General features: G+C 35.9%; 2 protein-coding genes and 2 pseudogenes across 2 annotated transcripts; 1 reads left to right on the top strand and 3 right to left on the bottom strand.

Moving 5' to 3' along the window:
• Positions 1-21,706: 21,706 nt before the first annotated feature.
• Positions 21,707-25,261, bottom strand: LOC106350986 (scarecrow-like protein 18). The gene has a single exon (XM_013790808.3). The coding sequence runs from the start codon at positions 24,908-24,910 to the stop codon at positions 23,558-23,560; it is 1,353 nt and encodes a 450-aa protein (XP_013646262.2). The 5' UTR covers positions 24,911-25,261; the 3' UTR covers positions 21,707-23,557.
• A 6,889-nt stretch (positions 25,262-32,150) lies between these two features.
• On the bottom strand, positions 32,151-41,195 carry LOC111206731 (annotated as a pseudogene).
• A 1,962-nt stretch (positions 41,196-43,157) lies between these two features.
• LOC111206793 (kinesin-like protein KIN-14T) lies at positions 43,158-47,036 on the bottom strand. The gene is made up of 9 exons (XM_022704150.2): positions 46,633-47,036; positions 45,976-46,215; positions 45,748-45,854; positions 45,478-45,656; positions 45,239-45,400; positions 44,906-45,159; positions 44,703-44,830; positions 43,566-44,622; positions 43,158-43,478 (listed from the first exon to the last, which is right to left on the bottom strand). The coding sequence occupies exons 1-9, from the start codon at positions 46,826-46,828 to the stop codon at positions 43,363-43,365; spliced, it is 2,439 nt and encodes an 812-aa protein (XP_022559871.1). The 5' UTR covers positions 46,829-47,036; the 3' UTR covers positions 43,158-43,362.
• Positions 47,037-67,055: 20,019 nt separating this feature from the next.
• Positions 67,056-68,733, top strand: LOC106381755 (annotated as a pseudogene).
• The last annotated feature ends 3,356 nt before the right edge of the window (positions 68,734-72,089 follow it).

The following is a 72,089-nucleotide window of genomic DNA, read 5'->3' as shown; positions in this document are numbered from 1 at the left end:
CTTGGTTATATGGCTTTCCCAAAACGTGGACATTCAATATATATTGAGTCATAGACCCAGAACACATACGAACAACTTTACTTCATATCTTTCGTTCATTCGGACTTATATCTCTTCGTATGTGCCAATGGCTTTATCCATTGTAACCAATCGTTCTTTATTTTCTTTTGTCGATACATGTTGAGCTATAGACTTTGTCCATATTCGTTCATAATCATGAGTGTCTAAGGTCATACCATCAATAATTATTTGCTGCAATGAAACTCATCACACAATTAATTCGCAGTCATACACTCATGTCCTTTGTACATGGTTATCGATCTTTTCTTGCTTTAGCAATGCTTATAATCATTAAGCCACGACCAGACATCCTTCTGGTCACTATCCTGGTTTATGGTTCTCACTTAGACGTGCTGACTTAATCATACACACACACACACGGCTATGATTTTTCTACAGACTTTCCATATGTAAAACATAGCCTGTTTAATCAATCGATAACTTGTATTATTGAACCTTTGAACCATTAAACATTTTTCTCTCAGTTGGTCTTTATTATGATCACAAGGAATTATAATATTTTCTGTATGGACTGACTGCACTAAGTAAATACTTAGTCTTTCATATTACTTACAGCTGATGTATATTACAATCGATAAACAACTTAGGAACAAAGCTTGTTCTATGAGAATTTCTTTCTCATATTTCTATGGTACGTTGATACCTTTATCCAGTGATCCATTTGCTGCTTACTACACCATTATTTCTTTAGTAAATATTCAGACAAAATCAAACTTGATTTTCTGTAGTAGCATCCACCATATAGGAGCATATATCTTTATAAATTGTTCCTTGGTCCTTGTGAGTATCCTTGTGTAATCAAGCTATACTTGAACGTTATTTAGAAGGAACATGGACACACTATACCATGTGGTCATGTCCTTTAATCTCACGGAATTTCTTATCTCACAAGATCCATTCACTGGTTTCTTTCTTAGATGGCTTTTCTGTATGTACATGGTTATTACGCCCATCTGTCTTATAATTACTTTGAATTCTTTGAACACCCCACGTCCCTATATAGGTTTTTTTGTGTACTCTTCGTGGGTTCATGATCCTCAGGTTATATCCTTCAAATCCCAAGTACTACAATCTTTTATGAGCTCTTATGTATGTAAATACATCTTTGGTGTTAACACTCTTTATCTTTAGTTTCATACTGTTCCAGACATGATCTAATTAGATTTTGAGATCTTATTATCCAAGACCTTTATACCTTGCAGTTTGGCGTCCCAAACTACATGGTCTGGTACCTTAGATGTGTGGTTGCGCAACCTTATTTCTCTGTCTGAACTGGTTTCTCTTATGAACTCGGATTTGTACGATTCTGAGCACCTTTCATTACTTTTCGAGGTTCCTTATTATTTGGAACTTATTTGTCTATCTCTAATAGACATTGTAGCAACTTGATTGTGTCTGTTAGACATCTAATTCGTGGTGCTTAAGCTGGTATGATATAGTCATTTTTCTTTTCGGGTCAGTGTGTCTGGCATATATTTCTGCTAGCTTTTATATCTTTTGATCATATTCTTTTAGAACGTCTAGATCATAATCTTTGGTCTGAGGATCTTGCCAAGACAACTATGATTGATACCATTATATTTCTCATTTACTCTTTACTCTTTATCAGCCTGATAACTTTCTCTTTTCAAAGTTGGATAATCAGATTACTATCTTTTGTAATCTGTGTTCTTGGCCACTTGATTAAATCATCCATGTTTGGCACAAGATACATTATAGTTTCGTGGAGGAAGTCTTATTTATCTAATATATATTCTCAATCCTCATCTGAGGTTCCATCTTAAATTGCACACATATATGTGGTGGAATATTCGTATTTTCTTAAGATGGTTTGTGTATATGTCTGGTTTATGACCCTTAATCATTCAGAGGTGGAAATTTCTATGCTTACATGTATGGCCTGATGTAAATCAATATTTATATACATAATGTCCTTAAGTTTTAGGCTGGACGTGGGTGATGTACCATTAGCGAGGGCTTTAAATCTTTCCAGCCGTGTATATTATGGTTGTAAACCATGGAATCCGAATTTATGATATGATCATGGACTGTGGGTTTTAGTCCTCTCTCCCCCTCATGAACATACTCATAATTTCGTAGTGCTTAGGACAGTGGAGCCTTAATTATTTTAGTGATTTTTCCTTTTGTGTACTTATAACACATTGTGAGATTTTATGGGATCACTTTTGTGTCTTAATTAATTTTTCATCATGTTTTGGATCAAGGTGGCTAATCTGGTCATGCCATAAGTGTTTATTTCGTGGTGAACCATACTGGTTACCATGGCTTTATGCCTCTTTCATACTGATCCTTAGCATAGAATAAATCAGTAGAAAATATGGGTATAGGCATTCATAATGCTTTTAGGCGATTTTTCAAAAATCTGAAAGGAATCGTATTTTCTTTGCTCACTGGTTCAATGTAGAATGTTATAAATCTTTATAACTCAATGGGTCTGAATAATGTCGTGTCTTTTGCCACTGTCAGTACCAATTAATTGATTTCAAGTGATTGTAGGAAGGTAAAGTTGAACCTATACAATCAAGATGAAGTTAAATCTATGCGAGAAATCAATCTATCAGTGAACTGACTCATTAGTCTACACCCAACAATTGATTTTATGTGATTGCAGGAAGGTAAAGTTAAACCTATACAATCAAGGTAAAGTTAAACCATGCATGAAATCAACTATCAGTGGACTGATTATCCTTTTATTAAGGTTTTATTTGTTATTTAATCAAGAATCATCAAGCAAGACCAAGCAAGATAATATATAAAAACAAATTCGTTTTTATTATTTCAATAACATAAATGAATAACAAATAAATCAAATCAGATATGAAAACATAAAATCAGAATGTCGGAAAATTATTCAATGTATAATCCGACCTCATGGTCCATGAGTGTCCACTCGGAATCCTCCTCAGATCTCTTCTTATCAAATGTGGCTTTATTAGCTTCAGGGATTTTCATCTCACTGTCTAGTACTTCATAATATATCTCTATGATGTCATTAAACCGTCTGATGTTATCCATCTTTTTCTGTTTCTTTTGCTCAATGTCTAATAAATATGAGAACAGGTCATAATATATAGGTGGTGAAACCTTTGGCCTGATGTGATAATAACACTTCCTCTGAATGGAATGTGTCACGAGTTTTGTTTAACAAATCCTCGTTTGTTACCAATTCACCACATAGTCTAAGACTATAGGTGATTCTCATAAGATCAGAGTGATAATTGTCCACGGATTCATAATCCTGGAACCTTAGAGCTTCCCATTTTTTCTTGGATTCGTGCAACAATGGCACACAGAATCTAGAATTCAAGAATGACCAGAGATTATGAGGATCATTAACATATCCAAACTCGTCTCTTAGGTCCTCACAGAGATGGTGTCGCATAATCATTATGGCTCTGTGTCTTTCACACGCAAGGGTGTCATTGCCATACTTGATGCACTTCCCAAGTCCTCTAGACTTCAAGACGGCTGAAGTATAATTATCTCCAGAGAGATCAAGGGCTTTGTAATCTGACGGTATGAAACTCGACATCTGAAATCATTATTCAAAACAGGTTTTAATCAAGTAATCTTTTTGAAATTTTTCATGCTTCATATCAATGCCACACACAGACCAAAAGAAATTTTTTTTCTAAATGATGCATTTTCTTAAAACCATACGGTTTAAGGTGTGGATCAATGTATTTTTCAGATTTAAGGTCCTCTTATTTCAAACACAAGGTTTCAAGGCCTTTAGGGATTCTATCTTAGATGATCAGGAAAATGTTCCATATTTTCTTCATCCCATTGGATCGGATCATTTAGTATAATGATTTTATTTTATTTTCAGTTCAGATCAGATTGCTTGAAAACTATGAATGATCTATACACTACAAGAAAACGTGCCCATAACAACGAAGATTTACGACGAAAATATTTCGTCGTAAATTTACATGGTGTTTACAATGAAGTTACGAGGACTCCAACTTTCGTCGTAAACGCCATGTAAATTTACGACGAACAGTTTTCATCGTAAAATCCATGTAAGTTTACGACGAATGTACGTGGAATGAGAAATACGTCGTAATCATTACATCGACATTACAACAAAACATGTTACCGTTATATTTAGGTGGAAACGTGTATTCAATGCGCTTTAACTTACCTAATTTCATCGTAAAGTCGTTGTAAATATTATGTTAAAACCATGTAAAATCCATGTAAAATATTCCTTGTAAAATCGTTGTTATATTTCAACTACCCAACTCGGAAATTTCTCTATATATATGTCAATTCTCACAACTTTCTTCCTCACAACACACAAACGGAAAAAAAATCAGAAAAAACAAATTTCAAAAAAAAATTTAAGAAAAAAATGGCCGGTGGCGGTAGTATTTACGAGTTACGGAGTTGGATGTATTTGCACAAAGATTCTGACGGGAGGGTGACGAACGCATTTCTGAGCGAGCTAGAGACATTCATGCACCAGACGGGCTGTACACCGATCACACAGGAAACCGGTAAGATGTTCTGCCCCTGTCGAAAATGTAAGAATTCAAAATTTGCACGTAGTGAAACTGTATGGAAGCATTTAGTAAACAAAGGATTTACACCACAGTACTACATTTGGTATCAACATGGAGAGGGTTATGGGGGAAATGAAGCTAGTAGTAGTAATAATAATTTTGAGGATGGTCATCATAGTGAAGAACCGAATCATTTGCATAATGAATATAATTATCATCAAGATCAGGAGCAGATGGTAGATCATGATAGGGTTCAAGATATGATTAGTGATGCATTTTTAGAAACAACTACAACAATAGCTGATGGAACTGGAAATGTAGAAGAACCTAATTTGGATGCAAAAAGGTTTTATGAAATGCTAGATGCTGCAAATAAACCAATCTACACTGGTTGTAGAGAAGGTCTCTCTAAATTGTCTCTAGCAGCTAGGATGATGAATATTAAAACGGATCATAATTTACCTGAGAATTGCATGGATGCATGGGCGGAGTTGTGTAAAGAGTATTTGCCAGAAGACAACGTGTCTGCTGAATCTTATTATGAGATTCAGAAATTGGTTTATAGTCTTGGGTTGCCTTCGAAGATGATTGATGTTTGCATCGACAACTGCATGATCTACTGGAAAGAAGATGACAAGTTAGAAGAGTGTCGATTCTGCAAAAAACCACGATTCAAACCGCAAGGCCGTGGGAGGAATAGGGTACCGTACCAAAGGATGTGGTACCTACCAATTACAGACAGATTGAAAAGATTATATCAATCTGAGAGGACTGCTGCGTCGATGAGGTGGCATGCGGAACATGTCCAGAGAGATGGTGAGGTTGCACATCCATCAGATGCAAGAGCGTGGAAACATTTCAACAAGGTACACGCAGATTTTGCTACAAATATTCGGAATGTCTATCTTGGGTTATGCACCGATGGATTTAGTCCATTTGGAATGTCTGGTAGACAATATTATTTGTGGCCAGTCATTCTTACGCCGTACAATTTACCGCCGGATATGTGCATGGAACAAGAATTTATATTTTTGACCATATTAATCCCTGGGCCGAAGCATCCAAAACGGTCTCTTGATTTTTTTTCTTCAACCGTTGATAGAAGAGCTAAAGCAATTGTGGTCAGAAGGGGTGAGGACGTACGATTGTTCCTTGAAAAACAATTTTACGATGCGAGCAGTTCTGCTGTGGACGATAAGTGATTTCCCTGCTTATGGGATGTTGTCTGGCTGGACAACACATGGAAGATTATCTTGTCCATATTGTCTTGGATCGACGGATGCTTTTCAACTGAAGAATGGTAGGAAGAGTTGTTGGTTTGATTGTCATCGTCGCTTTCTTCCACTTGCCCATCCGTACAGAAGAAATAAGACATTGTTTCGGCACAAAAAAATTGTCAGAGACGGTCCTCCTCCATATCTCACCGGCCAGCAGATCGAAGCAGACATTGATTATTACGGAGCTCAGGAAACAGTTAAAGTTGGAGGAAATTGGCATGTTCCTGGAAATATGCCTGATGGGTATGGTGTGTCTCACAATTGGCATAAGAAGAGTATATTTTGGGAGCTACCCTATTGGAAGGATCTTCTCTTACGCCACAATCTGGATGTCATGCATATTGAGAAGAACTTTTTTGAGAACATCATGAATACATTACTTAACGTCCCTGGGAAGACAAAAGATAACAAAAAGTCAAGGATGGACTTACCTGATATTTGCTCAAGAAGTGAGTTACATATCAAGAGCAATGGAAACGTTCCTGTTCCCATCTTCCGGTTGTCATCAGAAGCCAAAACAACCTTGTTTGACTGGGTTGCATCAGAAGTTAAGTTTCCTGATGGTTATGTTTCAAATCTGTCAAGATGTGTTGAACGAGGTCAAAAGTTCTCCGGAATGAAGAGTCATGATTGTCATGTGTTTATGCAACGACTACTTCCATTTGCTTTTGCCGAGCTCCTTCCAGCAAATGTCCATGAAGCACTTGCAGGTAATTATAATTTTATAATATATATACATATGTTATGAAATGTTATTAATTTGATTACTTTTGCAATATACAGCCATCGGCGCTTTTTTCAGAGATCTTAGCACACGTACGTTCAAGGAAGAAGTCATCGAACAACTTCATCATAACATTCCGATCATATTGTGCAACCTGGAGAAGATATTTCCTCCTTCATTTTTTGACGTCATGGAGCATCTAGTTGTCCACCTACCGTATGAAGCATTGCTTCGTGGACCTGTTCACAACGGATGGATGTATCCGTATGAGCGACAGATGAAACATTTGAAGGGGAAAGCAAGAAATCTTGCAAAGGTGGAAGGTTCAATAGTTGCGGGGAGTTTGACAGCCGAAACATCTAACTTCACATCATACTACTTTGCTCCAACTGTTCGTACGAGGAAAAGAGTTCCTAGAAGATATGATGATGGTGGAGTACCGACATCATATCCAATTGATGGTGTTCCTGACATTTTCTGCGAAATTGCACGGTTTGGTGGTAAAACGAAAGAAGTATGGTGGTCATGTGAAGAGGATAAACATAGTGCCCACACTTATATTCTGCTCAACTGCGAGGATGCAGTGACCCGTTACTTTGAAAGGTAAATATTTTTGTGAATGTTAATTATATGAATTGAAGTTAATTATGTATGACTTGATTATTTGTTTAATTTGCAGCATGTTTGTATCTCAAGTTGAAGAAGCAATACCAGGAATATCTGCAACTGATGTGGACACACGTAAAGATAAGCACTTTGTCAAGTGGTTAAAATCACAGGTACGTAATATATCTCATACATTGATTAATTAAGTAAGTGTTTTGATACTTCAATATTAATTAAGAATAACTGCTTTGTGCAGGTTGATTATGACGATCCTTATTATCCCGTATGGTTTCACGAATTGGTTCAAGGTCCAGTTGCAAAGGTCACCACATCACCTATGTATTTCACACGAGGATTTACCTTTCACACATACGAGTATGGGAGACATCGGGCAACGAGTAACTACGGAATATGTGTGAAAGGTGAAACGGACTTTTACGGGATCTTGCAGGAGATTATTGAAGTGGAATTTCCGGGGTTATTGAAGCTAAAATGCGTCCTCTTCAAATGTGAATGGTTCGATCCTGTTGTGAACCGAGGGATTCGGTATAACAAATTTGGTGTTGTGGATGTCAATTTTGGGAGAAGATACAACAAATTTGAGCCTTTCATTTTAGCTTCACAAGCCGAGCAAGTTAGCTTCCTTCCTTATCCTCGGCTTCGAACTTCCGGGATAAACTGGTTAGCTGCTATCAAAATTACACCTCGTGGACGCATTGTCGCTGGAGAAGAACCGCCCTTGCAAGAAGAAGACGCTATCAATGAAGTTGAGGTACTAGAACAACCAACTGATGAAATCCTTTTGATCGACCCGCAAAACTTTCAATATGAAGATATTCCCGAAGATGCGACAGATGAAGCACGTGAAGACGAGTTCGAGAGAAGCGACGATGATGATTGTAATGATAGTGATGAGAACGAAAACGATTTAGAGTGATGTAATATTGATGAGAACGAAAACGATTTAGAGTGATGTAATATATGTAACAAATGTTGTATTTCTCTATTGTAACGTATGTTTAAAGAAATATTGTTTTTTTACCATCCTAATGTATGTGTAACAAATGTTGTTTTATATAATATGTATTTTATTAGTTTTTAAAAAAATATTTGTAGTTTTAGGGTTTTAGAGTTTAAGTTGGAGAAAGAGCACAAAGTAGTAGAGAAGAGATATGATGTTAGATGATATGTGACTTTGGGGTTTAGGGATTTCATTCTCGGTGTTTAGGGTTAAGCGTTGTAAAATCGTTGTAAAAATAACACGGGGATGGTAACTTCGTCGTAAATGGTTAAATCGATTCCATGTAATTTCGTCGTAAATGGAAAAACGCGGGCCTGGTAACTTCGTCGTAAACGCGGGCCTGGTAAATTCGTCGTAAACCGACGTTTCGACGTAATTTCGTCGTAAATCAAAAAACACGGGCCTGGTAACTTCGTCGTAAATGAAAACGCGGGCCTGGTAACTTCGTCGTAATAATACGTCGCGTTTACGACGAATCCTTTTCTATATATTGAGATGCCGAGACGAGGTAGCCTCGTTCATTCCTCTCAAATTCCTCTCCTCTCCCTCTAAGGTACATTCTCTTTCCTCCTTTTTTTTTAGGTGATTAGTTAGATAATTAGTTTAGGTGATTAGTTAGATGACGGAATACTATAGTTTAGGTGATTAGTTAGGTAACAAAAATAATTTTTTAATTATGTCGTCATAATTGATTAAATTTATTTAAATTTTTTTTAGATGGCTCCTAGAAGGAAACCAGCAGCACCTACTTATGCCCAGTTGTTTGGCGATGGTTCCGGTACCTCTTCTTCCGGTCCATCGTCTTCCGATGCAGTTCCAGACTCTCAGACTTCTCAGAGAGTTTTTTTGAGTTCTCCTCTTCCACCGCAGATGCCTCCACCTCCTCCTCCAGCAGCTGCACCTGAGCCTGTCCCAGAAGGTGCAGTTCATCCGGATCTGCGTGTGCCTTCATATGCTCCCTTCGCGAGATATACGGTGGAGGATTTGCTTGCCCAGCCTGGACGGGAGGGTTTGGATGTTCTAGACCCCGAGGAACTTATTGGTAAGTTATTAATTTTTATTACATTAAAATTTAATTAATTTTTATTTTGTAACGGTTAAATTGTTTTTTTTTAGGTTTGGGACTAACAACCGTGTTAGCCGGAGCGTTTCGGCGACGATTAAGGGTTACTACGACGGGGTATACCCGAACTGGAGCAAGACACCAAATCACGTTAAGATCACGTGGTTTAAATGTTTTGCGGTAAGATTTTAAAATTTAATTAAATTTTCACTTTCAAATATATATATATATATATTTTTAATATTTATTATTAATTGTAATTTTTTAAAAAAATTTATGTTTCAGCAAAAGTGGCATTGGTCTTTGGGAATCACCGAGAGGGTGAAGGCGGAATTCGTTGCAAAGGCAAAGATACGCCTCTGCAACACAGTCTCTGATTGGAAGGACAAGTGGGAGATCTACGGGTATGAGGGAAAGCCCACTGAGCTCACGACGGATGTGTGGGATGGCCTCATCGCCTATTGGGAGCACCCCTCTTCGATCAAAAAGGCCAATTCGTGCTCGGCTTCTCGAAGGACGAAGGATAAAGATGGTCATTTGCCCATGCTTCACAGAACCGGACAAAAACCTCATGCAGGAGTCCGTCTAGAAGCTGTAAGTTTTGTTTTAAATATATATTTTAAAATATTCAATTAATATAATTTATAATATTTAATTTAATTTTTTTTTTTGTAGTTCGAGAAGACGGGAGTCTTACCTTCTCTGTCTGACCTATTCAAGATGACTCACGCCACATCCGACGGAGTTTTTGTGGATCCTGCATCTGAGAAACTCTTCCAAACAGTGGCTGGTCGGATTGAAGAACGGGAGACGCAACTAACCCAGGAGTCTCCCGATGGATTACCAGTCACATTGTCCACCGAAGAGGTCGACAGAATCTTCGAAGAGGTACAACTTAAAATTTTTGTTTACATTATTTTAAATATTTTAACATAATTAACTATATTAATATATGTTTTGATTTTATAGGTGGCTCCTAAAAAGAAGGGACGGATAGTCGGTATAGGCTCTGTTAACGAAGTTGCAAGGGCAACTTCGTCATACACTTCGAGACGGGATGAAGAGACTGCTCAGATGAAGGCTCGAATGGATAGCCAGCAGGTTCGTTTAGACTCTCTTGAGGATTTGCTAGACGTGATGGCCGTGGGAAACCCGGTTATGCAGAGAATGTTGAGTGAGAGACGAGCCGCTCTTGGAATGCCACCACGAGATCCCCAAGAGTCCGATCCAACCCGTCAACAGCCGAGCAACCCCACCAACTACTTCGAGAATATGTAGTTTTTTTTATTTTTTCTGTTTGTATTATGAATTTAAATATTATTGTATGACTTTTTAAAATATGTTTTCCAATTTCATATTTCGTTTTAAAATTTAAATTATTTTAAATTCTGAATATTAAATATAAATTAAAATTTATTATATACTAATTAATAATAATATAATAAGAAACGATGTAAACTCCTCGTAAACATTACATGAAGTTTACATCGAATGTTTACGAGTGATTAACATCGAAACATTTACGAGGGTTTTACATCGAAATGTTTACGAGTGATTTACAACGAATGTATTTACGTGTGCTTTACATCGAAATAATTACGTGGGCTTTACGACGAAAGCCTACGTGTCGTTTACGACGAATCCTTTCCCTGCGCTTTACGAGGAATATATTTCGTCGTAAACGTAACGAGTCGTTTACGACGAAACCTCCGTTACGACGGACGTTTAACAACGAAACGTCTTTCGACGTTAATTCGTCGTAACACACCGTTTACGACGAATTTACAACGAATACTGCCCTAGTAAAAAATATGTTTTCTTGTAGTGATATCCCTAACAGTCAAGATTTCATGTTCAGTATGCAATATTAGTATGCAAACAATATGCAATCAAGCAAACCAATTCAATTATGAAATCAGGTTAGGGTTTTCGAAAAATATACCATATATTTATTATTATTTTTTTCGAAAAATAATCAAATCAGAAATTGTGACTTAAAAAAAATAAATCAGGAAGATTTGATTTATTCAAGCAATTTATTATAGATTTTTCGATTTAAAAATAAATATATTTTCTCAGATATATCTCTGATATTTCGATTTTAAATATTAAAAAAATATTTTTTTCAATCCTAATCAAGTTCTAGTCGTTATCAATCATCAGAAAAACAAATTTCTCAGACAAGAACAGGAGGTAAAACCTCGAATTAATTTATGAAACCATGATCAGATTTTCAAAAAAAATTATGTAACATACAGTACTTAACAGTTCTGAAAACTTTTGATGGGTTGATCGGTCTATCAGTTAGAGATCTTCCTAGTTAGCTGATGGATTGCTCGGAATTATTGTTTTTGTTGCTGCTTGTTGTAATAGGAGACTGGTATATGGTTGAAAGAGATTTTGGTTTCTGGAACAAATTTTCCGCCTGTATTGTAGCTGAGCGTGGGGGCGCGTCCGAACTCCGATTGATGCGGGGTTAGCGGCGTTGGCTTCGTCTCGTCAAGAGCTTTAATTTGGTATCTGGCCCGTCGTCTGGATCCACCGGAGTTGAGGGATAGAGCTGTTTGAAGTTTGTCGGGAATTAGGGTTTTTACTGCTCGGATTTATTTCTGGTTTTTAGGGTTATGGTTTATGAGATCAACGTCGTGCTGATAACGTGTTGTAAATGAAGTGTTGGGAAAATACTTCTGTTATCATTACTGTCGACCAGAAGGTCCATATATATACAAGGTATTAGACCGTCATAAGATCATGTTTATCCTAACAAGATAAGGATAAGGATAAACACTATGTTACAGATATACATGGAATATATACTAGATAAACACATAGTCTCTGGTTATCTTTATCATGTCCCCGATTGGGTCTGCAGTACGGGCTGGTCTATGGTCGATCATCATTTGGTTTATAACAAAAAAAAAAATATATATATATATATATATATATATATATATATATATTATTATTTTTTGTTCTAGGATTGTATCTAAAGTGCCTATATGTTAGCCTCGGAAGATGGCAGCATTCACTTGAAACCTGGTGATTGTTTTTAAGATTTGACTTATTATTAATTAAATAGTCAAACTGATTATTTAGTTAATTCAGAAACAAAATAAATAACTACTTCTGATTTAATTAAATCAAAGAAGGCAGTCACTTATCTACAAATTAACGGCAAATGTAACCTGAATTAACATCACGTGTCGGTCTCCCAAACCAAACACCCGAAAACCAGAGTGTTGTCTTCTCCTTTACAATCCTTTATTTCGTTTACAATATTATGATTTGTATTCTAGCAAGTCATTTTGTTTTCCATCAACACATAACTTTATTCCAGTCGCATCTCTTAAATATTCACATAGAATCTTTAAAATATAAAAAAACAAATTTCTTGTAAGCTTAATACATATATGTAGTGCAGAAAATAGGAACACGATTATACAAAGGGAACATCGGTACGCGCCTCACGCGCCTTAAAAATTTCTCTCTCAAGACGCGATCCCTTTCCTTTCACCTCCACCGTCGCCGTTCTTGACGGCGGCCCCTTCCCGCCTCCATGGCTAAAATGAAACCCCCGAAAAACAAGCCTTATGGTCGTCTACCCTGGAGTGACCAAATCTCCACCCTTTCCCCAGAACTCGTCAGCGCCAGACTCTTCTTCAGCCGCTAAATCGAAACCCAGATCTGACCTTCCTCTGGCCGGAACCACCGCTCAGATGTCTCAGACCCTTTCGCTTGCCCAGGAGGACCCCAAATCCTCTCTAGCCAAGCAAACCGAAACAAAGGATCTCGAAATCCTAGCTGCAGCCACACCGCCTGCATCTAGCAAAGAGGCCAATGTTCTAGCGTCTGCTTCTAAGGAAGCAGCTGCAACTGCCCCTGTGCTTCAGTCGCCATCAGCAGCGGACCTTTGGAAAGGATTTGTCAAGGAAGCCTCTGGAAAACTGGAGCCAAAAGAGACACCTTTCCTTCTGGACTCTGGCGAATCTTGTGTTACGATTCCTAATGAGGTTGTCGAGAAGAATAAGAAAGTCTGGGAGTACTTCATCTTGGGACAGTTCTACAAGGAACCCCCAGCTAGAGGTGCTATCCATGCCATTGTTAACGGTATATGGAGTCGCCAGCGACGTGACATCACCGTAAACAAAATGGACGGAAACGCCTTTCTCTTCCGCGTCCCCTGCCCAAATGCTAAGAGACGCATCTTGAAGCAGAGTCTGTGGCAAATCGATGGGCAAACCATGTTTGTTACTAAGTGGTCTCCAGGTATTCAGCAGACCAAACCTGAACTAGAGACGGTTCCGGTTTGGCTTGAGTTTACAGGAGTTCCACTCCAATTCTTCAACAGAGACGCCCTGAAAGAGATTGCGGGGATGGTTGGACAACCAATTTGCTTACATCCTGCTACGGAAAACCTCACCAACATTGAGGTAGCTAAGGTGTACACTGTCATCGACCCGAGGAAGCCACTTCCAGAGTTTGTCAATGCGAGATTTGAGAGCGGAGATACTAGAAGAATTGCAGTTACGAGCCCTTGGCTCCCTTCTTTCTGCTTTTACTGCAAGAAGTTTGGACATACTATCACACGATGTAAGCATGCTCCAAAAACTTGCCTGACTTGTAACTCAGTGAAGCACTCTACTGCTTTGTGCCCTCGCACAAATCTCTTAGTTGCTGGAAAGGAAAAACATGGGAGGAAGGAGGCTTCGAAGCGGGAGGAAAAAAAACCGATAAAAAACCTTCTCCCAATCGTTGGACAGTCTTCGGTGGATCCCAAAAATGCAACCCTGCCTGCCCCACAACGAACGGTTGGCATTCATAAGGAAACAGCTGCTGCTGCCCCCGCCTATAAGGAGATTCTGACACGATCCCTTCCTCTCTCCATTGCTGACAACGCGGCTCCCCTGACTCTCAAAGTCACTCTGGAAGCTCGGTCTCTGTATCCCATGATCTATCAAAGGGAAGTCTATGTGTAGATCTTTCAGCTGAAGGGTGTTTTGAAGATCTCCAATAGATAAGTGCTGGTTCTTCTGGCTCCTCCTCTGATACTCCACCCTCTGAAGAGGGAGAAATCCCATCAGACGATGGGGATGAATTCATCGAATTCTTCTCCAAGAGACACAAGAAGCGAGCGAAAGCGAATGCTAGGGCTAGGGGCCCTTTAACCCCCTAACTCCAAACCTTTCCATGGATATGTTTTGCTGGAATATTAGAGGAATAAATGATTCAGTCAAGCTGCGTGGTTTTAGGAGATGGATCCGTAAATACAATCCTATTTTTGGTTGTCTCGTTGAGACGCATGTACAGCAGCCAAATTCTATCCCAATAATGAATAACATCCTGCCCACTTGGTCTTTCGAGGGAAACTACGAACTCTCCGATATTGGAAAAATCTGGATTGTCTGGAAGCCTACTGTGCAGGTCAGAATTATCGCTAAGTCTCTGCAAATGATCACTTGTTCTGTCAAGCTCCCGTTTCAGGCTAGTGAGATTGTGGTCTCTTTTATTTATGCGTCTAACTGTCGGACAGAAAGAAGACTATTATGGTGCGAGCTCGAATCTATTTCCTGCTCTCCCCAGCTTTGCGGTCTTCCCTGGATTGTGCTAGGGGACTTTAACAAAATCATTAGCCCCTCAGAGCACTCTCGCGCTGACCCTTCTACCTCCTCTAGAGGTATGCGTGACTTCCGTGAATGCCTTCAACGATGCTTATTATCTGATCTTCAGTATAGTGGAAACACGTTTACTTGGTCAAACTCGACGGTCTCTAAAAAGCTTGATCGTGTACTATGCAATGAGGAGTGGCTAGAGACTTTTTCGGAGTCTATTGTTGTCTTTGGAAAGCCTAGTATATCGGATCACAGTCCATGTTGCACGTTTCTGGACCAGCTAAAGCCTCCCCAGAAGCGACCCTTTAGGTTCTTTGCCCACCTAAACTCTCATCCCGACTTCCAGGAACTTGTTAGAGCCACTTGGAATTCTATGCCTTACCATGGGTCGCGGCAGCTATGTGTCTCCAAGAAGCTAAAGGAAATGAAGCCGTTTATCCGCTCTTTCAACAAAGACAACTTCTCTGACATTGAGAAGCGGGTAAAAGAGGCTTTTGATCATCTCACTGATTGCCAACAAGTATCCCTAGCTTCACCTAGTTTGGGTGCAGCTGCTGCAGAGAGAACTGCTCATACCAAATGGTTCACTTTAGCTAAGGCTGAGGATAGATTTCTACACCAAAGGTCAAGGGTACAATGGTCAGTGGAGGGCGATGCGGGTACAGCCTTCTTTCATCGACCTATTCGATCAAGACAAGCTCAAAACCACATTCACTTCCTGATGGATGATAATTTCTGTGTTATCGACACCCTAAATGGAATAAAGAACCACGCAGTGGACTACTTTCAGCAGCTCCTCGGAGGTGTCCACGCGCCAACAACTACTTCCCCTGCTGAAATTGCTACGATCATGGAAGTAAAGTGCTCTGCCGAAACCATCTCTTCCCTTGACGAGCCATTCACTGATCTTGAGATTGAAAAATCCTTCTTGTCCCTTCCAAAAAATAAATCTCCAGGTCCGGATGGATTCCCGGCTGAATTCTTCACTGGCAACTGGAAGGCTGTGGGCAGAGACCTAATTGATGTTGTTAAGGAGTTCTTGTCTACAGGCGAGCTGCTGCAGCAATGGAATGCGACTCTACTTATCCTGGTTCCTAAAAAGACCAATGCTACAAAGATCACGGAGTTTAGGCCCATTGCCTGCTGCAACACAGTGTATAAAGTGGCCTCCAAGCTTCTAGCTAACAGACTGAAAAGCCATCTCCCGAATTTGATCTCTTCCTCTCAGTCAGCTTTTGTCCCGGGTCGTTTACTGGTGGAGAATGTGTTACTTGCCACAGAACTTGTCTCAGGGTACAACTGGAAGACAATCTCTAAAAGATGCATGCTTAAGATTGATCTTCAGAAGGCTTTCGATACGCTTAACTGGGAGTTTGTCCTTTTCACTCTCGAAGCTCTGGATTTCCCGTTGGTGTTTAGGAACCTGATCAAGAAATGCTTAACAACTACCCGGTTTTCAGTGGCCATCAACGGTGAATCTTGTGGCTACTTTAAGGGAACTAGGGGCCTTTGGCAAGGCGACCCCCTTTCGCCCTACCTTTTTGTCCTTGCCCTTGAGGTCTTCTCCCAACAGCTGAAGCGGAAATATCTTGATGGATCTATTGGCTACCATCCTAACACTTCCGCTCTTCAGGTCACACATTTATCCTTTGCTGATGACTTGATGATCTTCACAGATGGTACTGCTGAATCGATAAGATGTATAGCGGAAACAATGGAGGACTTTGCTCTTTGGTCTGGGCTGCGAATGAACAAAGAGAAGACATAACTTTTTTCTACGGGCCTGAACTCGGAAGAAGCCTCAGAGATCTCTCAGCATGGATTCGCCCTTGGAAAGATGCCAATCCGTTACTTAGGCCTCCCTTTGCTGTATAGGAAGCTGAGACTGCATGATTATAAGCCTCTTATTGATAAGCTCTCTGCCAATTTTCACTGCTGGTCGGCTAGAGCCTTATCTTTTTCAGGAAGAAAGCAGCTCCTATCATCGGTGATATATGGTTCTATCAACTTCTGGACATCCGCTTTCATCCTTCCCAAAAATTGCATCAAAAAGATTGAGTCTCTATGCTCTCAATTCCTTTGGGGGGGGGGGGGGGGGGGGGACTGAAACGAAGAAGAGCATTGCAAAGGTGGCTTGGAAAACTGTAACTCTTCCCAAGAAGGAAGGGGGATTGGGCCTTCGAGACATATGTCGCTGGAACAAAACTCTCTGTTTGAAGCTGATTTGGAGGCTATTCACTGCAAAGGACTCGTTGTGGGCTTCTTGGGTGAAAGAGTACAAAATAAAAGGAGGAAATTTTTGGGCTATAGATGCTTCAAAAGCTACATCTTCTCCCTGGCGAAGTCTGCTATCTATGCGCGGTCTTACAGCAGGTTTCCTGAAGGCAAAAGTGGGAAATGGGCGATGACTAAGTTTCTGGTATGATCGATGGACGCCTCTTGGGCCTCTCATCACTCGATTCGGAGATCTTGGCCCGAGAGAACTGCAAATTGATGTATATGCACTGGTGAAGGATGCTTGCAATAGTGAAGGATGGCTTCTTAGGGGAGCCCGTTCCCAGGCTGCTGAGGAGCTTCACCTGCACCTTACTACCATCCCTCTCCCCTCGTTAAGTGCTACGGATGATTCTTATGTGTGGGAGGTGGGTGGGAATGAGTTGCAGGCGTTCTCCACAAGTAAAACCTGGAGTCAAGTAAGGAACAGAGCAATAGAACAGCGCTAGACCCAAAATATTTGGTTCAAAGGTCACACTCCCCGTTATGCTTTCACTACCTGGGTAGCTCACCAAGACCGCTTACCCACTAGAACAAGACTGGTCGCATGGGGGATGCAAATACCTTCACTATGCTGCCTCTGTTCCTTGGTAGATGAAAGTATAGATCATTTATTTCTGCGCTGTGAGGTTAGCGGAGCTGTTTGGGGCTACGTATTGAGGAGACTTGGCTACTCCCATAGGGGGTTCCATACTTGGACTGTTTTTACTGACTGGATGAGGCTTCGGGATACGGTGGTGAGCTTGACCCTTAAGCGTGCTGCTGCTCAGGCCACAATTGCCAGTATATGGACTGAGAGAAACAAACGTCTTCATGACGATTTATCTCAAACGTCTGCCTCCTTATTCAAGAAGATTGACCGCAACATTAGGGACACAATTCTTGGCAAGAGGAAGACTGCCCTGTTCCAGCATCTAATGCAGGAATGGCTTCGATATGAATAGCTCTCAGAATCTTTAGGAAAGTTTTGTTGTTGGCTTGGCCTTGTTTATTTTTTGCCAACGTCAACTTAACATAGTATTTTCCCTTTTGTAAAGTTTACAAACTCTTCTCATATTTATATGATATTCACATTTTGGCAAAAAAAAAAATACATATATGTAGTTATATTACCAATTTTCTGGCAGATATTTATTCCAACGTTAAGTACTATGAAGAAGGAACCAAGTTTATCTAGCAGGGAAAATCATTTGACCTTAGCCAATAGATCAATATAAAATTCGAAAATTTATATGAATAGAAAAGGTAAAAAAAAGTCAAGAAAAAAATATTGAAATTGAGATTGATGGGTGGGAGTAAAAAGAGAGTGGGTGTGTAGAAGAGCATGATGGATTGCTTCTGTCAGTGGGCATATGAAATATATTTTTTTCATCTAAAACCCTAAATCCATTTTCTCTCCTTTTTCACTTTGGAATATTTACAATTTTATATATATATATTTATATGCTACTTAATCTGTTGGGTGAAGTTTTGGATTCTATCCACACGCAAAATTGTCTTTCAGCTCATGACGACGTACGTCATCTTCGTTACATATTAGATATCACCGTCTTGTCATATAACTATTTGATGTTTGATATATATACTTATCTGCGAAAAACTAGTGTGGATGTGCAGGGATAATAATGTTTTTGTTCGCCAGTCCATATAATGATAAATGTATTATCAATTCCTTACTGTATCTGTATATATATATAACATTATCACTAACATTATATACTGTATGGTTTTTCTCAACGAAATATTCCTTATGATTTGTAAGGTATATATGTACCTTGGAACATGTACTAATCAGTAAAATAGATATTAATAACGAATCTATATATAAGCATAGTAAAACTATATATTTATACTGTGCAGTGAAATGTAAACAAGTTCTTATTAATTTCCTAAATATATGGTTTAATGTGTGCATATCGATTTACCATAGTGCATTGACTCATGTTCGTGTATATGGTTGATCACAATTCACAAAGATGGGATCTAAAATCCGATCATTGCATTTTGAATTCAGACATACCTAGATGCGTGTGCAGGTGTATAGATCTGTGTGCAATGTCTTAGTCTTATGTATATATAAATCAATAAATGTGCTAGGGCAAAGAGTGAACAACAGGGTATGAAAAAAGGGGAAGACAAGGGAGGCAACAAGACACGAGAGACGTAAGAGATACCAATGAACTACGACTTGTGTGTTTGTGTTTCATTCATTAAAAATTATTAGCATGATTATTTACTAAACAGAAACACATTTTCATATTAATTAAAATTTAGTACAGCATCTAACATAAGTATAAATAAACACACCCTTTTGTTTTATTTTTGACAACTTTGATGCTTTTGTTTCACCCGACAAATCGGCACCTTTTAGGGTTTTCATTACCTGTTCTTCCCCAAAGACACATCCCTTTTTTTACCCCATTAAATCTACTCTCTCCCAATATAATAAGTGGAGTAATATTAATAACTTTAATTATAAATAAGCGATCAGTACCTTTCTTGGAATAGACGAAAACGCATCATTTTAAAACTCGACAATGAAAAAGAATTTTCGGGAAACAAGAGGAAACCAGTGGCTGTTTGATTATTCCTCTTAAGATTTCTTTTGTCGACGCTAACTCTAGTAATTAATTAATCAGATCGCTTCTCTTTTCGCATCCAAATGGTGGTTTCTTAGGTTCGGAATGGTAAAAGCATTTCAAGCGGTGCAGATCAAACGAATCATGCAGAAGAAATGCAAATCAAACAGATCATGCAAGCATATCAAACAACTATTATAATTTTGAATGATAAAAATAGTGCAAATAAAGCAAATTATTGTTTAAATAATAAAAATTATAATAAAATATATCAAAATACATAATATAGAAATATAATACGTACACAACAATAAATATTACACTGAAACCATGTTACCGCAATTTTGAAATCAATATATAAATAAAATATTTTAACTAACCTACATATTTAAATTATATTACTATATTTTGCATAAAAGACATTATAATTAAACACACATTGTAAATATAATAATAGATATTTAACTAACCCACATAATCACTTTTCTAGAAAAACCCTCTTTGCTAATTTATATTCATATATATATATATATATATATATATATATATTAAATTGGAAGTTAAAGAAATCAATTATACCTAAATCAGATAAACGAAAGTATTTTTTTTAAATTACGAATTTAGTTAACTATAAATATAGAAAATGGTTTTTAAATAAAGTGTAAGATTAGTTAACATAACCAACATGAGGCCTCTTCTTTTTTGTTGATGTATAGAAATACTAAATATTTATATTTATAGATGATAATTAAATATTTTCAGAATTAATTTATTTTAGAGAAAATTATCTATTGGTTAAATTGAAAGTGGAACAACCGAACATTATCAAAAATGGGGTGGGTCAAACTGCCTGCATATGTCATGCTTTTATGCAGAAAATGACAAAAAATGCAGTTCTCCTGTATATTATTTTTAGAACTAAAAAAAATGAATAGCAATATGAAAGCAGTTCTCCTGCCCAAGTGGATGAACTACATTTGTCCCACTCTTCTATTCAAACACTAGGTTTTTCTCTCCTCTTTCATGTTGTATTCTCTAAAGCCAACTAAGATTTTGAATGGTGAAAGCAGTTCAAGCTGTGCAGATCAAACATAATAAGTGTAGATCAAGCGGATCAAGCAGGAGAGATACAGATCAAGCGGATTATGCAGGCAGATCAAACAATTATTATAGTTTTGAAAGATAAAAACAATTCAAATAAAATAAATTATATGTTTTAATAATAAAAATTACAATATAATATATCAAAACATATAATATAGAAATATAATACATAAACAACAAAAAATGTTGCACTAAAACCATGTTACGACAATTATAAAATCAAAATATGAAAACATTAAAAATCTAATGAAATATATATATATATATATATATATATATATCTTCCACTAGTATACATATTTAAATTATATTACGATATTTTGCATAATAAATATTATAATTTAACATACTTTATAAATATATAATAACTTAAATAAATGTAAAATTATATGACAAAAATAGAAAGAGAAATATATAGTCAATGATAGTTTTTATATTGTTAAAGTTGTAAGCAAAATAGAATGAAAATATTGTATTTGTAAAAAATAAATAAATATATTTCAAAATTAAATATTTGCAGACCGCAAACAACACCAAATGAATAGCGGGTGAGATCTGCATGCAAATCTCTTTGCTTTTTCCATAAAAAAAAACAAAAAAAATTGAACTGCACGCAGATCTCACGCTATCTGCAATGCAAAACCAGAAATTGTTGAATGGTGAATGCAGTGCAGGATAACTGCTCTTGCGGGAGAATTGCATTTGTCTCACCTTTCCATTCAAACTCTTAGTTGTCCAAGTAAGGATTATGATACTAATTAGTGATAGATATAGTTGTTAGTTCAACTTTAGTTTGGTTGGATAGGCTTTCGCGACGTAAAAGAGAGTTGGCTTCAGTCTTTTATATGACTATACAACTAGTGATAAAACTATAGTATTACTTTATTTTATGAATAGTTCAACATTTAAAATTTTTATTTATATATTTATATCTATCTTTAATTGGTAAGATTATGTGTCTTGGTTTCGTCTTATTATTAATAAGAAGTTGCTAGATCAACAAAACATAGAAATGTTTTCAAACAGATTTGTAATATGTGCCAATCAAAACTGAAATCATAAGACGCATGCCTTTTAACCTTGGTTAAGATGATACTTTGCATTATCTTAATTTACATCCATAGCCCACATAGGTTTGGTCGTCTGGTGTACATTCTAAATAACGCAATGAAATGCACCATAACAACTTCCATATACTCCATTATACAGGTTCATACACATCATGAGAAATCATCTAGTGATCGAATGGTCTCTCTTTTTGTTACCAAGAGCAATCTCGGCTCCATAACCTTCTCCACCAATAACACCAATGGTTTCAACAAAAGGTTAATTATTGGAGACAATTGGATAGCAAAAAGTGCATTATGCAAATCATGATCGCAAAGTCCTTATAATCCATAAAAATTCTGAAGAATAAATGAGAAGATTTGGAAAAATAGTCGGTGGTATTATTCTTCAGTGTTATTAAACGCGAGCAAACTATTATTAGTAAATTAATCATTATTTATTGATTTATTTGTAGTTATATCTTTGACACGTTAACTACATATAACGATGTAAGAACTTAACGAGTACTATAAATAATTAATTTACTTTTTGAAAATGTAAAATTGTGAATAGATACCATTAAAGTATGGTTTGGAATTTTATAGAAGTATGAATGAAAAACATCCAAAATATCTGTACTCCATACATCAATATTAATATATTCTTTTTAACGAAAACATTTTGACTCTTGATTAAGGAGCTGTGTATTGGAACCATCTTAGTACTAAACATATATTAAAGTCAACTCAGAATGGTCAACTGCTTCAAATTTCACATATAGAGTTCTTTTTGGAGGCACGACGGATTGATGATAGTTTTTTTCTAGTATATTTTGATCTTTTTGGATTGACTAAAGGGTCGTAAAAGCTACAATGTTCCATTCTAATCGAAAAATTTATTAAAAAGCTGAGGCATAGACTTGTGCAACAAAGAGGGCGGTCATATATATCTAAAATAATTAGAAAACAGATTAAAAAGAGCATGCGAAAGTGGAATCTCTCAAAAGATTGAAGAGACAGATTAACAACTCTTTCGTGCTGATTATATTATTAAACCGGTTAAGTCCAAATATAAGGCCATTTCCACAAATTTTAAGGTCTTTAAATTTATAACTATGACGTGACTAATTTAAATCGGACAATTTCAACCAAATAGTTTATATAACTTTCACCTACCATTACAACCTTTCTTTTGAACAATACCATAAACACTTATCATCATCATCATATATTAATATAGAAAAATATAAAATACATTTGGATCTGATAAGTGGATGCATATAATAAATCTTAAAATGCAACTAATATACGAGTGGATCGACTAAAAAAATCAAATAAAATGAAAAAGAAAAGGGACAAAATGGGATTATATATGTTAAACCGATACACCTAAGATTGAGTTTGAAAAAATAGATATTAGTAGGTTGAACACAAAAGATTAGGTTGTCTCTTTGTTTCAGCTTCCCAAGAAACAAAAAAAAAGGACACACATCCCAAGATTCCTCCACCGTCGACAATCTTCGCCGGAGCCACCTTCCTCCGACGTCATCTGTAAATCATTTTTTTGTTTGCCCTAACACCAAAAATTATCAGATATTTTCCTCTCTACTAAACCTAAGTTTAGGTTGCTTCTCTCTCTCTACTAAATCATTTCCACGATGAAACGGAGAAGAGAAGACGATTTTTCCATCCAAGAAATAAAGAATCGTTGAGAAACTGAAGATTATAACCTTCTGAAGGATAATGGAGTCTAAGCAGAAGCTTAGCTTGAGAGAAAGCAAAGCTTCCTATTGGCACGTTAGCAAAGCCATGTCTCTTCATCATCTCCTCCCAAACCTCAAACCTCCGATGTCTTTGCTTTCTCTCCGCCGCTTCCGCCGCCACAACATCCAAAATCTCCATACCGAACCACCGTTGCTCTAGGGTTAGCCTCTCTCTGCTGTTTGGCGGCAAAGTGGCTTCCAACGAATCAAATATCGCCATGAAATGATCTAAAGCCTCTGAGAATCTATTCACGAACGAAGGATCTCCATGGTTCGCTTCTCTCTCCGCCATTGTCACGATTCTAGGGTTTAAGCTCTTGATCGCCGACAGGAAGTGACCGATCATGTCTCCGTCGTCGTTAAAGAATCTGTGAAGGAAGTGGACGCAGTTGACGGCGATGGACTCTCCTTGTACGGCGGAGAGAGCTAATAATCTGATCTGTAGCAAAAGTCCGGCGAGGTCTTCTTCAGCGATCACAAGCGTGTGAAACTGAAACTGAAGTCCTAGAGAGTTAGCAAACCGGGTTAACCGATCTCCGGTTCGGTTTAATACGGTTACGTCTCGACCACATCCGGTTATGCGGAGGGAAGGAGGTGGAGTACTGCTAGGGTTTGATGATGATCTCTCGGCTAGGGCTTGCATCAACGGAGGCCATTGAAGTCCTTGTGATATATCTAAGTCAAGTATATGTAAAGCTCCGTTACCGTTGTTTGTCTCCGTCGCGTCGAGGATCGCTTGGTTCGCCGTTAAATGGCTGAACCGAATAAACGGCGTTAGTTGGTTCAGCCAAAGATAGTAACAAGACTCGAGATCAGAGTTGTTGTTGTTCTTGGTTCGAAACAAGAACTGTTCTTTGCATACACTGCTCGTAAAAACCGTGGAGCTAGTCATTTCGTTCGTTGTCCACGTGGCAGCATTTTCGGACAAGCCGATCCGTACGGACAAGGCTTTCGTGAAGAGATGGACGAGCCGCTCCGTGGAGTCGCCGTAAGGGGATGAGTTTGAGGTGAGGATTGAGAGTATGTTTTGAGCGGCGGAGACGTTGGACTGAGAGATGAAATCCGCAGCTGTGAATAGTAGACGACGGAGGTGATGAGCGGCGGATGTTGCGGCGGAAGATGAGGCGAGGCATAACGGAGGAGGAGGAGGATTCTCGGTGGCATCTTCGGAGGAGGAGCTAGAGGATTTGAAGGAAGCAAGCATTTGAAAAGATAGAAAGATGCTTTTTTGGTTCATATGATAGATTCTTTTTCTCTCTTGATCAAATGAGTCTTTTTCAATGGGTAATAATAAATATCATTTCTCTTGACCTGAAGGTATATTGCCTGTATTATTATAATATTTTTATCTTAAATAAAATCAACACTAGCTTTAGCATATGTGTGTACACGCATATCATATATAACATAAAATATATGGATAGAGATCAAGATAGACCGACCAAGCAATTCAAGGGTCCTTGAGAATCCTCAAGCCGGTTTTAGGGTTAATTATATTTAAAATATTTTTGTTATGAAAATTATATGTTTTTGAGTTAAAAAATTTATACAAACTAAACTTTCAAATATATGCATGTAGTGTATTCTTTTTTTTTTGAACGTCACATTGGATTCATAAATCACAACACTGACACTCGCAACTCTAATAACTTTGAAATGATATACCGTAACTAATTTCCATCTCGTGTTTCAACTTTATACTCTAAAAAGTAAAAACTAAGACTTGGTTTTAATTCGGTTAATATGAATGTAGCTTGGTGTTGGATTTATATCTATGCAGCCAAGACTCTTTCATTTACTTATGGACGTGCACTAAATAAAATAAAGTAATAGTTACTAGTTCAAATGAATCGGTACAAAAAATATACATTAAAACAGTTTTACATCAGTAGTCTAATTTATATTTTCTGCAATCACACGTCTTCGTCGACAGGATATTATATGGTTATGTATGTGTGTATATTTATATTTGTGCGGTGGATCGTGAAGATGGCCCACTGTATTAATGGATGCGTTTGCAGAAATTATGCTCATAGGTTCCAATTTTTAGGTGCGTAAAATCGGAACCCTCGTTAAAGATTCTCATCTCGAGTATGCCAAATTACGAGATTTTAAAGAAATAAAAACAGTTAATGAAAACAAAACGATTTTTTATACAACAATGAACTAACCAGTATAGAATATATTTGTATTTTCTTAAAATGTAAAAAGTTTTGATTTTATGGTATAAATTTTGCAGTAAAACAACTTGATTGGTTGGCTGTATGAGCTTATTTTAGCTTTAATATTAATCTATAATCTTTAAATCACCAATCATGTTTTATCTTGTTTTTTAAAGTTTCAACCAAAAAATAATAAAAATGGCTGTAAAAACATTATTTTCTAAAACCCTTTTTTTGTTGTAGGAAATATATTGTTGTAACAATCAATTTTAAAACTACATCATTTACAGCTAAATCAAAAAATTCTACAGTAAAATTTATACAGTTACAGTCCAACAACTCATCTCCATACCTAATGGATCATTTTTTTCTAATAATATTATATGAAAAACAAAATTTAATATGTCAGTTGGCGAAATAACAAAAAATCTCAAGAACTAAGAGCTGACATAAAAATTACTAGAACTCACATTAAAAAATCAACGATAAACAAAATTTACATCTACATTTCTTTTCGGATTCATAATATACTATTTTAGATTATCTGATTATGTGGTCAGACGATATAAATATCTAATTTATATTACTAAACAACTGGATTTATTTGGTGTCAGTAAATAAATAGTGGTAGATATAGCATAAAATTTTAGAAAAAAATCACACATAAATATTAAATTTAAAGTTAAATGTAAATTTTAATTAAAAAAAAGTTAAAATTTGAGTATATTAAAAAGAATTTAAAATTTTCATAGAGGCAAATGCCACCCTTTTAGTACACTTACATCCCCAATTATAATTATATTCCTATAAGATTAGTCAGTTGGCCTTCATTCCGTTGAATATGTCTGGATTATCAAAAAAACTACTTATTTGGATAGTTGTTAATTATACTATTTTACTTTCGTAGATATTATACCCGTCGTTTGAGTGACTCGGGATGTACAAAAAGAAAAGAGAGTTAGCTTTGCTTGCAAAATCGAAATGCTAACCCCCAAATTGCTAATTATTACACCTTTCACTTATTGGATTTACCAAAATGGAAATGCTGCAAAAAGATCTCTCCATGACCCTTTAAGATCAACATTATCACCTGGACAAAATTTTTGGTCTCTTAGCATTTTCTATTAATATTTGAAGACTAAGAGACAATGCTAAGGTACAATAGGAAATGCTAGATTATTGGTAGATACTTTTGTTGTCTCTTAGGCCTTGATTGGTAGAGCATTAACATTAGCATTATGCTCTACATTATTCAATCAACAATTGTTAGAAAAACATTTAGAAAAACTTTTACTAAATGCTAATGCTCTCCAAATGCTCTATGGCCAATGCTCTCATATGAAGCTTTTATAAGAGCATTTGCATTTATAATTTATAAAATTAAGAAAAATATATAATTAATTCATTTATTTTATTTAATAATATCATAAAATTATTTTTATACCCAGAAAATAAAATTTTGATTCTAAAATTAATTTACAATAAAAATAATTTTTTTTAAAAAGTAGTTTTTCACATTTAAAATATAAAATTTTATTCATATAATTTTATTTTATATAATTTAAATTATTTTAAATGTGAAATATTATTTTTTAAAATAGATATTTTAATTATAAAATTTATTTTAAAGTAATATATTTCGATACAAACATAAATTTTAAATTATTAAATAAAATAAATTAATTATATATATTTTTCATTTTATATGTTACTATATTTATATAATATATATTATATACTAATTTATAATAATTTTAAATAGCATACTCATACTACTATACCAATCATCTTATTAAACAGTTTAGCAAAAACATACAATTCTTGCAGCATACTGCTTCTATAGAATACTACTACTGCTAATGCTAACGCTTTACCAATCAAAGCTTTAGTAAATAAACAAGGCAAGAATATAGATCTATTGAAACAAAACTCAAAAAGAGATATCATCAAAGATCAAAGCTTTATGGACAAACAATCAAACCCAAAAACTTAAATTCCATTAAAACTGAAAACTCAATTCAATCAAGCATGGTAAGAAGAGTCATCAGAGTTAATCTTAATTCGAAGAAGCAGGACAAGACTTATCACCACCGTTAAACCACCAACCATCGTCTCTGCCAATGTCGTTTCCGTTATCATTATTACCGCTGATATCTCTAGAAGGAAAGCAAATTCTTGCTCCTAGCTATTGATTAGTAAAGCTTTCATTAGCAGTGGCGACTACTCGTGGGAACTGAGAAAGGGAGGAAAGCGGTGGTGGTTAGAGTGATTGCGGTGGGAGAAGTACCGTCTAATTTTCTTTCAAGAGAAGAAGAGACACGTGTTCATAAGGAACGCTTGTTATTGTCCTTAATTAAGAAATGTTTCATCTAATAATAGGCAATTTTCTTTTTCTTTAAATCCTAATAATACTAAGAAACAATTTTAAGACACAGCGATATTGATGTTCTAAGTGAAAGGATTCCCACTCTCTTTTTTTTTAAGCAACAAAAGGATTCCCAGTCTCGCTCTTATATTTTGTGTGTGTGTATATATATATGTGTGTGTAAATGTATGGGAGTGCTTATAATATTATTTGAGCATCTATTATTGGATTGGAGACTTTATTGCTCACTTCCTCATTTCTTTTTGTACCATAAATACAAAGCATCTTATCGCATGATAAATGCATTTACATATCCTTTTTAATATACAATCTTACATGCATAATTCCACCGAGGAGAAAGATGCTTTCAAAGTTCTCGATTTAAACTGTTTTACCGTTTGGTGTATGCATGATAGTGTTCTTGAATGGTTTATTCCTTTTGCTTTAACCCTTTTTATTTATTTATTTTATTCACTCTTCGTTTATAATTCACTCAAACACATTATTGACTTCGAACAAATAATATAACACCAGTTACACAAAAACAAACCATAATAATACAATTTCCATGTTCGAAATGGAAAAGTTATTCTAAAAGGATGTGAAAATCTCAAGTTTATTCAAATCAGCTTAATACAAAGCTTAAAAAAACATAAGTAATAAATATAAACAGCTTCTACATTAAATGAATAACAATTAGGAGCTGGTACGTAGAAGAAGAGTAGTCGTCAATAAGGACAAAGGAGATGGATGTGCTTTTTATCTGGATAACACATAGCGATCCCATACGTATTTGTTTGCACTAAAAATATTATTAGATACTTTCTTATGACAAGTCTTTTCAATTATTATGATATATATGTTTTGACTAAACATTACATTCAATCATCCACGTAAATCAATTTGATATTTGTTTAATAATATTCGACTATTTTACCCGCCAGAAAATTATTAAAATATCAGAATTTGAATTTCTTAAAAAAGATTTTTAGATGGTATTTGAAGTTCTAGTGACTGAAACTTCTTCTGCTTTCTGTAAATCCGACCATAAATAAGTACGCTGTACGAGATAACACCAACACAGAGATATATACCAGCTTTACAATATAGGAATAGCCAGAAAAGATCAAAGTTCATAGTATAACTTCGAGCATCATTAATAAAAAAAATTAATATGTTTTCACAAAGTTTCTTAAAAAACAATAAAGTATATATATATGTTAATAAAATAATGCTTTTTGTATCCAAAATCCATAAAACCCCATTTCAAAATTCCAAATCTCAAATATATAACTAAAAAACTAGACATACATTTGAGAAATTTTGGCTTAGAATTCTCATTAAAGATGCTTTTACACTAACACTATGATTAACCCAAAATAAAAAGACTATTGATTAATCAAACAATAATACTTCAATTGAAAGTAATGTAAAAATAAATAAATAAATAAATAAACAAATAAATAAATCAAAATAAATAAGAAATGAGAAGAAGCACGCAATGAAATAAATGAGGGAGGGGGAGAAGGCAGGAAGTTTAACCCAAAAGATTGGATGAAAGGCTGACACTTTTGCCTTTTTCTTACATTGATATTTTTTTTTTCAGTTTATCAAATTATTTATTTTGTGTTTCTTTCGCTGCCACGTTGGATGGGACAGATTGGAATGAGACATTTCCTTCCTAATCTCCACTGCCATTTCTATAATTAATATAACTCGTACGAACATTCTTTCTGTTCCTAATTAATTACAGTTTATTTTAGACTTAACAATTAGATTTTATGCATTTTAGAAGATAATAATAGTTTAATTTCTTTCTGATCAACAAACCATCCCTAACCATTATATTAGCTAAACAGGCTAGTTATGTATATATTCATGGTTGAACTTGAAGATCAAATAGAGCAGTGGAAATAGTAAATAAGAAATCAAAGAAATCTTTTTTTACCGTTTCACTTCATCAGTGCTGCACATGCACGTTCACGTCAAGATCCTTGTCAGCTCCACTCTCAAGCCTGTGATATCAACGTCCCTAATCTATTCGGCTATTTTCACATATATATATATATATATATATATATATATATAATTTCCCGACAAATTATTTGATGTTTTCTTTTTACAAACCGGATCACGCTATTGTATTTCAATCCATTTATTTTTCATACACGACGATCCCATGCAACTTCTGTATATGATTGAATATTGTGCGGTGATTATGATATTTTGTGATGATACTCTAGGCCTAGTGACAACTCTATTGATTCCGGCCCGATATCGATAGTTCGATACTACGTGGCCTGTCCGAACGTGATCATTCACTTACTACGAAACATAATTATATACATACAGTATAACCTATTTAAATTAATATTATATAAATTAATATACATTAAAAATCTCTATAAAATAATATAATTTTATAATTTTATAGTTTCAAATTGAGTTTTTGGTTCAATTAGTATATCGATAAATTAATATTTTTATAAATTAATAAAAAACTATATATATATATATATATATATCATATCACTATTACAAACTTGTAAATAATTATTACCTAAAAAACTTGTAAAATTTTTTATAGTGATTTTCAGTACAAAACATTATTTTTACGTTCTTATATAATTCAAATATTTTTACTGAAAAATTTTATCTATCAAGACGTACTAGTATAATTGCGATAATTATATATATAAGCATATTTTTGACAAAAATATAAGAATATTTTAAATTTCCTTTGATTATAACGTAAATTTTAATGAACTCAATATTAGTAGTTACTTTGGTGAAGAAAAGAAAAAGATTGCGGTAATGTATTATCAAATAATATACTTATCATCAGCTAGGTACCAAAACATATATCATTTTTTTGATGATAAAAAACAGATATCATTTTATGCTCATTTTATTAGTTAATTAATAAGCTTAAGTTGAATACGATTAAATTCAAAATACAAATAGAAAACGCCAAAATAAATTAATTTAACTGTCAAAGTCTAATTAACTCATCGTGTATAGAAGAATACGACGACAAACTGAAGGGATAAATATCTGTATTATTAAAAAGAATCATTCTCAAAAATCTACTTATAAAAAATTGTTAAACCATTTTATTAACTAACTATTTTTTAGTCTTACTTTATATTTTTCAAACTATATAACATTCAATGCATTTAATTAATCCTAAAATTTTTAGTTAGTACTCAATTAATTTAGTTTTTAATTATTACTCGACTAATTTCGGACCAAGTTTATAAATCATCTTTTTGGATTTAGATTAAGTGGACCAAAATACATATGCACAAATCCGATATACTAAAATATCATCATCTCTAAACCTGTCTCTTGATGTATTCCAATAGCCCAAAACTATATTGTTCCTCTAATCGAATTTTCGCTCTTAAAATCAAAAAGCTACATGAAAACTTTAATTCAGATATTTGAGTATATGCTTTGGTATATTTGAATATTTAAGATTCGAAAAGACCCAAAATTGGTCTGAAACTCGAAAATACCTAAAATATTCAAATACCCAAACTTTTATCCAAAACCTAATCTAAGGACTCAAAACTACCAAAATATTTACCCGGATACCCAAATTATATTTCTGAAAATATTAAAATTTACTCTAAACTTGAAACCATAATTGCAAACTTTAACCCAAAACATACAAAGTATTCATAATACTAAAATTTTACTATAATACTCAAATATAACTAATATATACAAAGAATTTCAGGTATTTCAAATATCTGAAGGGATCTCGGATAGGATATAGACCCGAAAACAAGACCCATAGGTCATTTTTTTTACCTAATAGGTATTTTAACCTAGACTTGGCCGAACAGAGCCTGTAATTTTTGGTATGTTTTGTGAGACTAAAATGTTCAAGCTTATGAAAAACTAACATGTATTTATATCTTTTTAATTATATTTTAAAAAATAAATCTGCGCTTTCAAGCGCGTATCAAAATCTAGTATATACATTATCTATATTATTAAAAGTAAAGTACATTTCAGAGTTGTTTGGGTATATGAATAGTAGGATTAATAAAAACTGTTTTGTTTGGATGCATAGATATAGTTAATACTTTAGATTTTAATTCAAAAATTGGACATGCTTTTTAAAAACGTGAACAAAACAAAATAAGGCATATATTTAATACTTTAGATTTTAACTTAAAATAGGATTAATAAAAACGGCTGGATTTTAACAGAACGTAACTTCCAAGTTAAAAATAAGGCATATATTTCAAAAACAAATATACACAAAATCTAAACTTAACAAAAACATAATTCCAACACATTAACTCCACATATATCGATCTTACAAACTAACATATCTGAACGAGAATCCTAATTACTTGATTCCCTCATTTCACACCTTCTTTATCCAATTTTCAAATAATAAATTATCAAAACCACTTTTAAGTATAACAACCGAATATTCTCTTTTTGTGCTAACAAATTTAGTTACTTAGGCAACTAATATATATCTTGCTTGATTGACTCCACAAAAATCGTGCTATTAAATTTTTTAAAAAATTCTTTAGATTACGTATAACCCACTATATATATAAACCTTCCCCTCATATTCTTCATACTCACCGTAGCAAAGAAAAAAAAAACTAAAATGTCTAACAAGTAAAGTAGTTTGGTTTTGTCGAACAAGCAGAGTTTGGTTTTTCTTAACCAAGTCAAACCCTTCAAAGACACTTGGCGAGTACATGTGAAGTGTCTTCACTCATGTAAGATAAACAACAACTCTGGTGAATCTCTCGAATGCGTTCTCATGGATGAACAAGTAAGTTTGATTATATATTTATATTTATATATATATAATGTCTCTTATATGTAATATATATATATATTGTCTCTTATATGTAATACTCTATCGATTTTGTTGTTTATACTAGCAAAAAATATTAATATCAGCTTTTATATTGTGTTTAGGGTGAGAAACTTCATGCTTCTGCCAAAATAAATCAGATGTATCGTCTACAGCGCAACCTTCCTATTGGTGAATGGCGGTTTATTGAGAACTTTACAGTTACGAGTGCGCTGGAGGTTAATATAGAATAACTACCTCTCCAAATTACATTTATTATTTTATCTTTGTTTTTCTATTATTATTATTTATTTATGTGAAAAAAAATATTTTAAAAACCTTATTCTTACATATTTTAAAAGTATTTATCATATATTAAGAACAAACAGTTTCTGATGTAATATATATTGCCTTTTCAACATTTTTTTCATTAATTATAAATAAGGTTTCCCTATAACTGTATTAAGATAGATTATAATAATATAGATTTTAAATACTGTATAACAATTTGACAGATCTTACACATCCAGTTACCAAATATATAATACACATGATTTTTTAACCATATTGAATTGATATATTTGGCTTCGTTTAATTTTCCATAAACAAATGAATATACATAAAATAGAATATGTATTTTTCATAAAGCTGTAAATTTGTTAAAATCTAAATAAAATATTGTTTGTTCTCAACATTTCAAGATTACACAATACACTGATGAAATACAAAGTTTAAACAGTAAACTTTAATAATACAAATTCGTTCAACTAAATTAAGATCTGCAAATGTTTATATATATATCATAAAAATATAGACCCGCCCAGTCGGACGGGTTAAGATCTAGTTGTATATTATGTTTGAGTCAAATTAATAACTTGAATTAATAATTAAAAGACCCCAAAAACATTTTTTTTAAAAAGTTAATCCGTTCTGTTCGAAACTGGCTTCAACAAAAGAAAGGCCAAACTCTTTTTGTTTGTTAAATAAAAGTATTAATTAAAGAAAAAAAATTAGGCTCCAGCATAAGGGTTGATCTTAGGTTTGTCCTTGACCAGGCCACATTGGAGACTTGACTCCGGCATGTTGTATTCGTCCCGGAGGGATTTTTCTGGCGACAAGACGCTTGCGTAGAGTTGCTGGCCCAAGTACCGTCTCTCGGAATTCTCCGACCTAATGTTCCACATCCCACAATTATCGAATGTGAGCAATATTGCAGCCCAACACTTGGGGTAGACTTGGATTGTGTGTCTGCTCACTGCGTCTAGAAGGTTGTAGTTCTTCCTCTTCTCTGGTGTCCATGTCCCTGGCTCAACCCTTTTTGTTCAATGAAAGAAAATGATATTAGGGTTTGAAAATTGATCTAAAATTAGAGTTTGTAATTTGCTTACGTGTAGTTCAAGAAAAAGATGTAGAGTGTCGCTTACGCTACAGCGAAGAAGGAGTAGCCATCCAAATGCCAAGACTGGACACTCCTCTCGTGGTTGAGTGATGTTGAGAACATTGGGTTCTATCTTTATGTTCTTGATCTGATCCGAGGTAGGGTTGTCGGAAATGCTGTCGTACTTGAAAACTTTATCGGTAACACCAAAGTACTCAGCGAGCTTCAAGGGGGTCTCGGGGTCTATGTGCGAGACTCCGTTCAAAGCGTATCTGAGCTTGCTGTCGACCTTTCCCTGAGTGTTCACAAGCTTAATGGTAAGAGCCTTGTGGGTTAGGTCTAGCTGCGCTGGCTGTCAAGTTCCACCTGAAAGAGCGGAACTGGTTCAAAGACCAAGCCCAGCCAACGGGAGTCGCTGGTAGCTGAGAAGAGGCAAGACCTTTGCCTCCCTCGTAGCGGAGGAGCCCTGTGGTAGTCAAAGCGTTTTTCAAGAACCTTGTGGAAGCTACCATGTAGTAATCTTTAGGTTCTTGGTTGGCCGTAAGGGTCACGCCAAAGCATTGACCAACGTGGACGTCAAGTGAGTCATAATCATTTTGGAGAACGTGTGAGCCTTCCATCTCAACAAGCTTCATCTTGTGGTTCTGAATCCTAAAGTTGAGAGATGCCTTGAGACCCACGTTACATATCCGAATTCTGTAGGTTTCCCCTTGCTTCAATGTGAAAAGAGGCTGGTCAGAGCCGTCGCCTTTTCCGGCCTTACCGTTGATGAGAATGCCGTCTGGACGGCCAATAGTACGGCCACTGTCTAGGAAATTCTTGAGCTGGGTGTGGGTTTTGGTGTACCAATCGTTGATAAGGACAGTGTAGTCATCTTCTGGGTCAGCGTATGGGACCGGGATAAGAAGACGGCTGTTCACACGGAGGCCACCAAAGGCACCCGCGGCACGATGCATTGCCGTGGTAGGGTAGTAGAAATAGCTACCAATCTGATCCTTTGGTTGGAAATGGTATGTGAAGTTCGTACCCGGTGGGATTGGACACATTGTTCCGGCAGTCCCGGCTTGCCATGAGTTCTTCCTATGCTGGATTCCATTCCTATATATAATTTGTTTCCAAATAAAACACGAATTGTAAGCTCTCTATTGGTAGCATTAGAACTTTGAATCAAAACGAGCCAAATTACGTACTGGTGATGGATAGTATAAAATTTTGCACATTTTAAAAACTTATTCCAACTTTTCACCATTCTTATCCATCCCAAATCTTAAATTTTCACCTTTAAAAGGTAAATTTAATATACGTTTTGACATGCTGAAAGTGTAATTAGAAACAACAAACCATCATTGTCTTATAGTTGTTTAAAGAGAATCATATTCAATCATTTATCTAAAATTCGATTAATTTACGATTTTTTATTCAAACTAATTAAATATTGATTTTCTTAATAGGGAAATAATCAAAGCGAATTGTTTAAATGGACATCTCTATTCTCTAGCTAGTGGTATTATACGAAGAAATGGTAGGAAACTGAAGATCACGGTCTATTATATATGTATAAACGTACCAAGTAAGGAGGAAAGGCTCGTCTAGGTTGTTGAAGACATTAACGATGATGTTGTTGTTAGAAGTTGAATTGAGGTTAGGACCAGGGAATTGACCGTTGATGAGAATGACTTGTTGTGGAACACCGAGGGGAGATGCGGTTCCGTACGTCACGTTCCACACATGGTGAAAGTAAGGATCTTCCGCTTGGACCATCACGATGGTCGCCGTCGCGAGACATAGGCACACGGCCCATAGTTTAACCCCACCCTTCATTAACAATAAACCTTATATGATTAATAAAGTTTATAATTTTTAGTTTTTCAAGTGTTAGAAAACGAATGGGTTGGTTTGTTTAGGGGGTTTTATTATGTTTTTAGGGGTTTGATTTTTTTTTTTGTTCTCAATTGTGTGAGGCTTTGGTGCCTCTTGGGCCATCCGGGACTGGGCTGGTTAATGGGCTTCGACTTAAACCTGAAAGATAAAACAAGATGGGCTTAGTCTTGTGCAATAAGGAGTCCAAGTTCTAATAGGAAACAAGATCAGATGCATATGACGGTGGATTGATAAATCCTTCTCCAATTAGAACTAGCACAAATCAGGTTGTATAAATATAGGTCTCATCTCTTCCTTGTAAAAACACAGAAACATAAATACTCTCTAAAGCATAGAACACGCAACTAGTGCGAAGCTTGTAACGTTTTCGATTCATAGTGATATAGAGTTTGTCTCCGGTTTGGAGAGGACTCGCCCAACATATTGTTGTGTCGATTTACTTGTTACAAGAAGCAGCCAAGGTCGATTCTCTACAAGTGGTATCAGAGCTAAGGCTAATCTAGATCCAAGTACAGAGATTCGAAGGCAAGATTCAATAAAACAAACAAGCAGAATACTTATCTGGTGTGGTAAGAAGGTCTCAGCTCGTTGTTATTGAAGCTTGAAGGTCAGGGCGCGTTACATCAACCTGCAAACAAAGAAACAAATAGTTTTCGGGTTAATAGAGAGATGGAAGCAACATCAAAGAAATTTGAAGTGGAGAAGTTCGATGGGAAGGGTGACTTTGGTCTATGGAAATACAAGATGCTATGTCAGTTAGAGATTTTTGGTTTGGGGTCTGTTCTTAAGGAGAGAGATCCTTCTACGGTGGTTGAAGGTGAAGAACAGAAGGATACTAAACTTGATCCTAAGGAGCAAGACAAGGAATTGCGTACCAAGAACCTGATCAGTGTCTGTCTATCTGATCTCATACTACGCAAAGTCATGCACGAGACAACAGCATTAGCTATGTGGAAGGCTCTAGAAGCCGAGTATCAAACCAAGACGTTACCTAATCGAATCTACATGAAGCAAAGATATGCAGGTTTCAGAATGGATGAACATAAGTCTATTGAGGAAAATTTAGATGTGTTCCTGAAACTTGTGGCTGATCTAGCTAGTCTGGATATCAAGATTAGCGAAGAAGACCAAGCTATTCAGATTCTAACAAGCTTGCCTAAGCAGTATGAGTCTCTCGTGGATGCTCTCAAGTATGGAAGCGGGAAGGAGACTTTAACAGTCCGAGATGTTACAAGCTCTGCCTATTCTAAGGAAGTAGAATTAAGGGAGAAGGGACTTCTTAACAAGTCTAAAAATAACTCGGAGGGGCTGTTTGCTGGCGACAACAGAGGCAGAGGTGAGAAGAAGAACGATAAGACTTGGAGAGCTAGATCTAAAAGCAATAACCGATCAAAATCAAGACCTAAGTTCTCTAAAGAATGTTGGACGTGTGGCAAGGAAGGACATTTTAAAAAGCAGTGTCCAGAAAGAAAGAAGCCATCAAATTCAGTCAACATAGCAGAAGAGAAGGAGGAACCATTAGTATTAGTGGCTAGCCAGCAAGCTACTAAAGACGAGTGGGTACTTGATTCTGGCTGTACATTCCATATCACCCCAAATAAAGATGTCTTATTTGATCTTGAAGACATAGAAGGAGGGAAGGTTTTGATGGGAAATAACACTATCAGCGAGATTAAAGGGATCGGGAAGATCAGGATCATGAATAATGATGGATCGAGCGTGATTCTCACTGATGTTCGTTACATGCCTACAATGGGAAGAAACCTTATCTCCTACGGTTTATTGGAGAAGATGGGATGCAGATACGAAGGCAAAGACTTCATGGTACAGTTTTACAAAGGAGATCAGAAGGTTATTTCTGGAAAATACCGTGATGGTCTGTACTACTTACAAGGGACAGTATTGGATGGTGAAGCTGCAGTCGCAAGGCCTGATATCGATTTGACTAAAAGGTGGCACTCTAGGCTTGGACATATGAGTCTAAAGGGCATGAATATTCTAGTCAAGGAAGGATATTTAAACGCAAAGGATGTGAAGACGTTAGAGTTTTGCGAGAATTGCGTTCTGTGTAAAGCACACAAGCTAAGCTTTCCAAAAGGCAAGCACACGTCTAAGGAAGTCCTAGAGTACATCCATTCAGATTTATGGGGTTCACCTTCGGTGGTAGAGAGTCTCGGAGGATGTTTCTATTTTGTTACATTCATTGATGATTTTTCTAGGAAAGTTTGGATCTATTTCCTAAGATCAAAGAATGAAGTGTTTCAAAACTTCAAGGAATGGAAAACATGCGTAAAAACTGAGACAGGAAAAAAGGTGAAGTGTCTAAGGACGGATAACGGATTAGAGTTCTGCAATACACAGATGGACACATTGTGTAAGGAAGCAGGGATTAAAAGACACAGAACATGCGTCTATACTCCACAGCAAAACGGAGTATCAGAACGCATGAACCGTACTATTATGGAGAAGGTAAGATGTATGTTGACAGAGGCAGGCTTAGAGCAAAAGTTCTGGGCGGAAGCGGCTTCTACAGCTGTCTACTTAATCAACCGATCTCCTAGTACAGCTATTAACTTCAAACTACCGGCAGAGATTTGGTCTGGAACCAAAACAGACTTAAATCATCTAAGGAAGTTCGGGTGTACAGCTTATGTTCACGTGACTCAGGCCAAAACCAGTCCAAGAGCGATGAAAGGAGTTTTCATGGGATATCCAGAGGGGACTAAAGGTTATCGAGTGTGGTTACCAGAAGAGCTAAGATGTACAGTGAGCAGAAATGTGATTTTCAATGAGGAAGAGATGTTTAAAGACATTAAGGGAGTCAGCGAGAAGAAAAGGAAAACAAAAAAGGTAATGTTCAATCCTGTGCTGATTCAAGGACCTTCAAACACAACTACAGACACTGAGACAGAGGATACAGTTCAAGGTGGAGCTTCTCCACCATCAGAAAACTCGGAACCTGAATCTTCAAGCTCAGAAAGAGAAGAAGAAGTTGTGGGAGCTCAACAGGAAAATCTAGACAACTACATTCTTGCTAGAGATAGAATCAGGAGAGAAGTAAAGAAACCTTCTAGGTTTGATGATTCAGATTGCGTGGCTTATGCTCTAGCTACAGCAGAAGAAATAAACAAGGATGAGCCTAAATCCTATTTGGAAGCAAGAAGGAGTAAGAACTGGAAGTTATGGAACGAGGGAATGCAAGAAGAGATGGATTCATTGGAGAAAAATCAGACTTGGAAGCTGGTTGAGAAACCAGAGAAAAAGAAGATTATTGGCAGCAAGTGGGTTTTCAAGCTGAAAGAAGGCATTCCTGGAATTGAGAAGCCGAGATACAAAGCTAGATTAGTAGCTAAAGGGTTTTCACAAGTTGAAGGGATCGACTACACAGAGGTGTTTGCACCAGTGGTGAAACACGTGTCGATTAGAATTATGTTGTCACTTGTTGCAAATTATGATCTAGATTTGGAACAACTAGACGTGAAAACGGCTTTCCTGTACGGAACGTTAGACGAGGAGATTTATATGGCACAGCCAGAAGGTTTCGTTGAGGAGGGAAAAGAAGATCAAGTTTGTCTCCTGTTGAAATCCCTTTACGGATTAAAACAGTCACCAAGACAGTGGAATAGGAGATTTGATAGTTTCATGAAGCAACAAGGCTTCGAAAGAAGTGCATATGATCCTTGTGTCTACATGAAAGGTTCAGATTTATCTCATATGGTTTATCTCTTGATCTATGTTGATGACATGCTCATAGCATCTAAGGATTCTAAAGAAATTAAAAGAATCAAAGATAGCTTGAAGAGAGAGTTTGAGATGAAGGACCTTGGAGCAGCTTCAAGGATACTTGGAATGGATATAATTAGAGACAGGAAGAAAGGAACTCTAAAACTATCGCAAGGGAAGTATCTACAGAAGGTGCTGGAAACTTTTAACATGGCAGAGAGCAAAGCTGTGGTTACTCCTATCGGACCACAATTTAAGCTTAAAAGTTTGACACAAAAGGAAGAGCATGAGGAAGCAAGGTTCATGAACGTGATTCCATACGCATCAGCCGTTGGAAGTTTAATGTATGCAATGGTGGGATCTAGACCAGACTTATGTTTCGCAGTAGGCTTAATCAGCCGTTATATAAGCAAGCCAGGAAGAATACACTGGGAAGCTGTTAAGTGGGTGATGAGATATCTTAAAGGAGCTCTAGATTCGGATCTATTGTTTACTAAAGGAGAAGAGTTCAAAGTACAAGGATTCTGTGACGCAGACTACGCAACCGATTTGGACAGAAGAAGATCTGTGACAGGATATGTGTTTCAAGTCGGAGGCAACACAATAAGCTGGAGATCAGGTCTCCAACATATTGTCGCACTATCAACGACAGAATCAGAATACATGGCATTAGCCGAAGCTTTTAAAGAAGCATTATGGCTTAAGGGATTTGTTAGTGAATTAGGATTCAAGCAAGATGATGTGAGAGTGTTTTCAGATTCACAGAGTGCTATACACTTAGCTAAGAATGGAGGATTTCATGAAAGGACTAAGCATATAGATACTAGACTACACTTTATGAGAGACGTAATTGAGGCTGGCAACGTTACGGTTCACAAGATTCACACATCTATCAACCCTGCAGATTTTCTAACTAAGTGTGTACCTGGACAGAAGTTCGAGACATGCTTGGAGATCCTCAAGGTTCTGCCTTAGAAGGTCTCGCGTGGCTGCAGGTGACAATGCTGTCGAGTTGATCACCTCGCGGAAAGGCCACAAAAGGAAAAATATCAGTTTCAGGAAAAGTAAACTGATGGTTCGACAGGGTTATTAAAAAAAAAAAAAAGGCTCAGGAAGAAGATGAATTTGAGTGTAGAAGATTACCTTTGAAGAATGATGGGTGTAGACAGAAGCTGTCTATGCAAGGAATCTAAAAAAAAAAAAAAAAAAAAAATAATAATAATTCAGGAAATACTAGTCAAAGAATTTTTATGCAGAGGTTAAGCTTCAAACAGAAGCTGGAAAATCATTATAAAGAAAAGAATCAGAAGTTATACCTGAAGGATTACGTGATGTTGCAGAAAGGAACGTCTTCAACAGAGCTGTGAATACATGGTTATTAATTCATAAGTTCAAAGCTCTTAAAAGAATTGAAGCAACAATTCTATTTGATTACCTTACGGAAGTAACGATGGTGAAGAGACGTCAACACCATGAGCTATAACATTAAACAAGGAGATATGTTTAATTATTCGGCAAAAGAATCTTTCATTACAGGTTTCTAAGAGGGCTTAAAGACACGTATATATACAGGAAGGAAAGTCAAAACAAAAGAGGATACCTTTTGGTCTTTGACAAGTTCTGGTTCGGTTTTTTCAAAGGTGGCGTGAGGAGAAGTTGAGTGGCTTTGTCACTTAATAATCACGAATCTACAACAGATTCATCAAGGCACGAGCTGGAAAGAAATTGAAATCAAAGGTTAAGGTTTGGTCGATGTCTAAGGAAAAAGACATGAGAAGAGCAAACGGAACCTGGAATGGTGAATGGGCTTCGACTTAAACCTGAAAGATAAAACAAGATGGGCTTAGTCTTGTGCAATAAGGAGTCCAAGTTCTAATAGGAAACAAGATCAGATGCATATGACGGTGGATTGATAAATCCTTCTCCAATTAGAACTAGCACAAATCAGGTTGTATAAATATAGGTCTCATCTCTTCCTTGTAAAAACACAGAAACATAAATACTCTCTAAAGCATAGAACACGCAACTAGTGCGAAGCTTGTAACGTTTTCGATTCATAGTGATATAGAGTTTGTCTCCGGTTTGGAGAGGACTCGCCCAACATATTGTTGTGTCGATTTACTTGTTACAAGAAGCAGCCAAGGTAGATTCTCTACAAATTGTTAAATGACGTTCTTATAGTTTATCAAATACAGTTTCTTGTTTTCTCGTTTCTTTTAAGTCCTCTCATTACGCTCTCCCTGTCGTCCATATTAGGTCTATTCAGTTTTGACCTCTACGACTACATCTATTTTGAGTTTACCATTTTTCTAGAATTTGTTTCTTCCCATATTCTTTTGGATTTTTGTTAATTTCAGAGTCTTGATGAGTTCGTTGTTGTGCAGCGCCGCATGGTCTAGTATGACTAAGCTTTATTCCCCATATGAATTAATTTAATTATGATTTGATGCCATGTTTTGGATATAATTCGATTATGTCCAGCTGAAATAGTTATACAGTTTTATTTAATGTGAGAATAACTCGATAGGTATTTTAGGGGTCGCCAACAAGATCAAAATGAGCGAAAGTGGAACAAATGTATACTTACTACCAGTGCAACTTGTTTCACTATCATTAACCACAATTACAGATCAAGTTTTACTTCTTTAGCTCACACAAGAAACTATTGTTCAAGAGGCTTGGATTGAAACAAAACTGAAGAATAACAAATGAAAAGTGACCACCACATTTGATCCAAAAAAGTGACCACCACTTCTTGATCAATAACCTCATGAGAGGGACTAAACCGATTCCGACATCATGTGAGACAAGACCAACTAAATTCCTACATAAGTCCTGTTCGTTTGGTTGCCGCAGGTTTCGGCGTCAGCGGCAGCGGCAGCGTCAGCGGCGGCGGCAGCGTCAATAAGGACAGTTGTTGTTCGTTTCGCAGACGCTGACGCTGCCGCTGCCGCTGCCGCATACTATATCGCGACCGCAGATTTTATTGGCGTCAGCCGCAGGACGCGGCGTTCGGACGCGGCGTCAGACGCAGTTTCCTGCGTCAACGAAACGAACAAGAGTTGACGCAGAATGTTGACGCTGCCGCTGCCGCCGGTACCTGCGGCAACCAAACGAACAGCCCTATAATGAATACCCTGAAAATTGACTCTAGGAGACCAAAATTTCTATAAAAGACATATAACCTTTTGACATTACCCCAGAAAACAAGAGATGACAGGCTTTTCTGATTTTCTTTTGCTCAAAATCATTGACAGGTTATTCAAAAAATAATACATACTTAAATCTCTATTGAGAAAGCTAAACTTGCATTTGCTTGGGGATCAAGACAGCCTGCAGTTCTCTGTCTTTACTTGGTTAACCCATTGAAGAAGTCATTACCATACCCAACATCAATAAACCCTAGTGCCATAACTATGCATAAGCATAATGCATGAAGCTTCTGGATAAACGTTTGAGCTCTTCCTGCAACCAAACAGAATATCTCAGAAAATGAACAAAGGGACAAAAAAGCGTTTGCGTTTGTACAAAAGTGAATCCAAATAAGTTTACCTCTCTCGCCCAATATTACTTGTGGCCTACGCAACGGTGGAGCTATATCCTCCGGGAAAGCCAAACCTCTCTGAGATCTTGGCTTAAGTGAACCTTGCTCCCATACATTATTGTCTATGTGTTGGCTAAGTCTTTCGTATCTTAAACTTGGAGGACAAAGAGATTCATTGTCACCGTGGTTGTCAGGATTAGGGTATTTGGAGAGAATCTGATCCTCTGTTTCGGAAGAACAGAGACATTGCAGCTCAAACAGATCTTTAAGCATAGGTGTAGGTTTAATACCTGTATCCTCTGTTCTGGACTCTTCTATATCTTCCAGTTTCGTAGATGAGTTTTCCAACGATCTGTTTCTGCTTAGACTGCGTGCTTTAACCGGGGAAGGTGTCGCAGGAAGCTGTTTCTTGTCAAGCAAGTAACTCCTGTTTGCGGATTGCGAATGAAGCCAACTGTTAACCCTAGAAAACTCTGTTCCACCCATCTTTGAAGAACTAGGTTTCTTAGCAGATCCGTGGCCCAGATGCTGTACCTGTGGCTTGTGCTCAGACACGACCAACTTAATATCACATTCAGATATGTCCTGACTATCAACCGTTGCTGCATCATCTGCACGCATGACACAAGTAGACTTCGAAACGCTCCTCTCTGATGAGTCACCCACGGAATCAAACCCGTTCTTCTTCATGGGAAGACACACGGATTCAGCTCGGACAGAGATCATTGAGTTCCTTCTAGACTTAGGGCCAGGACCATGAGAGATCACGCTAAAATCTGTTCCTGATAGCCTTCTGCTGCTACTACTAGCTGTTGGTCTCATGAAGCTAGGGAAAACATCTGAAGCGCGTCTTGATTTGTTTCTCTTTAACTTTGGTGTAACTTGAATCTCTTCTCTTATCTCATCCACTTCTGCTTCTTCAGTAACATGAGGCTTACCGGTGAGTTTCTCTAATGTCTCGTTTAAAGATCTGATCTCTTTTAACGTTGTCTCACGTTCTTGCTCGATCTTTTCCATCATCTTCTGAAGATTTATCATCACTGCCTCCTTTTTCTCTTGTTCTTCCTACGAGTCAGAAGAATCTTTAACACATCAGAAATTGTCAACACTATAAAGTTAGCTGACTTGTTATGCAAGTTATTTACCTTTGATTCGTCCTGACCTAAATGGATGTTCTTTGCCCTAGTTGCGAAGTTTAAAGAACATATGGTTTCGCAAAGATCATCTTCTTTCCGGCTGACATGAACAAGCATCAATGTCTTAGAGTCTTGCCCTGAAAAAATCAAGAACCGAAGTGAACAAAACATTTCAGTTAATGTCGAGAGTTTTTTGGAAGATGTTTAGTTACCGAGAGAGTCTTTGAGAACTTGTGTGAGCTTGCTGTTCCTGTAAGGAATGTGAGGGTTCTTGCGCTGAAGAGAGTTGATGACATCGCCGAGAGCAGATAAAGAGAGATTAATGGCTTTGCCTTCATCAAAACGGCGACCAGTGGCTTTAGTTTTCAACACGCGCTCGCTTCCTCCAAGATCCACTAGCCAAATCTTGCTTGTTTCTCGCCGTCTCTCCGGAGCTCCAGCACAAGTTATCGATACTTTGATCATACTGTTTCATGATCCACGATCAGAGAACATATAATGTGTAACATAAATTTATAGAAATAACAAAAGATACAGTTTCTTACCAGTGTGATCTGCTGGATGCAGAGTTAGAGTTAGTGGAGGCAGTTGCTCTATATCGACAACCTAATTTGTATAACTTGAAGACTTCATCAAAGTCATTCACTTTAAGAGTCACCAAGTTCTCTATATCTATCTCTCCCTTTGCGTCTGTGTGAATCAGAAGACTGAAACATAGAAACAAAACTCATTAAGTTAAGAGTCCAAAACGAATCCCTAAGTGAAGACTATCTGCACAGGTTACCTTGGAGGTATGGGACCAATGGGTTTAGTTCCTTGTGAGACAAGCAAGTCTCTCAGATTCCCCATGTAAATCTCAAGCATACTAAACTTGATTACAAACTTATGATTGCTTTGCTCCACTTGTTTGAACAGTCCCTTGATTGCTCGGGGAACAATACCTGGCGATTCTGGAAGACCCTCCTGCAAAATCATTCTCCCATGTTACGAATCAACTTAACATGATTCAAGAAACAACAAATGAAAGCAAAGAGAGATGTTTCTTGCTTCTTACCATTGTAAATGTTTTTCCAGTACCAGTTTGTCCATAAGCAAAAATGCAAGCGTTGTAGCCATCGATAACCGATTTGATTACCGGTTCAATCTCTAAGAAAACATCATCTGCACATTTTGAATAGTATCATCAACATCACTTTCACGTATGTGTTTAATCAACCTATATGAAAACCGTGCAAGCGACGTCATAGTGGAAAATTATCAAAGAAGATCAAAGCCACCTAACCTTGCGATGAATCAGGTTGAAAAACTCTGTCGAAGTTGTAGGTTTTCCTCTTGCTTTCTGTTAACTTGATGATCACGTTTCTTGTATCTGAAGCAACCGGTGCTCTCATGTTCTTGGAGTCTAAGGGTTTGACTCGGCAAAACACACGAATGTTCCCTTTAAGGTCCAAAAACTCGTTAAGAATCTGCCTTCTTCGTTTGTTCTGCTCATTTGCTTCAACTGTTAATGCAGAGAGTTGATCTGTAACCAAAAATAAAACATAGAACTTGATGATATGATATTATCTGAATAAAACATATATTCTCATATTTAATTCTATATAATTAAACCATGGTTTGGTAAATCTTTCTTGACTATGATTATTATGCGATTGAACTCTTGACTCTCTAGAATATTGGACCCATTCATATTGTAAAATTTTGTGAGGACAAATAATCAAATAGCCGTTGGATGATTGCCACGTAGCTCTAGTACAGTATGAGAACCGCTAATCCAACGGTTAGTGTTCGTTGCATGTAGTAGGTGATCTTCACCAAAGGATTTTAATTTCTCACAAGAAAACAAGAAATTTATTCAGAAGAAAATAAAATAAATTGAAGAACAAAGATCCAAAGAAAGAAAAAAAATCTAAAAAAGAAAAGGAATCCGAGAGAAGACCTCTGATGCTCTGTACTTGGATGAAAGCAGAGTCGTCTTCTTCCTTCGACGTCGAAGCAACCTCAGAGGAAGAAACGTTCTTGACGATGTTGCAGACAGATTTAACCCAAGCTGAAGTCAAATGAGACTTCGTACCCAGCAATGAATGGATTGTCTCCGGTAGATTCTTAACCGGTTTCGATCTTCTAGTCTCCATTAAACCAAATCTTGATCTTGAACAGAGGAGGACGTAGTGAGACTGCAGGGGTCAGAGCTCATCAATGGCGAAAATCTAGGGATTATCTTTTACTTTTTAGAGGACAAGAAAACTTGGAGAGAATGTTCTTTCATTATCAAAATCTATGCATGTGACATATATATACATTGTAAATGAATATTAACATTTGTCAGTATCACCAAATGGAAAAAACTAATTATTTAAATTAACTATTATTAGAAGAAACTAATTACTATTCACCTTTTTTAACTTGAGCAATAGTGATGAAAATGATGCTACTTTGACTGTCATTGGTGATTTTTTAAATCTTAATCGGCTTAACGGCTGTAGATGAGTTCATCAAAATTGTCAATATTTAGAGCTTTATTTTCTTCTTTTTCCAAAATAATTAATGTAGAGCTTATTTTAGAGTTTTGTTTTAATTTGTATAAACAAATTTAAAGTCATAGTCTAGATTTTTATAAATAACCAATTAGTAATAATATATGACTAATACCGAAACTAATCATTTTTAAAATAGTTTCCTTTTAATATTTTTAATAGAATATATTATCACTAACAAATACCGATTATCCACGTAAGATATTAGCTTTTTATAAGATACGCTATTAATAACAAATATCAATTATTAGTTTGTATTATAATTTACATAAATTATTAGTAAATGATATGGATTCTGATTACATTCAGTGTAACAGTAAAACAAATTGTTGACCACAAAATATGTGTGCTAATTGGCTTATAAATATATGCGCTAATTGGCTCATTGCCAGCAATGTGATTTCTTCAGTAAAAATGCTAGTGTGGATAATTACTATTAGCTTATTATCTCTCATTTTTGTTGAATAAAATTCATTGAAACTAATATCTATAGATGAAATGTAACATAATACATATGTAGTTTCTTCTATTAGTATTGTTTCATCACCATCAAAATGTAATTTCAGAATAATTCATATAATTGAACAACAGCAAAGGAATATAAAAATGAGTGATATAGTTCATTCTAATTTTTAAATTTCTCTTACTTTGTTGTCTTATACAAAAGAATCAATCAAATAGAACACTACTGATGAAACTCCCATGTGACAACAACATGAAGCATAACATTTCATGATGATAATAGTAGTTTGTCTTATACCTTTTTATAAACATTACAATAAGTTTAGAGTTAGCATGTTCTCTGTTTTTGGAATTCCGCTTCCAAATTATACTATACTTTTCTTGATAGTTTTTAAACATGCAATGATATATTTAGGAAAATATAATTCTCAGTATTATCAATTATGCTATTTGTTCTTATTTTCATTGGCATTGATTTACATTTTATCCAAAACGTAATTAGTTCTATAGGTTAAACTATTTAAATGTTATAAACTCTACTAATTAGAAAAAACCTTAAGTGCTAGTTAATTCAAATAAAAAGATTGTGCTATGTAGTAGTCAACAAATTGTCTGCGCAATCAAGTGATACCACAACAACATGTTTTAAACTTCTAATCTAACCCAAATAATTGAATACTTTGCAGGATAAAAAGTATAAATGCAATGAAAGAGGCCACCTGCCATCAATGGACAACGCAATCTCACTTGTTATCGTCTATGGTTAGAGTAAAAGTCTCTTCAACGTCTCTTTCTTCTCTTGTTTTTCTTTGTTAAAAATGTTAATTTTTAACCAGAAAAAAAAACTAAACTAAAAAGAAGAGCTGGCCTTAAAAAAATATTATCATGTTTTGGAGAAAAACGCCAACATAGACCAATGGATGAACAGAAGGCTGATCCAAGTATCTATGCAACGTAGTGGGAACGATGAGTAATAATGCATTCCCTAACGTTCCAAAAAAAAATATCACCATTCACAATGAATAATTTTTTCTTCTCATTTCCTACCATTCTTTTTTTTTGTAGAGAAATAAAAAACAAAAGTATTCTTTGTTAAATTTGAGAAGGAACAACCATTCATTTTCATTCCTGCAATTTTATTCATTTACGTTTTTTTCTATTTGTTCCTCTTGTTTCCAGAATTTTCACCGGTCGATTATTGAGTGTCAACTTTCCTAAATCCCCCCCCCCCCCATGAATAAGCATCTATGATAGTGGGTGAGTTTTGTTTCTTGTATATTTTCTATGATAATTTTTTTTTCTTCTATGACGATTTTTTCTTTCCAGTTACAGATTTTGAATCCAAATTCAGCAGCGAGGTGAAAATACTCTACAATTGCTTAAAGATCATCAGTTATTTTAATTAAATAAAATATATTAGTTATCCAGTGTTTTGCTTCAAACTAATATGTATATTTCATTAAGAAAAAAGTTGGGGATGTGCATGAACGCTCTCTACTCCAGAAGGTGACATTGACAAATATCTTTTCTGTTCTTGTTGTTTTTGTTTCTTAACTCGACAAAAACCATAATGTTACTAAAAAAAAAATTAATATCTAATACAAAGAGTTTGTTAATTCATGCATGTCTACGATTGGCTTTAGCCACATGAGTACTATACAAGATAAGTTGGTACATTCAAAAGAATTTAGCTTAACTAGCGATTGCATCAACACACATTAGTTAGCTTGTCATCCTCCAAAGGAATAAAAGTAGGCTGGAATCACACTACAAGAAAACAGGGGGATTCTGATGGCCGAAATCGTCGGAAATTCGTCGGAATTAACCAATTCCGACGAATTTCCGACGAACCCGTCCGTCGGTATCGTTTTGTCAGAAAAAAAAAATTCGTCGGAATTTCGTCAGAACTTCCGACGACTTTCTGACGAATACCGAGAAACGTCATTCTGACGAACTTCCGACGATATTACGATGCAGATACACGAGACCAGAGTTCATCGGAAAAACTACGTACCGACGGAGAACGTTCCTCCGACACTTCCGACGTAGAGTGTTCCTCGGTGGATTCCGACGAACCTTGTTCGTCGGAATTTACCGACGGATATATGTCCGTCGGTATATTCCGACGACCACTGTCCGTCGGTATATACCCATTTATTTTTTTAAATTAATTTTGCATTTTTATATATTTTTTGATATTAATAAATTTAAAAAATCAGAAATTTAAAACTAATAATATTATAAAATTTAAATTCATAAAAACCGAAATAGCAAAAAAACATTCATAAAGTTTAAAATTCATACAAACCGAAATAAAAAAAAAACATTCCGAAAGTTTTAAAAAGCCGAAATAAACTAAGATGAACTCGAAGACATCAAACGATCTAGCTTCTGCATAATCTCGGTGTTGAACTTCTTCTGGGATGCCAACTCAGCAAGGATAGTGGCATTCTCCGAACGGATAGTGGCATTCTCCGAAAGGATAGTGGTGTTCTGCTCTTCCAATGCCTCAATCCGTTCATCTTTGTCATGTAGCTCCTCGAGAATCATGGGATCGGCATACGGAGCTTGTGAAGAAGATGCCGGATACGAAGAAGCACGACGGGCCAACCCAACTAAACGGCCTCCTTTCCTTTTAGGAACCGCCTACAAAAATATTTAAAGTAAGTAAATAGAGACAAGTAAGTAATCGACATTATAAAAAAAATATATTAATAAAAAAATTACCTTTTCAACCATCTCATTTATTTGCAATAGAGACAGGTTGGTTGAAGCTCCCGTGGACTCGCCGTCATCAGAGAGAGGCTGAGATTGGGAAACTATTTCAGCTTCCACCAAATCAACTACACCTTTGATCACGGGGTCCTGAATTTGACCCGTCGTCTTGTTAGTGTGAGCCACCTTAATGAGTTGTAGACGATCAACGGGATTACCGTCATTTGCTTCGATCTAAAAAACCGCCATTATTAGCCAAGAAATATATAAAATATTTATTTAAAAAATATAAAGATAAATAATAATAAAAAACTTACAAGTTCATCCTCCTTAGTAGACATAGAGCAAGCGCCGAGGTTGTGCACATACATACCTTTCCCGCCACGATCGCTCTTCCGGTTCCTGGAGTTCCTAGAAGACGTCTCTGCAGTTTCTTCCTTCTCCCAATGAGCTATCAACTGCTCCCACACCGACCCGTTGATGAACCGTGGCTTCTTGTTCTTCTGCCAAACTGTCTTCCACGAGTTTATCTGCTTTGTGTAAGAGTCCATGGCCTTTTCGTTGAATTTCTTACGGACTGTTTCCGTATGATCGGAGTGCCAGTTGAACTCTTGCTACAAAACAAACACAATTTAATAAGTAAATATATTTAAAAAATGTTCAAACTTTAAAAAAATGAAGAGTTACTATACCGCGAATTGACGAAACCACAACTCTCGTTCGTCGGTAGGGATCACACTCCACTTTGGATATCCAAAACGGAGCATGGAGTACATCATCTGGTTGATGCTCCGGCTAATGCCATTTTTCGACTTGGTGAACCTTTAAAAAAATACAAGTTAGCAAGTTAATTAAAGGAAAAATATAACGGTACAAATAAACAAAATACTAACCAAGTGCTATGGCCTCGTCGTGGGTTGGGTTGGAGAAACGGGAGATGCTCTCGACCTGGTTGTTGAACCAATAGATGAACCGGCATGACCCACGGATCCTGTGGAGCAGCAGCGTGAGGGGCTGAGGGAGCTGGAGCGGGAATATATGCGGGAACCGAGTCATGAGACGATCCCGATGCACGGGAACTGCTCACCGAACTACGTCGAAGACGGGCTGCGGGGCGGGCTTCATCCTCGGCCCTAAAAAAAAAAATTAACCCATAAACATATTTTCAAATCATTTCTATTTTAATGTTTTCATTTATATATTTACAAAAGATTTTATAAACGTTTTAAAAAAAACTATTAAACCTTTTATATATATATGTATATATGTATACAAAATTATAAAAAATTTATAAATATAGAAAAATGTTGTTAAAAATTTATAAATGAAGAAAAATGTTGTTAAATATTTATATTTTTTTTTAAAAAATGTTTTATTATACATAGTTTATTAGTGGAAACTTATAAAAAATTATAAAAAATTTTAAAATTTTTATTATAGATGATTTACATATATATATATATATATGTATACAAAATTATAAAAAAATTATAAATATAGAAAAATGTTGTTAAATATTTTTAAAAAAATTTAAAAATGTTTTATTATATATATTTCATTACTGGAAACTTGAAAAACGTTTTTAAAAATAAAAAAAAAACGTTTTAAAAAATCAAAAAATGTTTTTAAAAATAAAAAAAAAACGTTTTAAAAAATCAAAAAACGTTTTTAAAAATCAAAAAACGTTTTTAAAAATAAAAAAAAAACGTTTTGAAAAATCAAAAAACGTTTTTAAAAATCAAAAAATGTTCCAAAAAAAACTAAAACAACAATCCTAACTTATATATCCTAAACTATCCATTTAATCCTAAAATTTTCAATCAAACACCCTAAAATCCGAGATCAACTACCAAAACCCTAAACAATTGATAACAAAGAAGGTTTGGGATGATTCTTACATGATTTGGGGTTTGGGGAAGAGATATGAGGGTGAGGAGAGGATTCGCCGGTGAAGAGAGGTGGAGAAAGGCCGGGATCGCCGGAGAGGGGGAGAAATCGCCGGATTGTTTGCGTTTTGTGAGAGGGGGGCCGCGGAGATAACGAAGAAGGAAGAAGGAGGGTTTTTATATCCGAGGATTCCGACGGACACGGGTTCGTCGGTATTCCGTCGGTATAATTAAAATATACCAAATGCCGATTCGCGAAAATTTTCAAGCGGTTTGGTTCTCCCGGGCAAATTGAAATTCCGACGGAATGTGTCCGTCAGTATTTTCCGACGGACACATTCCGTCGGTATATTCCGACGGAATGTGTCCGTCAGTATTTTCCGACGGACACATTCCGTCGGTATATTCCGACGGAATTCCGACGACTTAGTGTTTAGGGTGTTGATTTCAAGTTTGTAAATGCAAAATCCAAATCTTTGATAATATATATAGTATTTGCATAAAGATTTAACAATAAAAATGTTTTATAACACGATTTTACACAACAACATTTTTTGTAGTGTAAGCTTATATAAATATGATTGTATACGTATATAATGTTAAGATGAGATGTTATGAAAACAATGATATGCATACATAAATATTTTAATGAGTTGTTATATTTGAACGGTTGCGATCTAATACTATACTAAACACTTATTATGTGTTATTTTCATAGTTTTGGCATCTAAATTTATAGATTTTTATGATTGAAACTTTATAGAAACACATGTCGTCGGTATTTTCCGACGAAATACCGACGACCTTTCCAATTTTCAATGAAACCCATTGTCGTCGCTATGTCGTCGGTATATTGCGACGGATTTCCGACGGACCATTAAAAAAAAAAAAAAAAAAACTAATCAGAATCTTCTGAATCTTCATCAAACTCCCCAACCTCGGCTTCCGGCTCTGAATGTACGACAGCATCATGTCCAAACACAGTCAAATTCTCAACGAGTTGAACATTTTCCAAATCTTCAACTGCCTGGGCGTTGCTGGTAGACTCTGGTTGCAATGGTTCATCATCATCAGAAGTTCCATCCACTCGTCCTCTTGGGTTGATTTGCGTTACAGTAACCCATGGATCGTCTCTGTACGTCACCCGAGGGTAACTGATGTAGCACACCTATACATATCAATTATACAAGTATTAGTAAAATATATAACATTAATTAATTATATTGCTAAAAAATTATGAATAAATTGACATACCTGATCAGCTTGCGAACCAAGAATGAAGGGATCATAATATTGAAGTTTCCGCCGCGAATGAACTGATGTAACACCAAACGCATCAATCTTCACTCCTCTATCTGGGGTGGTGTCATACCAATCACAATAGAATACTACACAACGCAATCCAACCATTCCAGGAAATTGGATTTCCAATATTTCTTTTATGTTGCCGTAGTAGACATCGTCACCAGAAGAAGATGAAACACCAGCATCATATGTTGTCTTAGAATGACCTTTCCTTGTGAATGCATATCCTCGCGTACAAAATTTAGGATATGATTTGACCACATAGTTTGGTCCCTGCACAAATTCGCGTATCCAATCATCGAACACAAGACCTCTGGCCAAACCATCATTCACCTATAAATTAAAAACATATATGATTGCAAAATTAATTAGTTTATATATATTAAATTTAAACTAATCATTTGCATAGGGTAATATGATATATGACTCACATAACTACGAAGCCACGCAGCAAATCCGTTATCTCTAAGTTGTCGAAGCTCATCTTCTGTTGCATGCCTGTGAGTCATACGCAACTCCGCCATATATACACTATATACAAAAATATTATCAATATGAAATAAAATTATTGAATATTAATCTAACAATAAATGAATAAATATTTTTACCTCTCATATTGTAGAACATCTTCACAGTTGGTGAGCAAATATGTTTGCAAATGAGCGTGCTCAGTGTCCGTAAGTCTCCGCTTCGTGAATTTTCCACTAAGTCGTCCTATTTCCTTGAACATGCTTGGGACAGTAACATGATATGTTGCTCTCTCCCCTCTATCATCATGCCGAGCAGGTCTTCGGTGTTTTGTATGCACTTCTGGTGGAAAATAATTTTCAGCAAAGATTGCAGTTTCTTCATTGATCACCTGTGCCACTATAGATCCTTCCACCCTGCTTTGATTTTTGACCATCTTCTTCAGATGATGCATATAACGCTCAAAAATATACATCCATCTGTACTGCACAGGACCACCAAGTTCCAATTCTCTTGCGAGATGAATAGCAAGATGTTCCATTACATCAAAGAATGATGGAGGAAATATCTTCTCAAGGTTGCACATGCTGACTGGTGCGTTTGTCTTCAAATTATTAATACCCTCTTCAGTCACTACTCTGCTGCATAAGTCGCGGAAGAAAACACTAATCCCTACATAGATAAAAGACATAATTTTCGTAAGTATTAAGTTTTTATAAGCATAATTGTTAAATATAAAAATAAATTAAATTGTAAAAATATAATATACCTGCAATTGCTTCATGAACATTACGTGGCAATAATGCTGAAAAAGCAAACGGAAGGAGGCGCTGCATAATTACATGACAATCATGACTCTTCAAGCCAGTAAACTTTCCTTCGCTTCTATCAACGCAGTTCCCCAAATTTGATGCATATCCGTCAGGAAATTTCACTTTATCTGTAATCCAATCAAAGAACTCTTCTTTTCTAGCACCATCTAGCCGATAAATGGGAAAAGGGGCCGTACCGTTCTCATCAACGTGAAGTTCAGAACGATCACAAATATCGACTAAATCCAACCTTGACTTCAAATTATCCTTCGTTTTACCTTGGATGTTAAGGACTGTGTTCATCAGATTATCGAAGAAGTTCTTCTCAATATGCATGACATCTAAATTATGCCGCAATAGATGACTCTCCCAATATGGCAGATCCCAGAAAATACTCTTTTTGTGCCAGTTATGTAGCTCTCCAACCGCATTGACTCGAATGTTTTCATGTCCACCTACATCTGGCGTCCTTTTTGCATCAAAATACCTAAACTGCTTCAACAAATCTTTCCCACTAACTTCCTCAGGTGGACCATCAAACACCTGCTTGTTCTTCGTAAACGAAGTCTTACTCCTGCGGTATGGATGATCAGGTGGTAGAAATCGTCTGTGACAGTCAAACCAACACGTTTTCCTTCCGTTCTTTAGTTGGAAAGCATCTGTGTCATCTTGACAATATGGACATGATAGCTTCCCATGTGTTGTCCATCCAGATAACATACCATATGCTGGAAAGTCACTTATTGTCCACATAAGTACTGCCCGCATCTGAAAGTTTTCTTTGCGCGAAACATCGTATGTCTCAAAACCATGCGCCCATAGTTGTTGCAACTCATATATTAGTGGTTGAAGAAACACATCTAGTGATCTTTTAGGATGATCTGGCCCGGGGACGAGAATTGAGAGAAACAAAAACTCTCGTCGCATGCACAAGCTCGGCCGTAAGTTGTACGGTGTCACAATAACTGGCCATAGAGAATACTGCCTTCCATGCTTTCCAAATGGGCTGAAACCATCAGTAGATAATCCAAGATAAACATTTCTTCTCTCTTCCGCAAATTCTGGATATGTTGACTGGAAATGTTTCCAAGCCTTTGCATCTGAAGGATGTCTAATCTCACCATTTGTGGAATGCTCTGCATGCCATCTCATTGCTTTTGCTGTGCGCTCACACTGATACAACCTCTTCAATCTTTCCGTCAAAGGCAAATACCACATTCTTTTGAATGGGATCGGAACTCTTCCCCTCGTCTCCTGATAACGAGGTTTCCCACAAAATTTGCATACATTCCGTGTCTCATCCGCTCTCCAGTAGATCATGCAGTTGTCAATACATACATCTATCACTTCATACGGTAGTTGAAGACCTGCAACAAGTTTCTGAACCTCGTAGTATGAACCCGGTGCAAGGTTATCCTCAGGTAGAATACCTTTGACAAAATCAGTAATCGCATCCATACATTCCTCAGCCAAATTATAGTCTGTCTTAATACCCATTAATCTAGTTGCAGATGATAAGACTGAATGACCATCTCTACAATTTTGATACAAAGGTTGTTTTCCTGCATCCAACATGTCAAAAAATCTCCTAGACTCGGGGTTTGGTTCTTCCCCTCTATAATGATCATGTACCATCTGCTCAGTACCTACACCATAATCTATATCCGTTCTAGATTCTTCTAACCTAATATCAGGCTGAGGTTCACTAACAGGCTGAGGTTCGCTAGTACTACCATATTCATAACCAGTTTCCCCATGAAGGTACCAAACTTTATAATTACGTGAAAACCCTTTCATATACAAATGAGTCCAAACATCAAATTCTTTTATAACCTTATTATTATTGCAAGAAGAGCAGGGACATCTTAACATACCACTTTTTGCATCCGGTTGCTGTTGAACAAGCCTCATGAATTCTCCAATCCCTTGAACGTATTCTTCCGTAAGCAAATTGGTGTTCGGATCCAAATGAGGTTTATCCATCCACGAACGATAATAAACTTCTGAAGACATGATTTTCACGGAATTGTTATGACTAAAGAGAATGAAGAGAGAATGAAGTGTGAATGATTTGAATGAGGAGGGGTTGTATTTATAGGAAATTGCTTACGGACCTCCGACGACTTTCCGACGGAATTCCGACGGATGTAAAGCAGTCCGTCGGAATTCCGTCGGTATTGTCCAATCTCAAACGGCTATACAACGGTCATATATATTTGTCGGCAACGGTCACATGGTTCGTCGGAATTCCGTCGGATAATACCGACGGAATTCCGACGACATTCCTGTAAATCGGAATGTCGTCGGAAATTCGTCGGTATTTTCCGACGGAATTCCGACGACTACAACGGTTACATTTTTTATCGGAATGTCGTCGAAAAGTCGTCGGAAAATTCCGACGAACCCTATTTCGTCGGAATTCCGTCGGAAATGGCCGACAGAATTCCGACGACTTAGTTTTTTTGGATTTGGTCGGAAATTTGTCAGTATTCCGTCACAAATATCCGACGACCTTGGTGTCCGTCAGAACCTCCGTCGGAATTCGGTGTGTTTTCTTGTAGTGTCATCTTCTTGTAGTACAGCACCTCCACTGTGAATGTACGTAGTTGTGGCTCTTCTTGAGGATTCTCTAACACCTTGATTAGCATTTTGGAATCACTTTCAAACCTTCCTTTCTCCTTATCAAAATTGTCTCAACAATAATATTTTCGCAACCTCTGCTTCTAGAAGCAAGATTTAGAGTTATGTGGTGTATGTTGAGGTTTGAGAGTGAGAAAGGAGAGGTGAAGTGGGATGGGACGTGCCACAGCATCCTATGTTTGAAAGTGATTCCAAACTCTATAGTTCATCTCTGCTTTCTCATTTTCACTAGTGACTGGTTTGTAGGTCGGGAAGTTAAGTAGGTAGTGATGGGTAATGGGTCGCAACTCGCAAGACATATACGGCCCTTCGTAATTAAGGCTCTGCAACAATAAATACATTTCTCATTGGGTCCATCATTTGTGTGTGTATGTGCATGGTATAGATGAATGACGACCAAACAGTAACGGTAAAAAGTAAAAAAGTAAACACACATACCCACACTAGGCTTCAAAGTGTGTTTTTCTTTTTCTTCAACGTTCTCAATTATTACAAGTGCTTACAAACATTTTCGATGAAGACAAAAAAACAAACAAATAAGTGAATATGATATAATAATACCAAGTTTTATAATCACATGCACACTTGTTCAAGTAATGTAACAATCCCCATTTGAAAGGGCAAAGATGTGACCGCTCTTGAGGAGTCTAGAATCTAAGTCAGTTTGTGTCGATATGCCCACCTACAACACAGTCCACTGATCAAGATAATAAGCAGAACGATTCCCTGAAAAGAGCCAAGTGACATTATCACAAATGCTGTGTGGAAATAAAAGCTTCAAGCTAGAGGCATATCAAGTAATCAAAGCATTAACGAATTGTGTATGGGAAGAAAACTGCTTAAGACTTGAAAGAGTGATGAATTTGCCACAAAGATACCCTCCAAAAGCGAAGACTTACCTTTGCAGAGCTCATCACAGGTTGTAGGAGCCTTAACTGTGGGGGTTTGGGCCAAAAACCTTTGTAGAGTTTGGTATGAACTGTACAAAAACCTTCTCCAATGTATTTTGCTATATTTTCTTCTAAAATAAAAAATATCTATAATAGAGATAGAGTTTGCTCTGATGTATTCTCCAATAATAGCAATCTTCAAAATATAGATTAGCTAGGAAAAAATAGTAATCTTTATTTTAGGGGAAGAAATAACAATAGGTTAGAATGAAATTAACTCTAAATGCTATCATAGATGCAAAAGTAACAATGAATTGGAAATGCTCGTGAACAAAAAAAAAAGAATTGGAGATGCTCTAATAAGAATCATAAACATACGGAGCTGCGCACTTAGTTCCAGATTGCTCCATTGAACTAACTAACTCAAAAATGATTTCACCTACAGAAGATGGAACTCAATTCTAATCATCTGATAAGAAACAACATAGTACGAGTGTCTAAATGGTATACTTCATTCCTAACCATGATCTGTCCACTAAATTTACAAAACATATAGATGGAACTAATTAAGTACTATTTCTCTGATAGCAAACAACACACCGTAAGTATCTAAATGCTTGAGAAACTTCCACTTACGGTCTGAATGTGACTGGTCAGACTGAATTGATGATTCAGATCCCTCGGAGAAGAGCACAACCAACCAAGTCCACTTCACCTTCTTATCTCGTTTCTTTCCTAGCAACCAAATGATCATGTCGATTGTGTAAGAGTAAAACGTAGGAGGTTGAAGAAGAATTCTATTGGTTGATAAAAAAATGCATGAGATTTCCAAAGCTGATGTAAATAAGGACAATAAGATTCACCATGAAAGACTGCACGTTTGATAGTTTTTGAACGGTTCTATCCCACACAAAACACGAGCCTGAGAACAATGATATTGCTTCTGACTCCTAATAATGTGAGCTTAAGCTTATTTAAGCCCTGAAAGCAACAAATTTTCCACCCTTTTCTCCTCTGGTGCAGAATGAGAAACATATGGGAATGCAATGAATGATAACTTAATTGGATTCACATACAAGAAGGAAAGAAAACTGACTGTCAAGTAGTGTGGAGGCTTAAATGAATTATCAGCATGTGATCCAAGTTCTGATTTGAAGAAACATACCAAGAGAGTAACTTCAGATGGAAGAAAATACTTAGTAGGAGCAGTAAAACTGGCAGAAGCCAATGTTTTTTCTTTTTGAACTATAACAGCAACCAATGTTGTAAAGATATATCATATTTAAAAACTAATCTATATTCAAAAAGAAGTTCAAATATTGTTGAACTCTACACCGTTCACAGATACATCAATTCTTAGCACTTTGCCAAGGAAGACGAGTGCCACATCAAAATGTTGATTAAGGTGAGGACTGTTTGTTTGGTTTCTAGATTTTGGATTTTGGTTTATATTTTTTGGTTTTTAGATTTTAAATTTTGATTTTTTTGGTTTTTGATTTTGCTGTAGATTTTAGTTTTTTTTTGAAAAATATAAATGGTGATTTTAGATTTTGGTTTTTAGTTTTTGATTTTTAGTTTTTTGTTTTTGCTTACAAAATAATGAAATGAAAATATTATCAATAATAAAATATTTATTTTGGAAATAATGAAATATAATATCATTACCAAAACACACATAAGCTTATTTATTAAAACAGCAAAAAATATATTACTTACTCAGAAAATAATAAATAATACAAATATTACCACATAAAATAATTAATTTTTATTTTTTTTAAAACTAAACAAATTTTAAATATATTTTAACACAATGATACACATATAAATTTATTTAATTTAAATATTAATAGCTAAAGTTATAAAATAAAAAAATAAATATATAATGCAATAAATAAATAGTACTTATATAATTACTTTATAACAACTTCAGTTATATTTTCTACAATTAAAGTCTATGGTAAATATTAGTTAAAACATTATTAAATAATATACCTAAACAAAGTTTCAAAATTTAATAAAAATAAATATACTTTTATATTAGATTTTAGATGTCAGATAAATTATTTATACTCAACTAAAAAGTTATAATAGCTAATGTTTGATCCGTTTAATTTATATAGAGATTGTTTTGCTATTATTAATGCATTAATTTTAACAAAAGAAAAGAAGCAAAAAAAAAAAAAACGAAAACTCACGTACATTGGTGAAAAGCCAACGAAACAATTTAGGGAATCTATTTTTTTAAAACTTGATTGGTAAAAAAATAGTTTTTAGATAAACAAAAACCAGAAACTATTTCAAAAATAATAAACAATCAACCTCTAAGTTCTCTGAGAATTGAAAACATTTTGCTTGCGGACTAGACACGAACATGCCAGCCTCCTCGAGTCAAAAGAGAATCTACATGACCTGAATTTACTACAAGTCTAACAACCTCATCAATTTCACCATTAGCGCAGAAGTAATAATTCATCAATGTGGAACAACCATATTAAGCATGCAATCTTAGTCCCACATCGAGCAGTTCAAACTATGAATCCAACACCAGTTCTTATCACCCACAATCTTACAGGAAAACCAAAATACAAATCGAAGACACACATTCAAAATGTCAACGTGTTAAACCGAATCTTGTTTATCTGGTAGAGCTGGGTATTAATTTAATGGTCGGATTGTTACAAAAGTCAAGTATCGCAGCAATAGAACAAGAAGAGAGGCGCCTCAATTGTTGATTTTGTAAATAAATGTGGGATCTACTGTCACTATGCACGTATAATAACTTCTACTTTTTACTTCTATATAAATGATCGATTTCGATCATTTGTAACGTGCACCTCATCTCTCTTCTCTTTCTTTATAATAACTTCTCTCTATCGTATATTTATCACATATCAGTGTTATTTTCTTTCTACGGGTATAAAATTTCGCCCTTATTTAAATTTCTCGATACTATAAAATTATAAGTTATTTTATAACACGTTATCAGCAAGATCACTCTGCAATTCGGTAAAATTTATATGTATCATATTTACTCTGCTATAATGGCCGGTATACCGCCTATATTATTATTAATTATTTTATAGTGGTTGTTTTAATTATTATTATTTATCTATATTAATGCGGACGGTATCTCGCCTCGTTAATAAACCTTGATTGCTAATTACACTATAATTATTGGCTTGGCTGTGCCGCCACATAATTTATTTAATGTTATAATTTTTATATCACCATAATATGATTGATATTTGTTTGTTTATTATATTATGGTTATTATATAAATGTTTGGTCACCTATATAAAATATTATGAAATTTACTGAATTTGGTTAACAGTTTATTTCGATATTTCCAGATTGATTTCCGGTTCATATGATTTAATCCCAACGGTCACAAATAAAAAAAAATTTTTATTATTTTCAAACGGCTATGAACAGTGTTTTTCATATATAAATACACTCATACTTCACTCATTTACTTCATCCAAAACATTTCATCTTCACTCACATATTTTCAAATCGTTCCATTCCGGGTTTTCATTGCAAGAAAGATGATTCACATATTTTTGGTTTTATGTGCAATTCTAATTTTTGCTTCTATGTACGTTCTTTTTATTGGAGAATTTGCTCCTGAAGAATTTACACTTAATGTCGGTTTACTTTTCTATGCGTTGTTTCTCCTTGTAATTGCGTGTATTATTAATATAAATGGTTCATTTTAAAATTATGAAATTCTAATAAAATTTATTATTTTTTGTTTCTACGGAAATTCAAATGGCAAATATCGAGAAACTTCAGTTTCTGGCTCTCGAAATAACTTGAGCAAATTACACAGAATGGATCACACATATGGAGCTTCATCTAGACTCGGAAAAAATTCTCGATACAATAATAGAAGGAAATAAATCAGCTTCTCATGAAAAGGCTAAGGCCGTAATATTTCTGAGAAAACACCTAGATGAAAACCTTACGCATGACTATGCAAGGATAAAAGATCCTCTAAATCTTTGGAAAGCTCTAAAAGAGAGGTTCGATAACCAGAAGAAAATAACTCTTCCCCATGCACTCGATGAGTGGGCAAACCTACGGTTTCAAGATTTTGAAAAGGTGGAAACATACAATTCCGCTATATTAAGGATAGCGGCGCAATTAGAATATTGCGGTAAGCCTGTAACGGAAGCAGAAATGCTTGAGAAAACTTACCAAATGTTCCACAAAAATCATTATGTTCTACAAGAACAATACAGAAACCGCGGGTATACAAGGTTTTCTAAACTCGCTGTGGCGCTCATGATAGCGGAGAAAAATAATGAACTCCTTATTAAAAACCACAATACCCGACCCACGGGAACCAAAGCATTTCCTGAGGTGAATGCAACGGATGTGAAAAATCCGGAAAGAGGAAATTATTCCTATCGTGGTCATCGATTTAATCGTGGTCATGAAAGGAGTTACAAACCAAGAGGAAGGGGATCCAACACATGAAATCGATCTGACCGGACAAAAGGGAAAGAAGCCCAAGAAAATCCTATTCGTAAAAACGAGAACGTCTGTTACAGATGTGGATCGAAGGGACATTGGTCTCAAATATGCCGAACTCCTCAACATCTATGTAAGTTATACCAAGAAACTATCAAAGGCAAGACAAAGGAAGTGAATCTTAATGAACACTTTGAGGAAATGGATAAGAAAGCAAATGAAACAACAACTAAGCAAATTGGTAGAGAAGTTTGCATACCAGATAGTGGTACAACACACACTATACTGAAAGATAAGAGATATTTCTCTAACTTAAAGTCAGCAAAAATGACTGTCAACCAATATCAGGTCCTACGGACTTGATCGAAGGAATTTGCAAAGCAAACTTTATGTTGCCTAATGGAACAAAGTTTTCCATAGATTATGCCTTATATTCTCCAAATTCTAAGAGAAATTTGTTGAGTTTTAAAGATATATACCTTCAAGGATATGACACTCAGTCTGCAACTGAGAATGGAAAGAAGAATATGTATATAACTTCTAAGAAATCAGGCAAAAGCCTTGTACTGGAAAAGTTTCCAGAACTTCCTTCTGGATTACATCATACTTATATTATGGCATGACCGTCTTGGTCACCCAAGCACTACAATGATGCGAAAAAACATCGAGAGTTCGCATGGTCATTCAATGAAAACTCAAGATATATATCAAAGTAAAAAATGACATGTACTGCATGTGCTCTTGGTAAATTAATCATAAGGCCATCACCAATCAAAATTGATAAAGAATCACCAAAATTCTTGGAAAGAATTCAAGGTGATATTTGTGGACCGATACATCCGCCATGTGGACCATTCTATTACTTTATGGTACTAATCGATGCATCCAGTAGATGGTCACATGTTTGTTTGTTATCATCTCGAAATATGAAATTTGCGAGATTTCTGACTCAGATAATCAAATTAAGAGCTCAATTCTCTGATTATCCAATTAAAAAAGTTAGATTAGACAACGCTGGTGAATTCACATCCCAAGCATTTAATGATTATTGTATGGTATCAGGGATTGAAGTAGAGCATTCAGTTGCTCATGTTCATACACAAAACGGATTGGCAGAATCGTTAATCAAACAGCTGCAACTGATTGCAAGGCCATTGATCATGAGATCAAAACTTCCAACCTCTGTATGGAGACATGCAATATTGCATGCAGAAGCACTCATTCGGATAAGACCAAGTGCATATCATAGATATTTTCCATTACAATTAGCATTTGGTAGAGAACCAAATATCTCCCACCTAAAAATCTTTGGTTGTGCGGTTTATGTTCCAGTGGCACCACCACAACGTACAAAGATGGGACCGCAAAGACGGTTAGGAATATATATTGTCTATGATTCTCCATCAATAATAAGATACCTAGAACCACAAACTGGTGATGTGTTTACGACACGATTTGCTGATTGTCATTTCAACGAGAAAGAATTCCCAACTCTAGGGGGAGACAATAAACAAGTAGGAAAAGAAATCAAATGGAGTGTGCCATCTCTATTACACCTTGATCCTCCTACGAAACAGTTAGAACTAGAAGTTCGACGTATCATGCATTTACAAAATATAGCAAATCAGCTGCCTGATGCATTTGCCGATACCAAAATGGTAACTAAATCACATATACCCGCTGCAAATACTCCTGCTCGTATTGAAATACCACAAAACGCTGGAACGGCAGTTGATAGACGTCAATCAGGAACACGTTTGAAACGCGGTAGACCAATTGGTTCAAAGGATAAAATTCCTAGAAAACGTAAGGAAGGTGAAAGGCATGATACTCCCAAAGTAAAGGAAAATATTTTGGAAGAAGCGAATTGTGAACCTAACGACAATATATATCATCATGAATCTGAAGAAAATCACGAGATTTCTATCAATTACATCCACAATGAAAATATATGGAAACGAAATGTGATGGATGATATTGATGACGTTTTCTCATACCTTTTATCAAAGGAAATAGATGAAGAAAACGAAGATCCAGAACCAAAGTCTGTATAAAAATGCCAAAAGAGACATGACTGGATTAAATGGAAAGATGCAATTCAAGTCGAACTAGATTCGCTTAACAAACGAAATGTATTCGGACCTATTGTACTCACACCCAAAGATGTGAAACCTGTTGGATACAAATGGGTGTTTGTCCGAAAACGAAATGAGAAAAACGAGATTACAAGATACAAAGCTCGCCTCGTAGACCAAGGTTTCTCTCAAAGGCCTGGAATTGATTATGAGGAAACTTATTCTACCGTTATGGACGCAATCACATTTAGATTCCTGATGAGCCTAGCGGCCAATGAAAATTTAGAAATGCGTCTCATGGATGTCGTTACGACATATTTATATGGATCATTAGATACTGATATCTATATGAGAATCCCAGATGGATTTAAAATGCCAGAAACATTAAGTTCCAAACCTAAAGAGTTATGTGCAATAAAATTGCAAAAATCATTATATGGCTTAAAGCAATCTGGATGAATGTGGTATAATCGTCTCAGTGAACACTTAACAAAAGAAGGATACACGAATTATCCTATATGCCCTTGTGTTTTCATAAAGAAAACAACATCCGGATTTGTGATAATCGCGGTATACGTTGATGATCTTAACATTATCGGAACTCAAGAAGAAATACAAAATGCATCAGATTATTTAAAAGGAGAATTTGAGATGAAAGATCTCGGACAGACAAAGTATTGTCTTGGCTTACAAATTGAGCATTCTCAAAAGGGTATATTTGTACATCAGTCTACATATACCAAAAGAGTGTTGAAACACTTTAACATGGATAAAGCAATCCCTCTTAGCACCCCGATGGTTGTTAGATCACTTAATGTTGAAAATGATCCGTTTCGACCATTTGAGGAAAATGAAGAAATACTTGGTCCCGAAGTTCCATATTTAAGTGCAATTGGAGCCCTTATGTATCTTGCAAATTGTACTTGACCAGACATATCTTTTGCCATCAATCTTTTAGCGAGATTCAGTTCGTCTCCTACACGAAGACATTGGAGTGGAATTAAACATATCTTTCGTTACCTCCAAGGGACAATTGATTTAGGTTTGTTTTATCCTAAAAATCCGAAAGGTCAAATGATTGGTTTTGCAGATGCAGGTTATTTGTCAGATCCACACAAAGCTCGATCTCAAACAGGATACATTTTTACAATTGTAGGCACCGCCATATCTTGGCGTTCTCAGAAGCAGACACTTGTTGCTACTTCTTCAAATCACGCTGAGATCATTGCACTCCATGAAGCAAGTAGAGAATGCATATGGTTGAGGTCCATGAGCCGACATATCCGATCAAGTTGTGGAATTAATGAAGATACTGCTCCAACAGTTTTATATGAATATAATGCGGCATGCGTGACTCAAACAAATGAGGGATATATCAAATGCGATAGAACCAAACATATACCTCCGAAGTTCTTCTCATACACTCAAGAGCTCGAGAAGAATAAAGAAATTAAAGTAAAGTATATTCGATCATGCGACAATGCAGCCGACCTCTTCACAAAATCACTTCATACCTCAGTATTTAGAAAACATGTCCATCACATTGGAATGCGTCATCAAAAGGATTTAAGACTGCTAATTCGAGGGGGAGCTTACGTGGTTGTACTCTTTTTACCTAACTACGGTTTTCCCATTGGGTTTTCCTGAAAAGGTTTTTAATGAGGCAACATAGACGTTAAGCAAAAGACGATAGTGACACCGGTCCCCAAGGGGGAGTGTTACAAAAGTCAATTATCGCAGCAATACGAACAGAAGGAGAGGCGCCTCAATTGTTGATTTTGTAAACAAATGTGGAACCTACTGTCACTATGCATGCACAATAACTTCGACTTTTTACTTCTGTATAAACGATCGATTTCGATCATTTGTAAGTTGCACCTCATCCCTCTTCTCCCTCTTTATAATAACTTCTCTCTATCGTATATTTATCATATATCAGTGTTATTTTCTTTCTACGGGTATAAAATTTCGCCTTTATTTAAATTTTTAGATAGTATAAAATTATAAGTTATTTTATACCACAGATTAATTTTTGGAACACAAAGAAGATTAAAGGACAACGTGTGGTAAAAAGCCCAACCAATAAAATATGTATTCTTTTAGAAAAAGCCCACGAGCTAAAAATAGATGGTTAATTTAATCAGCTAGTTTAATTAATTAATAAATCAGATCATCAGCTGTTTTCATTGTAGTTAGGTGATTAAACTAACGAGAGACAAATAAAAAGGCAGAAAGAAGGAAGGAAGGATCTAGAAGAATCATCCTCCTCCTCGCCCCCCTCTCCTAGTACTATACATACAAAACCCTAACCTCCCCAGAACTTCTTCCTCATTGCTCTATATTTCTCGTTTGTTACTGAAGAGGACTCAAAGGAAAGGTGCTTACTTTCTCTTACATTTTGTTGTTTTCGTTTCGAGTTTATGGTTGTTCGTATTTATAATCTCCATGGACTTGAATTGCTTTATTGTAAGAGATAGATTCACGATTTGCAATTCAAGAGAAAAAAAAAACCCATATTTGGTTTCTCTTCCTTTCGGAAGTTGTTTCTCCCTTCGTTGAATCCGGACATTGTTTGGATTTAAGTTTTATCTGACTCTAGGGTTTTGATTTGTAGCTTTGTCTTGGCTGATTCATGTAGGTTTTGTCTTACAACGAGAGATTTGATGTTTTGTTTGCTGAAAAGCTGACTTCTTGTTTTTGGCTATGAACAAACAGTATGGAAGAAGAAACGACGGCGTATTGGTGTCACACGTGTTCTCAAACAGTGACTCCACCAGTAACGGAAGAAGCTGAGATCAAATGCCCCTTTTGTCAAAGCGGCTTCCTTGAAGAGATGCAGCAGCAGCAGGAGGAGGAGCAACAACGAGAGGACGCCAACGTTCAGAGACCAATGGATTCCATCTTGACTCCCATCTTCATGGAAATGATGAACAATTCCGCAAGGATCCACCCTGGAACCGATATGGATTCCCAGCTTCAGGAGAAGAGGAAGACGTCCCGTTTCCATTGAGCAGCTTCTTCAGGGAATATATGCTGGTTTAACACTTGCACCTGCTGATGATGATGATAACAATCAAGAGAGAGGACGCGTGATCGTCACCAATCCTTACAATCAGATCGTGGCTGTCCCAATCTCCGCTGTTTCCGACACTCTGCCTCCCGTTGCTGGTTCTCTCAGCGAGTACTTCATCGGTCCTGAATTCGAAGCCATGCTTGAGCGTTTAACCGAGACTGATCCTAGGAGGTATGGAACGCCTCCGGCTAGGAGAGACGCGCTTGAGGCTTTGGCTAGTCTCGAAATCCAAGACGTGGGTCTGCAGTGCTCTGTGTGTTTAGATGATTTTGAGATGGGAACTGTGGGCAAACAGATGCCTTGTAACCACATCTTTCACAGTGATTGCTTGCTCCCGTGGCTTCAGTTTCATAGCTCTTGCCCGCTTTGTAGGTATCAGTTACCTGCGGAGGATGAGACAACAGAAACAAATGCCAGCTATGGAGGTGGTGGGTCTTCTTCGACAAGCAGCAGCAGCCAGGGATCTGAGAGCACCGATGGAAACCGAGATGATGATGGTGATAGGAGCAATGCTCGATCCCATGGAAGCTTAGCCACCTGGTTCTCAACATAGCAGCACTACCTAGATGTTTTACGTTTGGTCTGTACATAAGAAGGTTCAAGGATTTTGGTTGAATTCTAGCTCTATTACCCTTTGGAAAACAAAAAACAAAAACTATCATTTTGTGATGTTTTATGGTAATAAATACTTCTACCTTTTGCTTGTTCTTGGTGTCCGACTTTTTCAGTTTACTTCAGTCTTTGTGTTTGGTGAAATTGATTGTTAATGTTCATGGTGAAGTGACAAAACGAAGACGCGGCTTAGTACGAAACTGTAATTTGCGAAAAACTAGTTGAATATATTCAAGGCGTTCATCACCTACTTGTTGAAAACATGTCTTTCTCCAGGAAAATATTAAATATACTCCGATTCCATGGGCGCGTTACTGTGTCTTGATTACGCGTGAAGTTTAGTTGGAAATTCATAAAAAAGCTACTACTTAATTGGTGTGAAAGCAACGAAATGTTCATTTCAAGGTGCGGTGAGGTACAGCTTTTGAATCTGACGAATTTCATTTTTTTAGTAAATCTAAATTCCAATGTCTATATTGGTTTCAACAATATTTAAGCTATTATTATTTGATATTTGGAATGATAAAATATAGAAAAGTAGCATTTTAAAAATAGAACTATACGACCAGTTTTAGTGGATTGTGTTTTGCTGATCACTGATCGCTTACAGGATTTCAAACTTCACCTAATAGACTATCATAATTAGCATTATAGTATATACTTTCAAAATACATAACTCAGACATAACGGTGAAAAACTCTCGTTCTTTTTGTTGCTCTCACTGTGTAAACAAGTAAAGAATTAGCATGTTGTATTCGCGATCGAAGCTTTATTAAAAGAAAAAAAGACAAAAATAACACTAAATCAAGTTTTTGTTCCCAAACTAGCACTCAAGGTCAAAAGTCACAAAAATAGCACTTAATGTTTTATCAAAAGTCACAAACTTACGGTTTATAGTTAAATGGTGGAGTTTAGGATTTAAGGTTTAGGGTTTAGGGTTTAGAGTTTAGGGTTTAAGGTTTAGAGTTTAGGGTTTAGGGTTTAGGGTTTAAGGTTTAGAGTTTAGGGTTTAGAGTTTAGGGTTTAGGGTTTAGAGTTGAGAAATGAGGTTTTGGGGATAAGATTTCAAATTTTGAAAAATAAAAAAATTAAAATTTTCAAAGGATAAACTTAGAAAGGTGATATTTTGGTCATTTTAGTTTTTGAGTGCTATTTTTGTGATATAAACTTAAAAATGTGCTATTTTGGAGATTTACCCTTATTAAAATGTATTTCCTCTGTTTTTAAAAGATCCATGTTATAGTTTTTTCACACTTATTAAAAAAAAAAAAAATTGTATTTTCCAATACATTGTTTTTCTTAATTAACTATTCCCAATAACTTTTAACCAATGAGATTTTATTAAACACAATTGTAATTTTTGAAAAGTACAATTTTTCATTAATTAATGTATTAAAAATGTAAAATATGTATCTTTTTGAAATAATTTTTTTTTCTAAAACATAGATCTTTTAGGAACGGAGGGAGTAGCATGCTAATTTATATTTGTGTCATAATTCTCGAAGCTTCGGTCTTGTCAGTGCCACATTCATCCTTCTAACATCCGAAAGAAAGCCAAGTAGTATGTCTACCTCTCTGCCTTGAAAGGCATCCACCGTACTGATTTGCATCTCTTCTACTTCTTTACTTCCAAATTCTCTAGCGAAACAAGTACGCAAAACGTCAACCTGGCCTTGGTAGGGAGTGATGATCCCAATCTTTACGTCTAGAAATTCCAAAGGATAACTGCACGCAAAGAACCACAACCAAGTGAAGAATTCAAATAACTCCCTAAAACGTGGTGATTAAAGAGAGAGGTAAAAAGTGTGTTGGTTACATACGTTTGTTTGAAATACTTAAGGAGCTGAACGGCACCTTGAGCTTCTTTTCTATTGGAGCTAAACATGCATAAAGAAGATTGGTGGGATCTTCTTACATGTATGATCAACCATTGTTCTTATGCATCCTCATGCTTATTCGTCTTTTGAATTCTCAAATATCATATCAATGATTATCAAGTAAATTGATCCAACCCAAGAATTCACCTGAGTATCTCGAAACATTGGTGTGGAAGGGTTATTATAGCTTGCCAGGAGAACTGGAGAAAGACGCGTTGAAATACCTTGTAAGAAATGCAAAGTGTTTGAAGAGAGTAACTATATCCAATATCCATAATAGCCCAACTCGGAGGAGAAGATGAATTGTTTAATTAATTGACAAGTGTGATGAAAACTTTCAACTCATGTGAGCTGCTGATTCTCAAATTAATGTATAAACTCAACCATAAAAATAATTACAATATTCAATTTGTACAAAAAGTGCACTGAAATATGAAAACAATTTATGTTTTGAAACAAATTTTTTTTTTCTAAAACTATTTACATTTAGAAATGGAAGAAATATATTTTATGCTTTGATGAACGATTTAACCCCACCATCTTTTTGTTTTTAGATGGTTTTCATCATGGTGAATCATTGTCATTATCAAAATTTGAGTCAGCTAATCTTAGTAGTTTATTACCCTCATTCAAAATGATTTTTTTATTTCATTTATTTCACATTTTCTGTATCATGTAATAGATTATTATCTCCTAACAAATGATTAGTGGGAGATATCTCCATGCCATGTGTTTCTAAATGGGATGTCGTGTCCCCCATAGATAGAAACCTTGAGAATGGGTTGTACAGCTTCATCATCATAATGCTTCTTCTTTCCAGGGTTATTTTGTGTGAATAAATATACTCATTTTGGATATTTTGGTTGCAATTGGAGATAACATTAAAATAATAAGTTGTGTGGTGTTTGCTCATGCGGTAATGAGCATGAAGATTGTGGTTACAATTTGGAGATACATTGTTGGAAGATGAGGATTTAGACATCCGGCTCATACGAGGTTTAAATTGAGTTTGAAACTCAAATCCTAACATTGTTTGAAACTCAAATCCTAACATTGTTTGAATCTCTAATTTATTCGCGCCGTGGGTGGCTCCTTCGTTATTAATTTATTAATAAGTTAAGTGTTGATGCTCTTTTCTTGATAATATAGTAACGTGGAAAGCCCAACCAATAATGTATTTTTTTTTGGAAAGAAGCCCACGAGTTAAAAAAGATAGTTAAATAATCAGCTGGTCTAATAGCTTTAATTAATTAATAGTAGTTAAAACTTAAAACTGATCTAAGAGCATTAATCCGGAGTTCTTATGATGAGGTTCTTAGCGGAAGTTAAGAAGCTGTTTCTTAACTTTTAACTAAAAAAAGCTAAGAATCGGTTCTTAAATAAAGACTTTAAGAACCGGTTCTTAACTTTTTTAGTTAAAAATTAAGAAACAGTTCTTAACTTCCGCTAAGAACCTCACTCTAAGAATCCCGGGTTAATCTTGGTCTTGACTAGTAGAGGAGAGAGGACACATAAAAAGGCAGAAAGAAATAAGGAAGGATCTAGAAGAATCATCCTCCTCATCCCCTTTC

This window comes from Brassica napus, chromosome C6 (genome assembly GCF_020379485.1).
Source record: "Brassica napus cultivar Da-Ae chromosome C6, Da-Ae, whole genome shotgun sequence".
Lineage (NCBI taxonomy): Eukaryota > Viridiplantae > Streptophyta > Magnoliopsida > Brassicales > Brassicaceae > Brassica > Brassica napus.
Note: the sequence above shows the minus strand (reverse complement) of the source record. Positions and strands in the feature narration are given on the sequence as shown.

Excerpts from the sequence above, each read along its gene's own strand:
- LOC111206793 (XM_022704150.2), bottom strand. The coding sequence starts at position 46,828 with ATGGAGACTAGAAGATCGAAACCGGTTAAGAATCTACCGGAGACAATC. Across the intron at positions 45,855-45,975 it reads TCAACCTGATTCATCGCAAG|ATGATGTTTTCTTAGAGATT; the intron begins GTTAGGTGGCTT and ends CAAAATGTGCAG. Across the intron at positions 43,479-43,565 it reads AGTAATATTGGGCGAGAGAG|GAAGAGCTCAAACGTTTATC; the intron begins GTAAACTTATTT and ends GTTTGGTTGCAG.
- LOC106350986 (XM_013790808.3), bottom strand. The coding sequence starts at position 24,910 with ATGAACCAAAAAAGCATCTTTCTATCTTTTCAAATGCTTGCTTCCTTC.